Genomic DNA, 72,089 nt, shown 5'->3' on the forward strand with positions numbered 1-72,089 from the left:
GCACCACTCCCTCTCCTACCAGTCTCCAAAAAGGGAGCGTATAGAAGGGCAAGGGCCAGGGTACCATGTCATGGGTCATCAGGCTGGCCATATTATTGGGCAAAGCCAGGTTTGGAACTGGGGGTTACAAGGGTAGGGGTTAAAAGCCACAAGTCAGGAGCCGAATACCAAGCTAGCATAAGGCTCTGGAAATCAGAACCCTAGTTACCAAATCCAAAGAATATTCTACAGGGCAAAGTCCAGAAGCAAGCCACACTAGTGTCACAAGTCAGGTCAGCAGGGAGAAGCTCAGAGCTTCAGTGTGAAACTAGAGATAGGCCTGTTGAAAGTCTCTGGGTTAGGGTTAGAGGGGAGAGCAATAAGGGTGATGTCATGGTGGGGGGTTCCTATAGACCCTGAGACCAGGAGGAAGTGGTGGATGAGGCTTTCTTCAAACAGCTAACAGAAATTTCCCATTCATAAGCCTTGGTTCTCATGGGGGACATCAATCACCTTGACATCTGCTGGGAGGGAAATACAGCAGTGCATCATCAATCCAGGAAGGTTTTGGAGAGTGTTGGGGACAATTTCCTGGTGCAAGTGCTACAGCAGCCCACTTGGGGCCATGCTCTTTTTGCCCTGCCCTGCCCAGGGAAGAATCAGTTAGGAACATACTAGTGGATTCCAACTTGGGCAGCAGTGACTATGAGATGATTGAGTTCAGGGTCCTGAGAAAAGGAAAGATGGACAGCAGCAGAGTCAGGACCCTAGACTTTGGAATAGGAGACTTTGACTCGGTTAGGGAACTCATGGGCAGGATCCCCTGGGAAGCCAGTCTGAGGGGGAGAGGAGTCCAGGAGAGCTGGCTGTACTTTAAAGAAGCCTTACAGAGAGTGCAGGACCAAACCATCCTGATGCACAGGAAGTGTAGCATGTATGGTAGAACACCATCTTGGCTTAGCAGGGAACTCTTCAGTAAACTAAATCACAAAAAGGAAGCTGATAAAAAGTGTAAACTTGGACAAACAGCTAGGAAGGAGTGTAAGAGCATTGCTCAGGCATACAGGGATGAAGTCAGGAAGGCCAAAGCACAATTGGAGTTGCAGCTAGCAAAGGATGTGAAGGATAACAAGAAAGGTATCTACAAGTATATCAGTAGCAAGAGAAGGATCATGGAAAGTGTGGGTCCCTTACTGAATGAAGGAGGAGGTAACCTTGTGACAGGCGATGCAGAAAAAGCTGAAGTCCTCAATGCCTTTTTCACCTCATTCTTCACAGGCAAGGTGAGCTGCCAGACTACTGCACCTGGCAGCACAATTTGGGGAGGAGGTGAGAAGCTAATCATGGCAAAAGAACAAGTTAGGGACTATTTAGAAAAGCTGGACTTATACAAGACAATGGGGCTGGATGGGATGCACCCAAGGGTGCTGAGGGACTTGGCTAATGTGATCCAAGAGCCACTGGCCATCATCTTTGAAAACTCATGGCAAACAGCGGAGGTCCCAGATGATTGGAAAATGGCAAACATAATGCCCATATTGAAGAAAGGGAAAAAGGAGGATCCAGGAAATTACAGATCAGTCAGCCTCACCTCAGTCCCTGGAAATATCATGGAGCAGATCCTCAAGGAATCTATTTCCCATCACTTAGAGGAGAAAAAAGTAATTAGGAACAGTCAGCATGGATCACCATGCCTGACCAACCTGAGTGCCTTCCATAATAAGATGAATGGCTCTGTGGATGTGGGGAAAGCAGTGGACATGATATACCTAGACTCTACCAAGGCTTTTCATAAGGTCTCCCACAACATTCTGGCAAGCAAGCTAAGGAAGTATGGGCTGGATGAATGGATTGTAAGGTGGATAGAAAACTAGCTGGAGCATCAGGCTCAGAGGGTAGTAATCAATGGTCCAATGTCTAGTTGGCAGCTAATATCAAGTGGAGTGTCCCAGGGGTCAGTCCTAGGGCAGTCTTGTCCAATGTCTTCATCAACAACCTGGAAGATGACATAGAGTGCATACTCAGCAAGTTTGCACATGACACCAAGCTGGGGGGGAGTAGTAGATCTGTTGGAGGCTAGGATTGAGAGTGACCTAGACAAATTGGAGGATTGGGCCAAAAGAAATTTCATGAGGTTCAACAAGGACAAGTGCAAAGTCCTGCACTTAGGACAGAACAATCCTATGCATTGGTACAGGCTGAGGGCTGACGGGCTGGGCAGCAGCTCTGCAGAAAAGGACCTGGAGGTTACAGTGGACAATAAGCTGAATATGAGCCAGCAGTGTGCCCTTGTTGCCAAGAAAGCTAATGGCATACTGGACTGCATTGGTAGATGTGTTGCCATCAGGTCAAAAGAAGTGATTATTCCCTTCTATTCAGCACCGGTGAGGCCACATCTGGAGTACTGTGTGCTATAGTTTTGGGCCCTTCACTACAGAAAGGATGTGGACAAACTGCAGTGAGTCCAGTGGCTGGCAAAGAAAATGGTTCAGGAGCTGGGGCACATGACTTATGAGGAGATGCTGAGAGAACTGGGCTAATTTAGTCTAGGGAAGAGAAAACCAAGGCAGGATTTAATAGCATCATTCAACTACCTGAAGGGGGTTCAAAAGAGGATAAAGCTAGACTGTTCTAAGTGGTGGCAGATGACAGGACAAGGAACAAGGGTCTCAAGTTGCAGCAAGGGAAGTTTAGGATAGATAGTAGGAAGAATTTTTCTCACTAGGAAGGTAGTAAAACACTGGAAGAGGTTACCCAGAGAGGTGGTGGAATCTCCATCCTTGGAGGATTTTAAGACCCAGATAGCAAAAGCTTTGGCTGCCATTATCTAGTTGGGGCTGGTCCTGCTTTGAGTGATCCTGCCATGGTACATCTGGGGATGGGAAGTTCCCCCATCCACTGTTGTGTGCCTCTTTAAACTAGTGCCCAGTCAGTCCAGCTGGGGATGAAAGAGTTCTCCTTTCCCCAGCTATGAGTGCCCAGTGCATCTTTAAATGGGCATGTGCACCTGGGGATGGAAGAAACTGTTTCTTCCCCAGATGTATATACCAGAATCACAGTGTGCAGTGGGGATGAAAAAAGCTTTCCCATCCCCAGCTGTGTGTACTCATTTAAAGTGGGGTTCCCACCCTCTTTATATTTGGACACCCAGTCTGGAAAATTGGAGGGGAGCAGCAGGCAGTTACTCCTTCATTCTCCACTCATGGTCTCTGGGAGGGGAGGAATCATCTGGGTAATGCTCCCTGCTTGTTTCCCAGGTGCCCCTGATCTGGGAGAAGTGTGGGGAATATTTCTGACCTTCATGACTTCTCCCAGTCCTGGGAAGAACCTTATCCAGAATGGGATGATCCTGATCTTGGGAAGGCATGATGAGAACTTCCCTACCACTGGGCCCCTCCTGGTACATGAGGCACTCTTGTGCAGACAAGGTATTTCTCATACAACAAAGCAGATCTTTTTCCTGAAACAAACTATTTCCTGTGGGAGAAATTTGACAAATGTTTTTACACTCTTAGTTTCTACCCAGAGAGTAGTGATTCTCCCAATAAAAACCGAACGCCTGTATGTGGCCTTAATTAGGGGCAAGAGCTATTTTTCTTCCCATTGTTTACATAGGGCTGTAATTTGCAGCTAGAGGTTTTAGGCAATTATTTCTAGCTCTGAAGTGAACTATCACTCCATTTATTGAGAATACCTCAGGTGGATGAGTGGCATATGACATAGGATCTCTGGTAGTGGGATCTAATGAAAAATTATTGAAGTTCTCAGAAGTATTCAGAGACTGATTCAGAAATAAGGCACACATCTGCATGAACCTCTGGCAACTCTGAATCATCGTAGATTCCTGTTCTTCCTGCCTACCCAGAACTGTACTAATCCTCCTTCTATTTCTACTCTTGTGCAGCAGAATTAATCCCATCCATTGCACTGCTGCAGGTGGGCACTTTGTAATACACTCTGGGTTCTACAAATTCAGCAGTGTCAGCATGAGACCAGTTCATTTGTGTGTTCTCCTCTCTCTTTCTCTTTTCCTTGCATAACTCTGCAAATAAAGCAAGTGATACTTATTACAATGTGAGAATCCTGAGTCTCTTTAACATTATCTCCCAGCCTTATGGTTCTTCTTGATGTGCTCTTTGTTCAGATGAGTGTACTTAAAGAAAAATATACTTTCAATAGAGAGAAACATTTTCAAGATTTTTTTTCTCTTTAATGCTAGCAAATGCTGGCTAACAAACATGTATCCTGGACTGTGTTTATGGAAATTAAATAATCTTAAATCAAAATGTTTCTTTATACTAATTTATCATTTAAGGTCAATGTATTTAATAGCAGAATGATAATACTTCATTTTATACCACAGTCAGATTCATATGGGATTAAACTTCATGAGGATGAAAGATTTCTGCACTTTCATCTGATTCCTAAAACCTGAAGCACAGAGTGATTTTAGTTGACAGGCTTTCAAGTGAACATGAGAAAGGAAAATGAAACAGTGCCTGAAGAAAAGCCAGAATCTTTTTTTGTGAGAAAGTTAAACTACTGCTGAGCCTAATATGAGGTATAGTTCAACTAGTAGCAGGAAAAGAATGGAGATAAGCATTTGTGATCTGGTTCAGCAAGATACAGTAAGATTATATCATGCTCCTGTTGAGGTCAATAGGAAATTTTCCTTTGACTTTACTGGGAGCAGGGTCAGGCATCATTATTTTGTATGTGATTAGAAGCATTTCTTTATGTGGAATTAGATAGTAATTCTCCAATTTACTGTGAATATGGGCAGAAACATAGGCGAAAGACAGTTCATTCCTATTGAGTCTTTCTTCTTCGCTCAGTATAACATTATGAAGAAACCTCAAGGACAGAACTGAGTTCCAGTTAACTTAGTTTGCAAACTATATAAAAACAAAGAAAGTATATACAGACACAGGTTATTCATGTTTTGGTTTTGGCAAAAGAAGATTGAGAAGCAAGTAGAGAGCTCCCAGCCTATTTAGAGATAAACTAGTCAGTTTCTATAGTGTACATATAAAAGACATTAAACTTTACAAATTCATTACTATCAGAACTATTATAGTGGAATATACTACATACAACAAGTATGTTGTATAACTGCATTTTGGAAAGTGTTTTATAGGTGTCACAACAATATCTGCACCATACTTAGCTTTGCTTTGTACTAGGCACCTGTCATGAACAAATGTGGAATTAGTGTCATATAGAACATTATTAACTGCCTGGGCTTCATTTTGGCACATCTACTTGCCACTTTCAATGGCAAGCAGGATATAAGGTACTTGCATTTGCATTCTCAGTTGGTACTTGTTGATTATGCTAACATAGACCATGTTTCCATTAACTTGGTTTAAAAGCTGAAAGTAGAGGTTGATTAACTATAACTATAATAAATTATTTCCTAAATACTGAAGAACATGTTTCACTCTCCAGAGTGAATTCTTAATCTTTGCAGTTTGAGCAATAATGCTCATCAGAGGTGGAAACTCTAGGAACCAAGGCACTAGACCTTTCAGAATGACCTTCTGACATTTGAAATTCTTGCTCCTATTCCATATGTCAAAGCATAACAAGGTAAGCAAGCAAACTTCCTTTTCTCTTGCAGTGGATAGTAGAGCCTTGAGATCGTCAATAGTACTGACCTGTCCTTTGGAGAAATTAAACCATACTTCTATCTACTCCTCATGCACTTGTTTAAGAGGAGAGCCTTAGGCTAGGGAAAGACATTAAAAAAGCCTGAGCCTGAATTGATTCAAACATTGTAGGTTAATCTAATCTGCCTAGATTGAATCAGTTTGCAACTGCCCAGACATTCCCTCTGGACTGAGGAAATGCAGTCACATGCCTGCAGTAGCTCAGGCTAGAATCCCTGGGATGCTAAAGCAGCCCTCTCTTCCTTTCCACAGTTCTGAACTGAGGGGGAAGTGGGGGGAAGGAGGGGGGTAGGGCCATGCCTTGGCAGGACCTCTGATTAGGGAGGGGTGTAAACCCCCACCCTGCCTGGACAGTCTCAGGCTTTTCCCCACTCACTGCTCAAGCTGCTGTTGCCAGCCCCCAGCCCTGTGGCTAGCACTGTGATGCAAAGGCGGGGTAGGGGTGCAGTGCATACATCTGTTGATGATACTTTCAATATCCCTCTCCCAGCTTCTTCATACTATCTGCAATCCTGACAGGTGAGGGAGCTGGCAGAAGACTGATAACACATCATTTATTAGCCCTTCAACAAAACAAAAGCATGTCTCATTAGTTCAAGCTCTTCTTAAACAGCTTTTTCTAAGGAAGGAACAGAGGGACACTACCAGCTGACCTATTGACTAGCTCCAAAAAGCCCCAATGCCTAGGGCCTGTGAGACTGGGTTCTGTGGAGCTGGGGTCCATACTGTGGGAGATGGGAGGGAAGGAGGGGGGATCCCTGCTTGAGCAGTAAGCACTAGGGGGGAGGGAGAAGAGGGGCAGGGGGAAGACAGGCATACCCTGCTGTGCCTGCAGTCTGCACTGGAGCTCTGGCCAGGGAGCAGAGAGGCAGGACCAGCCCTGTTCTCCAGAGCAGAAAGTACAGCCCAGAACTGCAGAGCATCTGGGGTGCTGGGGGACTCTGTTTTAACTTAAACCAGGAAGGGGTCTGTGACAGACATTGCATAAACTGGTTTGATCCAAATCAGTTAAGTCTGATACTACATTTAACCAGGTTATCTTAAATCAGATTCAGCCATTCTGAAACTAGTTCATGTGCACTGAACTTATGTTGTATTGCAGGTTTAAACCAGTTTCTGATCACTTAAACTGTTTTATGTGTAATGTCTGTCCCTAGTCTTAGAGACATATTGCACCTATTTTTCCTCATCCATAATTCATTGTCTGTTGACCATAACAGGGTCTGTAAGAGGGGAGCCTAGCCCTGTTACGGAGAAGAGGGTGCCAGGGAAGGAAAGGCAGCAGGGTCCCTTTAAAGCCTGAAAGGAGTGGGTGAGCAGCTTGCAGAAGAGGGGGAGCAGGGACCCAGAGGGGAGAAGCCAAGCACTGAACCAGGGGTGTACACTTGCAAAACCCAGCCCAGTCAGCCACCTGCGGGACCCAGCAGGGCAAGAAGAGCAAGAGACTGATAACATATGCACCCAGGGAGCAGAAGCCTGGTCAGCTGACAAGGCGGAGATGACTGACAGATATAAACTCCTCTGAGGCCAGAGGAAGGTGACTGGCCACAGCAGTACAGGGGGACAGAGTCCCTAAAGGCAGTGGTGACATGTAGGGGGTGCACAGGGTACACATACAACCCCTGAGAGTGGTGGCGCATCCCCTGTCAGGCCACACTCCCCACTTAGGTGATGGGCAGAGAGGCAGGTGGGAGCATCAGTGCCCCTCCTGTGAGCGCCAGCTGGAATGAAGTGCTGGATGAAGCAGCTGTGGCTGCTTCCAGAAGTGGTTGTGACCACTTCCAGGAGCTCCATGGCCACTTTCAGGTGAGTGAAATTAGCCTTGGGAAGACACCCCCCCCCTCCACCCAGTCAGTGCGATTGCCTGTGAGGGGACTCCCCTCAGACGGTGACTGGTCACTGGGGGGGTACATGCCTCCCCTCACTCAGATGATACCAGTCACCCATGCCCCAAAAAAGGAATAGCTGCTGCCTGAGAGAAGGGACCTCTATTGATCCATGAATGAAGCAAGTGCCCAGGAAGTACTGAAGATCTCCTTTTTTCCCTCCCTTCTCTTCTCTTCTTTTGTGCCTTAGAAGGCCCCAGGAGGGGGTTACAATGAATGGAAGGCAATTTTATATGCACCCTGGACAAGCCCCAGAGGGCCTGGGGGAGGGAGTGCAGAGTTTGCCTAAACAGGCTAAGAATTATGTGTGGTGACACCAGAGGGGCCTGGGGAAATAGGGTACCCCAATGAACATGGACTGTCTTGAGATCCCAGTACAGGTATACTCTCTATTCTTTTTATTTTCTGGTCATGAAAATAGTAACACCCAATGTACCAGAGTAGCTGTGAGTGGAAGCAAGGAGGCTGCAGAGCAGAGTGTCCAGTGAACTGAATTTTTTCCTGTGGGATTTTTTATTTTATTTTATTAATTTTTTTTTTTTTGGACTTTGGGAGCAAGAAATCTGGAAGGAGACCAGAGGCCAGACTGGCCAGAAACTGGAAAAAAGCAAAATGTAAGAGACACTGGAGCTCAGCAGGTCTGGCCACCTACCCACCAGTAGAAAGGGGGAACAGAAGAAAGAGAGAGGGGGAAAAGCCCCACACAATCCCATCAGAGTTGGGGCTGAGGACAGAGTGGGGAAGCAAGGTGCCTATAGCTTTGGTTTATGTTCCCTAAAGACAGTCTCTCAAGAAAAGATCTCAACTAACAGCAAGACATGGCAGGATAGAGAGAGAGAAAAAAAGAGGAGCTAGACTAGGGGAGCAGACTAGGGATAGCCAGGTACTGCCCCACCACAAAGGGTGCACCTAGTTTTCTCAGAGTAGTACCCTATTATAAGTCTATCATCTGTCTAGGTTACAAGTAATAATAGAATAGATGGCAAAATCAGTTACCTGCTATTATACTTGCATCATGTGTACTCATTTAAACAAAACATTATCAGCAGCATGATATGTAAACTATATAATTACTGTTGGGCTAATGTTCATATCTAGTAGTTAGTCTTGTGTAGGTGTCTCTACCATATGAAATAATGAAGCAATGGTGGACTAGATTTTATTGCCGCTGCATGCAGGAAAAGGAATGATGCCCTGAAGCTAGAAAACTCTGCCACTGAATAATGGCCACCATCACAGCAACTAGCAATTCTGAATCATCCTGAAATAGGTCTAGCCAGAATTCAGAGAGCATGAAGAATCCTGATATCAACTCAGATTATTATGCAACAGTAAAAAAAAAAAATCATTTGTGCAACGAGACCTCCTTTGAGCCCAGTGATGAATAATTGAAGGCCTGTTCTGTGACATGAATTTATTAACCCTAACTATATCTAATTTTTTAAGACTCCTTATGATTGGTAGAGGGCAACTGATAATGGAATGATAAACAATCTGACAGGATTAATCTGATTATTTCATCCAGCAGAGTTTCCCTTTTATCTTTATGGGGCAGGGACAGGGTACCAGACCCTGCCACACTCCTGTGGAGATGGCTGTGCCTGCTGGGAACTCATACATCCAGGTCCTGCCATTTGGCATGGCTCCTGCATTCAGGGGACTGCAGCTGCCTGCAATCCTGGAAGCACAAGAATATGTGCTCCAGGGAAATTGGCCCTGATTGGCCCACATCAAGAAGCAGGCAGTTTAAAGGAAGGACGCCAAGGAGAGTTCAGCATTTGGTGTCCTGAGCATGGGAAACTCCACAAATCATCAGTTGAGGGGAGAAGCCCTGAACAATTAGCCTCCACACCCTGGACCCTCATGAGCCACTGGGACCTGGACAAGCAAGGATTGACCCTACTCTCCATTTTAGGTAAATAGACACAATCGGGGGAGGGATGGAGTGGGTCCTCCACAGAAACCCAAGCAGGGATGCAGCAGGCAGCTTGTCCATGGGGAACAGTTGGTGTAGACCAGCCAAGAAGGGGGAGAGAGAGAGTGAGAGAAAGGGAACCAGTCTACTGGGAGGAGTGGGGACCTAGAAGGAAAGAGGCAACCAGAATAAAGGAACAGGTTATTTGCATCCTGCTGATCAGGAGAGAACTGAGTAGAGACCAGAAACTGAGGCAGAACAAATCCAAGGAAAAGAAGGGAGGAATACAAGTGATTCTCCTTTAATTTTGATTTATAAAAAGGGAAAGTATGAATTGAAAGCCAAGGAGAAGAAGCCCTCTCTTCAATTTAGCTCCTCTAGACAGGTGAAGAATACCAGAGAAAGGGTGGGGGAGAAAAAGGGAAACCTCCCTGAAGATTTCATTTAGAGCTGGAAGAGAAGCTATACCCAGTTCCCAAAAAGGGGCAATTAACAAAGTTAAGGCCAGGAGGCCTGAGACCCGCCTAGAAAGAAATGTGAATGAGTTCATTGGAATGATTCTTGATTTAATGATTCTTGATATAATGAGGCCAGAACAACGTAGAAGAAATTTTGATGCTGCATGTTACAAACCAGAGAGAGGCCAGGATATTTTCTGCTCACCATCATCAGAGAATAGTGACCATCAACCTAAGAGGAAAGGGGCAGTCTGTAGGAGGAGGTGGAGCCCTGCAAAATATCAGCAATTGGGGAAGACTGACCTACATATCAAGAACATCCATCTTCCTGAACATCAATTTTCTGTCAAGGCATGACAGGCAAGTGGGAAAGAGAGACAGAGGTCAGTGGAGCCCAACACAGTTACGGGGCAGAAGGACATAGCCTGTGCACACTCTAATATTTAATCTAATACATTGTTCAAAAAAAAAGAATGCATTCAAAGCATTTCTGAAAAATGTCTACAGATATTTCTCAAGCACTAGGGGAAAAAAATAAAAGCATACTTATGTTTCTGGTGAAAAGGGTGAGAGGTGTTAATTTTCTCCAACTAAGTTCCTTCTACATCTTCTTTCCCCTCAAATAATTCCAAACTTCATTTAAGAAATTATATTACACATCTGTTTTATATTATTTTACCTCATACCTGGGGCATGAGGAACTTTGTCATCTGCTGCATAAATGGCATGGTCATGTGGGCACACCCTGACTGATGACTGTGGTCAGTGATGGTGACCTACTATGCCTGAAAGGCCTTGACCTTTATGTGGCTGTGCTGTATCTGGCCTGACAGCCCTTCATAGACACGAGTGTTCGACCACCCTGCCTGAACTCAGGTTCCATCTCTACCTCACCGCACAGTGCCACAAGGTCACCAGTCTCCTCCATGGACTAGTTGGGGCCATTGGTGATGGGGACAGTGATGACGAGGCCATCAGGACTCCTGGGCCAGCTCTTGGGGCTCCATTGCTGTCAGCCATCTAGGCTGTCCCTGTGATGCCAGACCTGGGCAGTTGCCTGCAGTGCCCAGCTCAAGGGCACAGCATAGGACTGGCATCTGCACAGTGAGGCAATGCCCCACCACACCCACAGCCCTTGGTCAGACTGCTAGGGATGGGTTGCAGGCAGTTGGAGCTGGCCCTGGTGGCCAGAAGCTGGGCCTGGGTGCTGGCCTGAACAGCATAGACCTGGCAGCCACCCAGCACTGCGGTGCCAGTCAGCAGTGCAGGGGTGCATGTAGGCTTGTGCAGCTAGCCTGTGGCCTACACAGGGGGACACAGGAGCCTGGAGTGACCTCAGGCTGCCTTCATGTGCCCCAGGGCTCAAACTGCCTGTAGCCTTTTAAGGACCTGAGGCTGAGACAGGCATACAGGTGATCCAGTCCTGGGGCAGGAGAGGTTCCCAGTCCAGAGCCCTGGGGCTAGTGTCAGGCTGGACTCCTAGTGGTGGGGGCTAACCAGGAACAAATTTGCTCCTGGGTATCATCTACATGAACAACCCTGCACAATAAGTACTCACAAGTAAATTTGCTACTTGCATTTGTAGGTAGCAAATGTACTCATGAGTAGTGTCATTTTACTGTGCAGTAGGCATGCATGCACTGTGTAGACATGCATGCTGACTGTGCAGTAAACTATGCTACTGTGCCTAGACACACCCACAAACTAGCAAAATTGAGAACTTAGAAGGTTTCAAAATTGGTTAAATGTAAAAAGACATCCTTGGAACCCAGACTAAGTAGCAACATATTAGAAAGCAAAAGCCTCAAGAACGTAGTAGTTTATCTACCTGAACAGCACTCTACTAATCCACAGAAACCTCAAGAAGGAAGTGATATCATAGGTGAGAGAGGAGACTACGGCATTTACTAAACTAAGAAAATGTGTGAAAATTAGAAATAAACAACACAAGATCAACACTGAGAATTTTCAATTCAAATACAATCTTAATACAGATAGACAGAACTATGAAAGCATTAAAAAGGAAACCAAGCACAGTTTCAGTGAGTGCATGTGAAAGATTCTGGCCATTGGGTGGACAGATTTTGTCACCAACAAAGGATTTGAAAAATGAACAATTGGCAGCTCATGTCCATCAGAATCAGAAGGAAGCACTGGACAGATTTGGGGCATGTACTGCAGATGTCAGTATATAGACCCCAACATTAAGTCATCAAATAAAAAGACAGTGTTAGGAAGAGGGAAAGAGAAACCTAAGGAAGATTCTTTAGGAAGGTAGGCGTAGTTGATCTCAGTGCTATAAAGATGAAACCAACAGCAAATGGGAAGAATAGAAGATTGAAGTATGCCACCATTTATACAGGAAGAAAACAGTGTAACACAATCAGTAATTATTTATCACACTTCATGATGGTTAAGTGTTTTGCATAACAGTATATATTTGTGAGGAAAAATATTAAAGCATTTGTGTCTCAAAATAGCAGTACAATTTGCTTTTCAGCAAATTATTTTTTCTTTTTCATATTTACATATGAAATACAATGTAATGTTAAATCAAAATATATGTTGAATCAGAGCAAGTTGCATTATGAATATTGGCATTTATTATATAGGGTTCTTAACATCGTTAGAATGTTATTGCTTTTAACAGAATAAAGACATTTAAATAAATGGCAAAGTTCAACAAGCTTCCAATTTGATGCATTTAGAAATATTTTAATGGGACTAAATGGGTTTGGTCTTAAATCCATTGAAGTCAGTTCTAAACCTAGGATTCTATGATGTGTGTGTGTGTGTTTGTGTGTATATATATATATATATATCCCCTCCTAGTTCAATCTATCTGTCACTATCTGGGATCTGTCATGCTAAACTTTTAGTGAAAAAGTGTTTGTAAATAAAATATTTGGGTTTTTTTTGCTAGCTAAACACTGATCCTTACCAAAAAATGTTATTTGCCCATGAAAACAAACAGGTTTGGTAGGAACTAATAAATAATTCAAGTCCAAATCTCACCAGGATGGCACAGCAAGTGGGCACAGAGTAGTAGCCTTAGGCTTTATGTTTCATAGCATCCATAGAGGAATCCTGAGCATCATGCAATGGATGTCCCTACATTTTATTGCTATATGAGCATCCTAATTGTTACTTTTAAACTAATTCATTAATTAAATATGCATATGTTTTCACTTCCATCTCATATACTTTGGGTGACAGTCATTTATACAAAAAATAGAATTTGAGGAACTTGGGTCATGTTTATTGTCTTTCATTAACTACATTTCTGTGACAAGCAAAAGAAAATTAGTATAAAATAGAGACATGGAGAGAAATATGTAGTTTTGCTATGTTGCTCCTATTTGTCCAATTTTAATTTACTACCATAAAATCTCTTATATGTTACAAAATCTGGAAACTAACGTAGCTGGCTAGGACTAAAATCCCTAGCCGTTATGTTACTTTGTTTGGAAACTTAAAACATTTTGCAAGAGAAGAAAAGATATAATATTAAAAAGAAAAAAAGAACTTTGTCTCTGATGTGTACTTTCAATCTTGTAAGCATTACATTTTCACAACTAACTAGCCATTCAATATCTTTTATGTGCATGAACTACAAGACAGAGCAGCATGTATACTCTGTACAGCATACATAGCAAGTTGCTGCCATTTAAATTGCTGTCAGCCATCTAGGCAGCAGCCACACATTTTTCTTTCATGTGTATAATCACATTTAATGCCTAATCAATCTTTATTCAGGCAAAACTGTCACTGACTGTAAGTGCTAGAGCCAAATGTTGTCATTGGAGGCTCTGATGCACACAAGAAGCCCTTACACATGCATATTATGGCAGAATTTGATAAATATTTTAATCTTTATTAATCTTTTTTACTTTTTCCCCCTCAACTGCAAGTCAAAGAAAGGAATGTGATTTACTATGAGAAAAGTTCCTCCTTTACAGCAATGAACAATGACCTAATGTAGATGCATTTAAAGAAAACAAAGATGAAAAATGGGTATGTTAATGACTAAATGGCTGTATGGCTACAAAGAGTATGAGCAGTGAAGCACTACCAAAGTCTTGTGAGCCTCTACTAGCCAGCAGAAAATGACAAGGATTCCTCCTTTTTCTTCTATATTTTAGAAGATAACTTAAATGATACTATCTTCTACAGTTGTGTAGTAAAATACCGTATCTGTTACAGCAGTTGTGATTTTAGGATCAATGTTTGAAATTGCATAATAGGTACAATAGGTACAAGATCACAGAGGCTATTGCTTTTGATATTTTGGACAACTAAAGGCAATAGCTTTTCCCTGTACCATTAATTGCCCATGCAATAAAGTTAGTTGTCTCATTCTGGGCATGGGGACACACAACAAGGGTTATTTTTCTAAGGTAGTATTGTCATATTGGATTGGAAGAGGGGTCCATCTGGCCTTATCTTTTGTTTCCAATGATGGCTGCAAAACAAAAACAAACAAATCAGTAGGTGGTTATGAGATAATTGACTATGGCAGGTTCCTGACTTCAAATAGTTAGAAGCTGTCTTATGCACTTGAAGTATAAGAATTTATACCCTGTCAAACACTTTAAAATTACTATAATAACTCTGTGTAGTATTGTTATTTGTATAAAAGTTCTTTTTTTAAACTTACCAAACCCTGTTCCAGTGATGTTGATTCTATATGCTAATTGTAAAAGATGTGGAAAACAATTTCTGTCATCAGGAACCTGTAATTTCTTAACCAGCTTATATACCAGCTGTCATGGAGAGAGACAGATGGTGAAGGCATGAGCTGAACACCGGCAAGAACCAGCAAAGGAAAAGAGAACCGTGCTTTCAGAACAGCTGCTCGATGAAGCTAGAGCAGACCCGGAGAGAGAAGGAGGAGAAAAGAGCTCCAGATGAAAACAGAGTGAGAGTCGTGGGGCACAGGAACAATAAAGGAGCTGATTGGGAAAGTGGGGGTGAAGAGGAGTTGGGGTTCAGCTGGCTGGACGAGATGGAGAACTGTGTGAAGCCAGGGAATGCTGACTTAAGCATCATTGCTGAGGACACAATCTAGGAGCTGGAGTGACTTCAAGAAACAGATGGTCAGCCAAGAAGAGATGGCGGAGCCCTACAGTGACAAGTAAACCTTTTTTTTTTTTATTGCAAGGTCAGGTTGGGCTAGAGCACCTTTGCAAAGAAAAAACATAAAACGCAATAAGTCCAACACTGCTTAGGATGCAAAAAAAGGGAAGACATTTTTTTTGTTGGACTTATACCCCTGAAGAAGAGAAAAAAAAGGGGACCTAGGCTCACTGAGCCCTAAGGACTGGAACTCTTCATTGTTTATAATACCTGAGTTTATTTTGGGATGCTTAGATAGGGATCCTGGATATAATACTTACCTCCACAGGAGAAATAATTGATTAGTAGCTTGGGGAACAGGCTTCTGGCATTTTTCTTCAGCCTAGAATGAGGTGATACCTGAGAAACAAACTTTCTGTAGGCCTTTGTCACCTTGCGCTGGATGCTGAATTCCAGCAGGCAATGATCACTGTCGCTCAGGTGGTCGAGCACCCGCAGCCCCCTCACCGGAGTGCCAGGAGTTTTCAAAGATCTGTGCCAGGGGCTGGGCTATGATGCTCACCAGCTCATTGAGTACCCTGGGGTGTAGATTGTCAGGGCCGGATGACTTGAAGGTGTCCATCTTCTCAAGACGTTCCTTCATGAGGTCAGCATTTATGGAGGGCAGGGGATTTCCCCCCCCAGGTTCTCTCTGTCCCATAGCGGGCATGGGCGTCCCATGGGACTGATGAAAGACCGATGCAAAGTACCCATTTAATAGGTTGGCTTCAGTAGTCAGTTGCCCCGTCTGGTTCAGCAGGGGTCTAATGTTGCCCTTGCTTTTCCTTAGGCTCCCCACATATCTGATAAAGGACTTTTTATTGTCCTTGATGCTCAAAGGTAGTTGGAGTTCAGTTGCATCTTTGGCTTTCTTGGTTTGCTCCCTGCAAGACCGGACTAGTGCAGGATAATCCTCCTTCGAGATGAATCCCGTCCTCCATCCTTTGTAGGCTCTGCTAGGTCCCTGGAGAGCTGGGGGGCTGCTCTGCCCTCTTGCTGCCTTTCCTTCAATATGGAATAGACTTACCTTGTGCGTTGAGGATTGCTCTCTTGTGGAGCAACCACCCTTCTTGAACTCCCCTCTCCCTGGGTCATGGTCCCTTAGCGCCTGACTGACAAGCCTCCTGAGCTTGTCAAAGTTGGCTCTTCTGAAGTCATGTTGCTGACTGACTTGCCAGCTTTACAGCAGATGGTGAAGGTGATCAGCTCAGGGTAGCTGTCACCCAGCTTCCCATCAATCACTAGGTTGCTGATTAGGTCATCCCCAATAGCCAGTACCAGGTCGAGCAGCGCTTTGCCTCTCTTTGGCCCATAGACTTCTTGAGTCTTGAGTGGTCCTCCTTTGGACCCTCTCAAGGTGAGCCACATCCCTCTTGAAGTGCAGCACCAAAAACTGGATACAGTATTCCAAGTGCAGCCTGACCAGTGCCACATAGAGGGGAATGATCACCTCCCTCAACCTGCCTGTGATGCATCTGTAGATCCACGACAAGGTGTGATTAGCTTTACTGACTGCTTCCTTGCATTGGTGCCTCATGTCCATCCTGGAGTCAACAATGACTCCAAGATCCTTTACAGCCACTGTATTGTTAAGAAGGGTGTTCCCCAGCTTATAGGTGTGTTGCAGGTTCCTTCTCCCTAGATACAGCACCTTTCACTTGTCTGCATTGAATTTCATCCTAATCTCATCCACCCACTTCTGTAATCTGTCTAGATCTAGTTGTATTCTGTCCCTCCCCTCTAGTATGCCCACCGCTCCCCACACCTTTGTGTCATCAGTGAAGTTGGACAGCTTGCTTTCCACACCAACCTCTAAGTTGCTGGTAAAGATGATGAATAGCACTGGCCTGAGGACCGAGCCCTGGGGATCCCCATTGCCCACGTCCCTCCAGGTTGAAAATGAGCCATCCACCACTGGATGCAACCATTGAGTCAATTTGCCACCCATCTGACTGTGTAGACATCAATGCCACAGTCACCTAGTTTTTTTATGAGCATAGGGTGAGAAACACAGAGGCCTTTCTGAGTCCAGGTAGATGACATCCACCTCAACACCACATCCAAGGACTTTGTGACCTGGTCATAAAGGAAACAAGGTTAGTCAGGCAGGATCTTCCTGCAATGAACCCGTGTTAGTTGGCCCTGAGCATTACCTCCCATGCTGGTCCCCCACAGATGTGCTCCTTGATAATTTTTGCAAAGTTCTTCCCAAGGACCAAGGTGAGACTAACTGGACTATGGTTACCCAGGTCCTCCTTTCTCCCCTTCTTTATATCGGTGCTGATCTGATATCAGACCACTGTCTTGGTGCACTTTTACCTAACGTTCAACTGTAATGACAGCTATCAATAAGATGTGCAAACTTTGTGACATACAGACCTACCAAATATGTGATACAACACAGTATCAGTTTGCAGGTACTGTTTTGAGCAACAGGACCCAGTTTTGTAGGATGTTGTACAGGTTTCACAATTATATTTTTTGGCTATCTGCAGAAAGGTTTAATTGTTTGCCAATAAATGTAGGTGTAGGAATGCATATGGCCTCATGGTACTTTAAAAATTAGTCTTAGATACTATTATGACTACCTCAATGGTTAGCTATTAGCCTTAATATTCAGAGGTGTTTGACAAATTTTATTTTAAAAGTAGAAGGTTGTTATATTGTTATCCAACAACGTAGACTTGACATATATTATTATAATTTTATAACAGTTTATAAATGCTATTTATTATTTGGACTGATAACACTATAATATTAAAATATAATTGTTTATATGCAAATTAAAGTGTACTCATTACAATATCATAGCAATATTTATACAGTAAATGCTTGTTTGTAGTAACATATAAGTGCCCTTCTGCTACACTGTTCATAAGTTGCTGTAGCTCCTACAGGGAGTATCACCTGGGTACTTGGTACGGAAAATGTTATATGAAATATTGTTAATAACAGGTCACTCTTACCAGTGTCAACTGCATTTTTATAGATACTTGTGGATTTCAGATGAACAACAATAATAACCCTTTGGGTAATGATTTATATTGCCACCAACTACTGAAGCCTTGAAGTGACATTTTTAAAAAAATATTTTTTCTGATGTGCAAATAGTCTTAGCAATATTTCTTTTATAAATTAGATTTCATAATACTCTGAAAGTGTGTTCCTGAGTCAAATATTTAGGCTTCTGATTTGAGTCGATAGATGTGAGTGTTCACTAGGGCTGTCAAATGATTTTAAACATTAATTGTAATTAATTGTGAAATTTAAAAAAAACAGTTGAGATTAATCACAATTTTAATTTCACAATTAAACAATAATAGAATTCCAATTTATTATAAATATTTTTGGATGTACACAAACCTAGGCAGTCCCCAAGACCTGGCCCTCCAATCCGTGTCCCCCCCAAACACTTACTTGTGAGTCTGCTCCCATGACCCTTCCTGTTTGGCTGGTGTGCATGTGGCTGTGGCTGTGGGTGTGCGGGGGGTTTTCTGTGTGTCTCCATGTGTGTCTGTGGGTGAGTGTAGATGTGTGTCTGCCTGTCTGGTATGCGTGTGTGAGTGGGTGTCTGTGTGTATCTGGACGGCTGGGGTGTGTGTGTGTTTGTGGCTGGGCAGCAGCAAGGGCAGAGGGGCTGCTTTTTTCCTCAGCACACAAGCAAACACACAACAGCAAGGGGAGAGCAGCATGAGCGGGGAGGCAGTTAGGAGGGCCAACTGCACCTTGTCATGCATCAACAGATGCATCTCTAGCAGGTCCAAAGAGGTGATCCTCCCCCTTTATGTGACACTGGTCAGGCCGCAGTTGGAGTACTGCGTCCAGTTCTGGGCACCACACTTCAAGAAGGGCGCCACACTTCAAGAGGGATGTCAACAGCATGGAGAGGGTCCAGAGGAGGGCCACTCGTATGATCAGGGGACAACAGGGCAGGCCCTATGAGGAGAGGCTACAGGACCTGAACCTGTTCAGCCTCCAAAAGAGAAGGCTGAGGGGGGGGATCTTGTGGCCTGTTATAAACTAGACAAGGGGGATCAGCAGGCATTGGGGGAGTCACTGTTCCCCTGAGCACCACCAGGAGTGACCAGGAATAATGGTCACAAGCTGGCAGAGGGCAGGTTTGGGTTAGATATCAGGAGGCGCTACTTCACGGTCAGGGCAGCTAGGGTCTGGAACCAACTTCCAAGAGAAGTGGTGCAGGCTCCTACCCTGGGGGTTTTTAGAGGAGGTTAGATGAACATCTTGCTGGGGTTGTTTGACCCCAGTACTCTTTCCTGCCATGGCAGGGGGTTGGACTAGATGATCTGCTCAGGTCCCTTCCGACCCTAGAAACTATGAAACTATGAAACTTTGCTCTCCACACCTCAGTCAGTTCTGGAGCAGCCTTTTGGGCCTCTCCCATGGACCTCATCTGCATGGAACTGGGTGACAATTCAACTCTGGGCCAACTCCGTCCCTAGCCCCATACCGGGCCATGATGCTCCTTATTCAGGCCAACACCCCCACCCCTATGCTGGGGCCAGGGGTCTTTCACCCCTACAGGCTCAGGCACTCTTCTCAGGCACTTTTCTCTGAACAGGTTCTCCTCTCAGAGGGGCAAACCCACACACCTGGCTCCACTCCAACTTCTCTCTATGGCCTAGGTTTTTACAACCCTGTGGGCTGAGGTGCTCCTCTATGAGCGTACCTAACCTCAACTCTGCCCTTTCACTAATAGGGTCCTGGGTCTTACACTCCATAAGCTAAGGTGAGTCTTGGTAGGCATACCTGGCCATGCTGATCCCCTAGTTTCATAGTTTCATAGTTTCTAGGGTCAGAAGAGATCTGAGCAGATCATCTAGTCTGAACCTAGGGGATCAGCATGGCCAGGTATGCCTACCAAGACTCACCTTAGCTTATGGAGTGTAAGACCCAGGACCCTATTAGATGCATCTGTGGATGCATGACAAGGTGCGGTTTGCCTTCCTAACTGCCTTCCCACACTGCTGGCCCATGTTTATCTTGGAGTCAGTGATGACCCCATGATCCTTTTCTGCCTCCGTGCTGACAAGAGGGGAGTTCCCTAAACTGTAGGTATGGTGCCGGTTGTTCCTCCCGAAGTGCATCACCTTGATCACTGATGTAAGCCATCATTTAATGGGGTCTGGGGTTATTGAGGCAGCCCCACCCGCCTTTCACTGGGGAAGTTAGCAGTCCTTGTACTTACATGGGGCTCCAATGCCATCAGCAGTCCCACCAGATCTCCCTTCCCCATCAGGGTGCAGTTTTTGGTCATGCCCAGGACCAGGGGCCTCTTCCTTCCCCATAGCCTCCTCCCTTACCTCTGAGATCTTCCTGGAGCAGTAGTTCAGCAAAGTGATGTTTCGCCTTTGCTGTCTGGCAGCAAACTAATGCCACAGCCCAGGGAGCTGGGCTCTAAAATGGCCACTGTATTCAAACACCTTCCTGATGTCTGCTCCAGCCCTTAAAGTCATGGAGCACTGAAGCTTCTCCATCACAGGGCTACTACCCCTTTACTGAGGGGGAGAGGCCCTTGAACAGACTTAAAATGGCAAAGAGGCCTTAAATAAAATAGTAACCCACCTCAGGTGCAGGCAGTGACTGACAAACCTGGGGCAGAAATAGACGGTCAGGTGACTAAGGGAGAGACTCATAAGCCCAAGGGCTGATGCAAAAGGGGGTCTGGCTAAAGTAGCTACAGGAGGCAGAGCTCCAGGGAAAGGCCAGTCTGGGCTGCTCACACAGTAAGGACTCTGTGCTACAAGGAAGCTAGAAGAAACACTGCACCACCAGCAGCAAAAGATAAATGTCTCTAGCCTTGGTAGTAATGCTACCACAAGGCAAGATTAACCCTGGGAGGGGAACCTTTAGTTTTGAGAGTGGATACTGATGCTTCTGGCTTGTATTAAAATCATATAATCGAATGTGGCCAAAAGGGGAGGACTGAAGACCAATTGGGTGCTCAAAGGGCAGTCAACACAGAACACTTGTAGGGCCTGAGGCCCAGTGGGCTATGTGAGGACAGAAGTCCAAATACTTCAGAAGGAGGACTGTTACTTGTCAGAGCAAAGACTAGTGGACACAGCCCCAGAACTCAGGAGGGTGAGACCAGTGAAAGGGCAGAGTTGAGGTTAGGTACGCTCACGACCAGGAATTCTTAAGTCAGCTCACGGAGGTAGTGAAGTCAAAGGAATGGGGTCGTCATGGGGGACCTGAACTTCCTGGGCATCTCCTGGGAAGAGCAGTCAGCCAAGTCTGACCCCTCATGTAAGTTCCTAGCCAGAATGCAGGACCTCCATCTAACCCAGGAGCTGCACAGCCCCCCCAAGGGAGACGCCTTGTTGGACCTGGTGCTGGCCACGGGCGACGGCCCGGTGAGGGGGCTGCGGGTGCTCGACCACCTGAGCGACAGTGATCATTGCCTGCTGGAATTCAGCATCCAGCGCAAGGTGACAAAGGCCTACAGAAAGGCAGCAGCCCTAGATTTCAGGAGGGCGGACTTCAATGAGCTCAGGAGAACAGTCGGGGAAGCACTGAGGTCCCAGAGGGGAGGGGAGGGGAGGGGAGCCAGGTGTCCAAGGAGAGTGGTCGCTCCTTAAGGAGACAATCCTCCAAGCCCAAAGGGAGGATATCCTAACACGGATCAAAGGGAGCGGGAGAGCACATAAGCCCCCATGGCTCACCAAAAGCATCCGGGAATGTCTCCTGGCCAAAAGGGAGGCGTACACCCAATGTACGGATGGGAGGGGCCATCACCAGGGAGGACTACACTGCAGTTGCTCGGCCATGCAGGGGGGCAGTCAGGAAGGCCAAGGCGGAGATGGAACTGGGACTAGCTTCCCGGATTAAGGACACTAAGAACTCCTTTTTTAAATACATAGCGGCTAAAAAGAAGGTTCCGGGCAATGTGGGGCACCTGCAGGACATGCTAGGCAATTTGGTCGTCACACCGGACGACAAAGCCAACGTATTTAACGATTTCTTTGCCTCCATTTTCCTAAACAGGGACCGGAACAGCCACCCGCTCTGGGCCCCCCTTGGATCCCAGGGGAGGCGCACCTAGGTCAAGGGTTAGTGAGGAACCAGTTAGGGAACTTCTGAAAGGACTGGATCTATTCAAATCAGCTGGTCAGGACGATCTCCACCCTAGAGTTCTGAGGAAATTGGCTGAGGTCATTGCAGGACCCCAGGCACGGCTTTACGAGCACTCGTGGTGCTCTGGTGTGGTGCCAGAAGACTGGAAAAGGGCCAATGTGGTCCCCATCTTCCCAGGAGGCCCTGGGAAACTATAGGCCAGTTGGTCTTACCTCGATCTTGGGCAAGCTTTTTGAGAAAATTCTTCTGGCGCGTAGCCACGAGGGGCCGGCAGGAGAGATTATGCTTAGGGGCAACCAACACGGGTTCGTTACCAGCAGGTGCTGTCAGACCAACCCGCTGGCCTTCAATGACCAGATCACCAAATCATTAGCTGCAGGGGTAGCAGTGGACGTAGTCCTCTCCCTGGCCGGGGGTCTGGCAGAGACTACAGGGACAGGAGGATCTGCATGGCTTCCCCCTACCCTACCTCCCCTACTGCTCGCTGCTCAAGCAGGGATCCCCCATTTCCCACAGCATCTGTGGGTCCGTGGGACTGGGGTCCAAGCTGTGGGAGATGGGGGATCCCTGCTTGAGCAGCGAGCAGTGAGGGGGGGTAGCGTAGGGTAGGGTAGGGGAAGGGGAAGCCATGGAGACCCTGCTGTCCCTGCAGTCTCTGCCAGACCTCCGGCCAGGGAGAAGAGGGGTATGTTGTATGCTAGCTAATGCCAAGAGGCGGAGGGGCCAGCCCTGCTGTGGAGCAGCAAGCCCTGCCCAGCCCCGAGAGCATGCCAGGATGCTGTGGGAGTCTGGCTTATTTTAAACCAGCAAGGGGTCTGGGACAGACATTGCATAAACTACTTTGAGCCAAATCCGTTAAGTCTAACAGCTGCCTGCCGGCGGGGTGTAGTCGTGACCGAGTGGTTAAGGTGATGGACTCGAAATCCATTGGGGTCTCCCCGCGCAGGTTCGAATCCTGCCGACTACGCTTCTGGCTTTTGGGGGTCCCCCCCCACCCCCCGATTACTAATCCATGCGAGTACTAAGGATGTGGCCAGGAGAAGCCCTGATTACCAGGCTCTGGGCTGTGTGCTAAAGGAGAGAGGTAAAGAGCTGGTTTTGTCTTCTGTCCTACCAGTGAGTGGCCGTGGAAGACGGCATGCAATGTGCACGGCGGAGACCAACTGGCAGCTTTGGGAATGGTGTCTAGAGGCGGGCTTTGGCTTCCTCGACAATGACTGGCACATCACAACAAGAGAGGTGCTCCACCTTTCCCCTAAAGGTAAGCGTGTGTTTTCTTCCAGGTTGGCGGATCTCCTTCGGCGGGCTTTACACTAGGCTTGTTGGGGCAAGGGGAAGACGAGGGTGGAGGAAACATCAGACTGCCAGACCAAGCAACAGCCACAAGTACAGCCCAGCCTAGACCGACGAGCGGAACATATACACGGCTAAGCGACAGGGGCCAGGACAACGCTGACATTAGGAGGCCAGTGCACACATCCACAGGAGGCCTCAAATGCCTCTACACAAACGCTCGTAGTATGGGAAACAAGCAGGAGGAACTTGCGCTCCTGCTAGCTGACACCAACCCAGACACAGTGGGCATCACTGAAACGTGGTGGGACTCAACGCATGACAGGGTGGTGAATGCCAAGGGCTATCGGCTGTACAGGAAGGACAGGATAGGAAGGAAAGGTGGGGGCGTGCCACTCTATATTAAGAAGGGATACACATCCTCGTCAATTAACAAAGACTCAGAGGAGGGGGACTCTGAAGGGCTTTGGGTTACAATGCAAGTCAGTCAAGGGGAAAGAGACTTAACGCTGGGGGTCTACTACAGACCTCCCAACCAAGGGGAAGAGCTCGACCAGGAATTCTTAAGTCAGCTCACGGAGGTAGTGAAGTCAAAGGAATGGGGTCGTCATGGGGGACCTGAACTTCCTGGGCATCTCCTGGGAAGAGCAGTCAGCCAAGTCTGACCCCTCATGTAAGTTCCTAGCCAGAATGCAGGACCTCCATCTAACCCAGGAGCTGCACAGCCCCCCCAAGGGAGACGCCTTGTTGGACCTGGTGCTGGCCACGGGCGACGGCCCGGTGAGGGGGCTGCGGGTGCTCGACCACCTGAGCGACAGTGATCATTGCCTGCTGGAATTCAGCATCCAGCGCAAGGTGACAAAGGCCTACAGAAAGGCAGCAGCCCTAGATTTCAGGAGGGCGGACTTCAATGAGCTCAGGAGAACAGTCGGGGAAGCACTGAGGTCCCAGAGGGGAGGGGAGGGGAGGGGAGCCAGGTGTCCAAGGAGAGTGGTCGCTCCTTAAGGAGACAATCCTCCAAGCCCAAAGGGAGGATATCCTAACACGGATCAAAGGGAGCGGGAGAGCACATAAGCCCCCATGGCTCACCAAAAGCATCCGGGAATGTCTCCTGGCCAAAAGGGAGGCGTACACCCAATGTACGGATGGGAGGGGCCATCACCAGGGAGGACTACACTGCAGTTGCTCGGCCATGCAGGGGGGCAGTCAGGAAGGCCAAGGCGGAGATGGAACTGGGACTAGCTTCCCGGATTAAGGACACTAAGAACTCCTTTTTTAAATACATAGCGGCTAAAAAGAAGGTTCCGGGCAATGTGGGGCACCTGCAGGACATGCTAGGCAATTTGGTCGTCACACCGGACGACAAAGCCAACGTATTTAACGATTTCTTTGCCTCCATTTTCCTAAACAGGGACCGGAACAGCCACCCGCTCTGGGCCCCCCTTGGATCCCAGGGGAGGCGCACCTAGGTCAAGGGTTAGTGAGGAACCAGTTAGGGAACTTCTGAAAGGACTGGATCTATTCAAATCAGCTGGTCAGGACGATCTCCACCCTAGAGTTCTGAGGAAATTGGCTGAGGTCATTGCAGGACCCCAGGCACGGCTTTACGAGCACTCGTGGTGCTCTGGTGTGGTGCCAGAAGACTGGAAAAGGGCCAATGTGGTCCCCATCTTCCCAGGAGGCCCTGGGAAACTATAGGCCAGTTGGTCTTACCTCGATCTTGGGCAAGCTTTTTGAGAAAATTCTTCTGGCGCGTAGCCACGAGGGGCCGGCAGGAGAGATTATGCTTAGGGGCAACCAACACGGGTTCGTTACCAGCAGGTGCTGTCAGACCAACCCGCTGGCCTTCAATGACCAGATCACCAAATCATTAGCTGCAGGGGTAGCAGTGGACGTAGTCCTCTCCCTGGCCGGGGGTCTGGCAGAGACTACAGGGACAGGAGGATCTGCATGGCTTCCCCCTACCCTACCTCCCCTACTGCTCGCTGCTCAAGCAGGGATCCCCCATTTCCCACAGCATCTGTGGGTCCGTGGGACTGGGGTCCAAGCTGTGGGAGATGGGGGATCCCTGCTTGAGCAGCGAGCAGTGAGGGGGGGTAGCGTAGGGTAGGGTAGGGGAAGGGGAAGCCATGGAGACCCTGCTGTCCCTGCAGTCTCTGCCAGACCTCCGGCCAGGGAGAAGAGGGGTATGTTGTATGCTAGCTAATGCCAAGAGGCGGAGGGGCCAGCCCTGCTGTGGAGCAGCAAGCCCTGCCCAGCCCCGAGAGCATGCCAGGATGCTGTGGGAGTCTGGCTTATTTTAAACCAGCAAGGGGTCTGGGACAGACATTGCATAAACTACTTTGAGCCAAATCCGTTAAGTCTAACAGCTGCCTGCCGGCGGGGTGTAGTCGTGACCGAGTGGTTAAGGTGATGGACTCGAAATCCATTGGGGTCTCCCCGCGCAGGTTCGAATCCTGCCGACTACGCTTCTGGCTTTTGGGGGTCCCCCCCCCCCCCCGATTACTAATCCATGCGAGTACTAAGGATGTGGCCAGGAGAAGCCCTGATTACCAGGCTCTGGGCTGTGTGCTAAAGGAGAGAGGTAAAGAGCTGGTTTTGTCTTCTGTCCTACCAGTGAGTGGCCGTGGAAGACGGCATGCAATGTGCACGGCGGAGACCAACTGGCAGCTTTGGGAATGGTGTCTAGAGGCGGGCTTTGGCTTCCTCGACAATGACTGGCACATCACAACAAGAGAGGTGCTCCACCTTTCCCCTAAAGGTAAGCGTGTGTTTTCTTCCAGGTTGGCGGATCTCCTTCGGCGGGCTTTACACTAGGCTTGTTGGGGCAAGGGGAAGACGAGGGTGGAGGAAACATCAGACTGCCAGACCAAGCAACAGCCACAAGTACAGCCCAGCCTAGACCGACGAGCGGAACATATACACGGCTAAGCGACAGGGGCCAGGACAACGCTGACATTAGGAGGCCAGTGCACACATCCACAGGAGGCCTCAAATGCCTCTACACAAACGCTCGTAGTATGGGAAACAAGCAGGAGGAACTTGCGCTCCTGCTAGCTGACACCAACCCAGACACAGTGGGCATCACTGAAACGTGGTGGGACTCAACGCATGACAGGGTGGTGAATGCCAAGGGCTATCGGCTGTACAGGAAGGACAGGATAGGAAGGAAAGGTGGGGGCGTGCCACTCTATATTAAGAAGGGATACACATCCTCGTCAATTAACAAAGACTCAGAGGAGGGGGACTCTGAAGGGCTTTGGGTTACAATGCAAGTCAGTCAAGGGGAAAGAGACTTAACGCTGGGGGTCTACTACAGACCTCCCAACCAAGGGGAAGAGCTCGACCAGGAATTCTTAAGTCAGCTCACGGAGGTAGTGAAGTCAAAGGAATGGGGTCGTCATGGGGGACCTGAACTTCCTGGGCATCTCCTGGGAAGAGCAGTCAGCCAAGTCTGACCCCTCATGTAAGTTCCTAGCCAGAATGCAGGACCTCCATCTAACCCAGGAGCTGCACAGCCCCCCCAAGGGAGACGCCTTGTTGGACCTGGTGCTGGCCACGGGCGACGGCCCGGTGAGGGGGCTGCGGGTGCTCGACCACCTGAGCGACAGTGATCATTGCCTGCTGGAATTCAGCATCCAGCGCAAGGTGACAAAGGCCTACAGAAAGGCAGCAGCCCTAGATTTCAGGAGGGCGGACTTCAATGAGCTCAGGAGAACAGTCGGGGAAGCACTGAGGTCCCAGAGGGGAGGGGAGGGGAGGGGAGCCAGGTGTCCAAGGAGAGTGGTCGCTCCTTAAGGAGACAATCCTCCAAGCCCAAAGGGAGGATATCCTAACACGGATCAAAGGGAGCGGGAGAGCACATAAGCCCCCATGGCTCACCAAAAGCATCCGGGAATGTCTCCTGGCCAAAAGGGAGGCGTACACCCAATGTACGGATGGGAGGGGCCATCACCAGGGAGGACTACACTGCAGTTGCTCGGCCATGCAGGGGGGCAGTCAGGAAGGCCAAGGCGGAGATGGAACTGGGACTAGCTTCCCGGATTAAGGACACTAAGAACTCCTTTTTTAAATACATAGCGGCTAAAAAGAAGGTTCCGGGCAATGTGGGGCACCTGCAGGACATGCTAGGCAATTTGGTCGTCACACCGGACGACAAAGCCAACGTATTTAACGATTTCTTTGCCTCCATTTTCCTAAACAGGGACCGGAACAGCCACCCGCTCTGGGCCCCCCTTGGATCCCAGGGGAGGCGCACCTAGGTCAAGGGTTAGTGAGGAACCAGTTAGGGAACTTCTGAAAGGACTGGATCTATTCAAATCAGCTGGTCAGGACGATCTCCACCCTAGAGTTCTGAGGAAATTGGCTGAGGTCATTGCAGGACCCCAGGCACGGCTTTACGAGCACTCGTGGTGCTCTGGTGTGGTGCCAGAAGACTGGAAAAGGGCCAATGTGGTCCCCATCTTCCCAGGAGGCCCTGGGAAACTATAGGCCAGTTGGTCTTACCTCGATCTTGGGCAAGCTTTTTGAGAAAATTCTTCTGGCGCGTAGCCACGAGGGGCCGGCAGGAGAGATTATGCTTAGGGGCAACCAACACGGGTTCGTTACCAGCAGGTGCTGTCAGACCAACCCGCTGGCCTTCAATGACCAGATCACCAAATCATTAGCTGCAGGGGTAGCAGTGGACGTAGTCCTCTCCCTGGCCGGGGGTCTGGCAGAGACTACAGGGACAGGAGGATCTGCATGGCTTCCCCCTACCCTACCTCCCCTACTGCTCGCTGCTCAAGCAGGGATCCCCCATTTCCCACAGCATCTGTGGGTCCGTGGGACTGGGGTCCAAGCTGTGGGAGATGGGGGATCCCTGCTTGAGCAGCGAGCAGTGAGGGGGGGTAGCGTAGGGTAGGGTAGGGGAAGGGGAAGCCATGGAGACCCTGCTGTCCCTGCAGTCTCTGCCAGACCTCCGGCCAGGGAGAAGAGGGGTATGTTGTATGCTAGCTAATGCCAAGAGGCGGAGGGGCCAGCCCTGCTGTGGAGCAGCAAGCCCTGCCCAGCCCCGAGAGCATGCCAGGATGCTGTGGGAGTCTGGCTTATTTTAAACCAGCAAGGGGTCTGGGACAGACATTGCATAAACTACTTTGAGCCAAATCCGTTAAGTCTAACAGCTGCCTGCCGGCGGGGTGTAGTCGTGACCGAGTGGTTAAGGTGATGGACTCGAAATCCATTGGGGTCTCCCCGCGCAGGTTCGAATCCTGCCGACTACGCTTCTGGCTTTTGGGGGTCCCCCCCCACCCCCCGATTACTAATCCATGCGAGTACTAAGGATGTGGCCAGGAGAAGCCCTGATTACCAGGCTCTGGGCTGTGTGCTAAAGGAGAGAGGTAAAGAGCTGGTTTTGTCTTCTGTCCTACCAGTGAGTGGCCGTGGAAGACGGCATGCAATGTGCACGGCGGAGACCAACTGGCAGCTTTGGGAATGGTGTCTAGAGGCGGGCTTTGGCTTCCTCGACAATGACTGGCACATCACAACAAGAGAGGTGCTCCACCTTTCCCCTAAAGGTAAGCGTGTGTTTTCTTCCAGGTTGGCGGATCTCCTTCGGCGGGCTTTACACTAGGCTTGTTGGGGCAAGGGGAAGACGAGGGTGGAGGAAACATCAGACTGCCAGACCAAGCAACAGCCACAAGTACAGCCCAGCCTAGACCGACGAGCGGAACATATACACGGCTAAGCGACAGGGGCCAGGACAACGCTGACATTAGGAGGCCAGTGCACACATCCACAGGAGGCCTCAAATGCCTCTACACAAACGCTCGTAGTATGGGAAACAAGCAGGAGGAACTTGCGCTCCTGCTAGCTGACACCAACCCAGACACAGTGGGCATCACTGAAACGTGGTGGGACTCAACGCATGACAGGGTGGTGAATGCCAAGGGCTATCGGCTGTACAGGAAGGACAGGATAGGAAGGAAAGGTGGGGGCGTGCCACTCTATATTAAGAAGGGATACACATCCTCGTCAATTAACAAAGACTCAGAGGAGGGGGACTCTGAAGGGCTTTGGGTTACAATGCAAGTCAGTCAAGGGGAAAGAGACTTAACGCTGGGGGTCTACTACAGACCTCCCAACCAAGGGGAAGAGCTCGACCAGGAATTCTTAAGTCAGCTCACGGAGGTAGTGAAGTCAAAGGAATGGGGTCGTCATGGGGGACCTGAACTTCCTGGGCATCTCCTGGGAAGAGCAGTCAGCCAAGTCTGACCCCTCATGTAAGTTCCTAGCCAGAATGCAGGACCTCCATCTAACCCAGGAGCTGCACAGCCCCCCCAAGGGAGACGCCTTGTTGGACCTGGTGCTGGCCACGGGCGACGGCCCGGTGAGGGGGCTGCGGGTGCTCGACCACCTGAGCGACAGTGATCATTGCCTGCTGGAATTCAGCATCCAGCGCAAGGTGACAAAGGCCTACAGAAAGGCAGCAGCCCTAGATTTCAGGAGGGCGGACTTCAATGAGCTCAGGAGAACAGTCGGGGAAGCACTGAGGTCCCAGAGGGGAGGGGAGGGGAGGGGAGCCAGGTGTCCAAGGAGAGTGGTCGCTCCTTAAGGAGACAATCCTCCAAGCCCAAAGGGAGGATATCCTAACACGGATCAAAGGGAGCGGGAGAGCACATAAGCCCCCATGGCTCACCAAAAGCATCCGGGAATGTCTCCTGGCCAAAAGGGAGGCGTACACCCAATGTACGGATGGGAGGGGCCATCACCAGGGAGGACTACACTGCAGTTGCTCGGCCATGCAGGGGGGCAGTCAGGAAGGCCAAGGCGGAGATGGAACTGGGACTAGCTTCCCGGATTAAGGACACTAAGAACTCCTTTTTTAAATACATAGCGGCTAAAAAGAAGGTTCCGGGCAATGTGGGGCACCTGCAGGACATGCTAGGCAATTTGGTCGTCACACCGGACGACAAAGCCAACGTATTTAACGATTTCTTTGCCTCCATTTTCCTAAACAGGGACCGGAACAGCCACCCGCTCTGGGCCCCCCTTGGATCCCAGGGGAGGCGCACCTAGGTCAAGGGTTAGTGAGGAACCAGTTAGGGAACTTCTGAAAGGACTGGATCTATTCAAATCAGCTGGTCAGGACGATCTCCACCCTAGAGTTCTGAGGAAATTGGCTGAGGTCATTGCAGGACCCCAGGCACGGCTTTACGAGCACTCGTGGTGCTCTGGTGTGGTGCCAGAAGACTGGAAAAGGGCCAATGTGGTCCCCATCTTCCCAGGAGGCCCTGGGAAACTATAGGCCAGTTGGTCTTACCTCGATCTTGGGCAAGCTTTTTGAGAAAATTCTTCTGGCGCGTAGCCACGAGGGGCCGGCAGGAGAGATTATGCTTAGGGGCAACCAACACGGGTTCGTTACCAGCAGGTGCTGTCAGACCAACCCGCTGGCCTTCAATGACCAGATCACCAAATCATTAGCTGCAGGGGTAGCAGTGGACGTAGTCCTCTCCCTGGCCGGGGGTCTGGCAGAGACTACAGGGACAGGAGGATCTGCATGGCTTCCCCCTACCCTACCTCCCCTACTGCTCGCTGCTCAAGCAGGGATCCCCCATTTCCCACAGCATCTGTGGGTCCGTGGGACTGGGGTCCAAGCTGTGGGAGATGGGGGATCCCTGCTTGAGCAGCGAGCAGTGAGGGGGGGTAGCGTAGGGTAGGGTAGGGGAAGGGGAAGCCATGGAGACCCTGCTGTCCCTGCAGTCTCTGCCAGACCTCCGGCCAGGGAGAAGAGGGGTATGTTGTATGCTAGCTAATGCCAAGAGGCGGAGGGGCCAGCCCTGCTGTGGAGCAGCAAGCCCTGCCCAGCCCCGAGAGCATGCCAGGATGCTGTGGGAGTCTGGCTTATTTTAAACCAGCAAGGGGTCTGGGACAGACATTGCATAAACTACTTTGAGCCAAATCCGTTAAGTCTAACAGCTGCCTGCCAGCGGGGTGTAGTCGTGACCGAGTGGTTAAGGTGATGGACTCGAAATCCATTGGGGTCTCCCCGCGCAGGTTCGAATCCTGCCGACTACGCTTCTGGCTTTTGGGGGTCCCCCCCCACCCCCCGATTACTAATCCATGCGAGTACTAAGGATGTGGCCAGGAGAAGCCCTGATTACCAGGCTCTGGGCTGTGTGCTAAAGGAGAGAGGTAAAGAGCTGGTTTTGTCTTCTGTCCTACCAGTGAGTGGCCGTGGAAGACGGCATGCAATGTGCACGGCGGAGACCAACTGGCAGCTTTGGGAATGGTGTCTAGAGGCGGGCTTTGGCTTCCTCGACAATGACTGGCACATCACAACAAGAGAGGTGCTCCACCTTTCCCCTAAAGGTAAGCGTGTGTTTTCTTCCAGGTTGGCGGATCTCCTTCGGCGGGCTTTACACTAGGCTTGTTGGGGCAAGGGGAAGACGAGGGTGGAGGAAACATCAGACTGCCAGACCAAGCAACAGCCACAAGTACAGCCCAGCCTAGACCGACGAGCGGAACATATACACGGCTAAGCGACAGGGGCCAGGACAACGCTGACATTAGGAGGCCAGTGCACACATCCACAGGAGGCCTCAAATGCCTCTACACAAACGCTCGTAGTATGGGAAACAAGCAGGAGGAACTTGCGCTCCTGCTAGCTGACACCAACCCAGACACAGTGGGCATCACTGAAACGTGGTGGGACTCAACGCATGACAGGGTGGTGAATGCCAAGGGCTATCGGCTGTACAGGAAGGACAGGATAGGAAGGAAAGGTGGGGGCGTGCCACTCTATATTAAGAAGGGATACACATCCTCGTCAATTAACAAAGACTCAGAGGAGGGGGACTCTGAAGGGCTTTGGGTTACAATGCAAGTCAGTCAAGGGGAAAGAGACTTAACGCTGGGGGTCTACTACAGACCTCCCAACCAAGGGGAAGAGCTCGACCAGGAATTCTTAAGTCAGCTCACGGAGGTAGTGAAGTCAAAGGAATGGGGTCGTCATGGGGGACCTGAACTTCCTGGGCATCTCCTGGGAAGAGCAGTCAGCCAAGTCTGACCCCTCATGTAAGTTCCTAGCCAGAATGCAGGACCTCCATCTAACCCAGGAGCTGCACAGCCCCCCCAAGGGAGACGCCTTGTTGGACCTGGTGCTGGCCACGGGCGACGGCCCGGTGAGGGGGCTGCGGGTGCTCGACCACCTGAGCGACAGTGATCATTGCCTGCTGGAATTCAGCATCCAGCGCAAGGTGACAAAGGCCTACAGAAAGGCAGCAGCCCTAGATTTCAGGAGGGCGGACTTCAATGAGCTCAGGAGAACAGTCGGGGAAGCACTGAGGTCCCAGAGGGGAGGGGAGGGGAGGGGAGCCAGGTGTCCAAGGAGAGTGGTCGCTCCTTAAGGAGACAATCCTCCAAGCCCAAAGGGAGGATATCCTAACACGGATCAAAGGGAGCGGGAGAGCACATAAGCCCCCATGGCTCACCAAAAGCATCCGGGAATGTCTCCTGGCCAAAAGGGAGGCGTACACCCAATGTACGGATGGGAGGGGCCATCACCAGGGAGGACTACACTGCAGTTGCTCGGCCATGCAGGGGGGCAGTCAGGAAGGCCAAGGCGGAGATGGAACTGGGACTAGCTTCCCGGATTAAGGACACTAAGAACTCCTTTTTTAAATACATAGCGGCTAAAAAGAAGGTTCCGGGCAATGTGGGGCACCTGCAGGACATGCTAGGCAATTTGGTCGTCACACCGGACGACAAAGCCAACGTATTTAACGATTTCTTTGCCTCCATTTTCCTAAACAGGGACCGGAACAGCCACCCGCTCTGGGCCCCCCTTGGATCCCAGGGGAGGCGCACCTAGGTCAAGGGTTAGTGAGGAACCAGTTAGGGAACTTCTGAAAGGACTGGATCTATTCAAATCAGCTGGTCAGGACGATCTCCACCCTAGAGTTCTGAGGAAATTGGCTGAGGTCATTGCAGGACCCCAGGCACGGCTTTACGAGCACTCGTGGTGCTCTGGTGTGGTGCCAGAAGACTGGAAAAGGGCCAATGTGGTCCCCATCTTCCCAGGAGGCCCTGGGAAACTATAGGCCAGTTGGTCTTACCTCGATCTTGGGCAAGCTTTTTGAGAAAATTCTTCTGGCGCGTAGCCACGAGGGGCCGGCAGGAGAGATTATGCTTAGGGGCAACCAACACGGGTTCGTTACCAGCAGGTGCTGTCAGACCAACCCGCTGGCCTTCAATGACCAGATCACCAAATCATTAGCTGCAGGGGTAGCAGTGGACGTAGTCCTCTCCCTGGCCGGGGGTCTGGCAGAGACTACAGGGACAGGAGGATCTGCATGGCTTCCCCCTACCCTACCTCCCCTACTGCTCGCTGCTCAAGCAGGGATCCCCCATTTCCCACAGCATCTGTGGGTCCGTGGGACTGGGGTCCAAGCTGTGGGAGATGGGGGATCCCTGCTTGAGCAGCGAGCAGTGAGGGGGGGTAGCGTAGGGTAGGGTAGGGGAAGGGGAAGCCATGGAGACCCTGCTGTCCCTGCAGTCTCTGCCAGACCTCCGGCCAGGGAGAAGAGGGGTATGTTGTATGCTAGCTAATGCCAAGAGGCGGAGGGGCCAGCCCTGCTGTGGAGCAGCAAGCCCTGCCCAGCCCCGAGAGCATGCCAGGATGCTGTGGGAGTCTGGCTTATTTTAAACCAGCAAGGGGTCTGGGACAGACATTGCATAAACTACTTTGAGCCAAATCCGTTAAGTCTAACAGCTGCCTGCCAGCGGGGTGTAGTCGTGACCGAGTGGTTAAGGTGATGGACTCGAAATCCATTGGGGTCTCCCCGCGCAGGTTCGAATCCTGCCGACTACGCTTCTGGCTTTTGGGGGTCCCCCCCCACCCCCCGATTACTAATCCATGCGAGTACTAAGGATGTGGCCAGGAGAAGCCCTGATTACCAGGCTCTGGGCTGTGTGCTAAAGGAGAGAGGTAAAGAGCTGGTTTTGTCTTCTGTCCTACCAGTGAGTGGCCGTGGAAGACGGCATGCAATGTGCACGGCGGAGACCAACTGGCAGCTTTGGGAATGGTGTCTAGAGGCGGGCTTTGGCTTCCTCGACAATGACTGGCACATCACAACAAGAGAGGTGCTCCACCTTTCCCCTAAAGGTAAGCGTGTGTTTTCTTCCAGGTTGGCGGATCTCCTTCGGCGGGCTTTACACTAGGCTTGTTGGGGCAAGGGGAAGACGAGGGTGGAGGAAACATCAGACTGCCAGACCAAGCAACAGCCACAAGTACAGCCCAGCCTAGACCGACGAGCGGAACATATACACGGCTAAGCGACAGGGGCCAGGACAACGCTGACATTAGGAGGCCAGTGCACACATCCACAGGAGGCCTCAAATGCCTCTACACAAACGCTCGTAGTATGGGAAACAAGCAGGAGGAACTTGCGCTCCTGCTAGCTGACACCAACCCAGACACAGTGGGCATCACTGAAACGTGGTGGGACTCAACGCATGACAGGGTGGTGAATGCCAAGGGCTATCGGCTGTACAGGAAGGACAGGATAGGAAGGAAAGGTGGGGGCGTGCCACTCTATATTAAGAAGGGATACACATCCTCGTCAATTAACAAAGACTCAGAGGAGGGGGACTCTGAAGGGCTTTGGGTTACAATGCAAGTCAGTCAAGGGGAAAGAGACTTAACGCTGGGGGTCTACTACAGACCTCCCAACCAAGGGGAAGAGCTCGACCAGGAATTCTTAAGTCAGCTCACGGAGGTAGTGAAGTCAAAGGAATGGGGTCGTCATGGGGGACCTGAACTTCCTGGGCATCTCCTGGGAAGAGCAGTCAGCCAAGTCTGACCCCTCATGTAAGTTCCTAGCCAGAATGCAGGACCTCCATCTAACCCAGGAGCTGCACAGCCCCCCCAAGGGAGACGCCTTGTTGGACCTGGTGCTGGCCACGGGCGACGGCCCGGTGAGGGGGCTGCGGGTGCTCGACCACCTGAGCGACAGTGATCATTGCCTGCTGGAATTCAGCATCCAGCGCAAGGTGACAAAGGCCTACAGAAAGGCAGCAGCCCTAGATTTCAGGAGGGCGGACTTCAATGAGCTCAGGAGAACAGTCGGGGAAGCACTGAGGTCCCAGAGGGGAGGGGAGGGGAGGGGAGCCAGGTGTCCAAGGAGAGTGGTCGCTCCTTAAGGAGACAATCCTCCAAGCCCAAAGGGAGGATATCCTAACACGGATCAAAGGGAGCGGGAGAGCACATAAGCCCCCATGGCTCACCAAAAGCATCCGGGAATGTCTCCTGGCCAAAAGGGAGGCGTACACCCAATGTACGGATGGGAGGGGCCATCACCAGGGAGGACTACACTGCAGTTGCTCGGCCATGCAGGGGGGCAGTCAGGAAGGCCAAGGCGGAGATGGAACTGGGACTAGCTTCCCGGATTAAGGACACTAAGAACTCCTTTTTTAAATACATAGCGGCTAAAAAGAAGGTTCCGGGCAATGTGGGGCACCTGCAGGACATGCTAGGCAATTTGGTCGTCACACCGGACGACAAAGCCAACGTATTTAACGATTTCTTTGCCTCCATTTTCCTAAACAGGGACCGGAACAGCCACCCGCTCTGGGCCCCCCTTGGATCCCAGGGGAGGCGCACCTAGGTCAAGGGTTAGTGAGGAACCAGTTAGGGAACTTCTGAAAGGACTGGATCTATTCAAATCAGCTGGTCAGGACGATCTCCACCCTAGAGTTCTGAGGAAATTGGCTGAGGTCATTGCAGGACCCCAGGCACGGCTTTACGAGCACTCGTGGTGCTCTGGTGTGGTGCCAGAAGACTGGAAAAGGGCCAATGTGGTCCCCATCTTCCCAGGAGGCCCTGGGAAACTATAGGCCAGTTGGTCTTACCTCGATCTTGGGCAAGCTTTTTGAGAAAATTCTTCTGGCGCGTAGCCACGAGGGGCCGGCAGGAGAGATTATGCTTAGGGGCAACCAACACGGGTTCGTTACCAGCAGGTGCTGTCAGACCAACCCGCTGGCCTTCAATGACCAGATCACCAAATCATTAGCTGCAGGGGTAGCAGTGGACGTAGTCCTCTCCCTGGCCGGGGGTCTGGCAGAGACTACAGGGACAGGAGGATCTGCATGGCTTCCCCCTACCCTACCTCCCCTACTGCTCGCTGCTCAAGCAGGGATCCCCCATTTCCCACAGCGTGGACCGCAGCCCCACAGACCCTAGGCATGTTGTATTCTAGCTAATGCCAAGAGGTGTCTGTGTGTGTAACTCTCCAATTTTACTGGGGAAGCAGACAGAACAATGACTGCTTAGGGCTTTTTTGGAACTGCTAACAGGTCAGCTGGTAAGGTGTTTAAGAAGAATTTGAAGTAATGGAGGGAGGCTATCTTTTTGCTGATGGGGTGATAAACACTGTTCTCAGCTGGTTGCTTCCTGTTAGTTTTTTGCAGACAGTATAAAGAATCCCCCACTTGCCTCACAGTACGACCAAGGGGGCTAGTGGCTGGCAACACTCCCGTTCCTTGAGCAGCCAGGATGTAAAAGCCTTGGATAGTGCAGGTAGACCTTCCTAATCAAAGCACGCTAATGGGGCCTGTCCCCACCCCCTAGGGGATGGCTGGAGTTTGCTTATTGGAATGCAAGGAACCTCCACATCATATGTATTCAGCATCCTCACATTTCAAAATGGTGGCGGGAGTGTGTTAACCATTACCCAGAGACTTTCAATAGGCCCATCTCCAGTTTCTGCAGCTCTGAGCAATCGTATAGGTCTTTTATACAAAAAGCAACTACTCCTCCTCCTCTTCGCTGCCTGACTTTCGTGAACAGTTTGTACCCATCCATGACAGTGTTCCAGTCATATGAGGTATCCCACCAAGTCTTTGTTATTCCAATAACATCATAATTATGGGACTGTGCAAGGACTTCCAATTCTTCCTGCTTGTTTCGCAGGCCCTGTGCATTTATGTACAGACATCTGAGGTAACTAACTAATTTCCCTATTTTTCTCAGGACGAATGAGAAGGTCTCCCCTGTTCCTTCCTCCTGGTTGTGCTTCCTTCAGGTCATCTGCTTTCCCACTTACCTCAGGGCTTTTGTCTCCATACCCCGGTAAACCTAGTTTGAAGCCCTCCTCACTCGGTTAATGAGCCTGTCTTTGAAGATGCTCTTCCCTCACTTCATCAGGTGGATCCCATCTCTTCATAGCAAACCTTGTTTTTGAATAGCACCCCATAGTTGAAGATACCAAAGCCTTGCTGGCAACACCATCTACACAGCCATGCATTGATCTGCAGGATGCATCTGCTCCTGCCTGGAGCCTTCCATTTGATCAGAAGAAGAACACCACCTGAGCCCCTGTCCCCTTCACCCTTGCACCCAAAGCCCTGTAGTCACTTTTGATTTCACTGGTTTCCCTGATCCCCAGGGTAATATCCAAGATCAGAGTAGACAAGGCTGCAGTGATGCTCATGTCTTATTACGCCCCAAGAAGTTTTTGTTGTTAAAACTCCTGCAGATACCCATTTAGCATCCAAGCCTGTCTGGACATAATATGCTAGAATAGTGGCTGGATAGTATATTTAGATTCACTGTCATTTCATCTGATGAAATGGATTGTGGCTTGTTCCTAACACTGACAAAAACTTCTCTCTGTAGATTCTGAAGATCAACACTGAAGATCTATTGAAAACAAAAAAAAGCTTTGCATAAGTAATCCAAAAGAATCTAAAACAAATAGATTTTCTGAAATGACCTGAAACTACACATCATTTTTCAAATGTTTTAGCTTGGCATCCACATCACAAAGACAACTTTGCAATGCTAGTTGACTGTCCAATTCTTCTACAGTTATATTTAATTTTGAGATACCCAACAATATGGGTTCCTCAGGGATCCTCTGTTGTGACCATATTTGCCTTTAGAAAAGCTAGGTTATAAATCAGAGAATATCCAGATGGATCACAATATGTTTTTGCCTCTTCTCAGCCAGCTGGTGAGTTTTTCTTCCCAAGTGTCAAGGTGTAGTCTATCAAGACTACTCCTCAGGATGGTTTTTTTCAATAGATTCATCAACGACCTGGAAGGTGGCATAGAGTGCACCCTCAGCAAGTTCGCAGATGTAACCAAGTTGGGTAAAGTAGTAGATAGGAGGGTAGTAAAACACTGGAACAGATTACCCAAAGAAATTGTGGATAGATCTATGCAAAGCTTCAGTCACTGATTTGATTTGGTGGAGATTCGGCCCAATACAGTGGCTGAATCTCCAATTCAAATTCAAATCAGAGGACCATTCCACTTCCAGGTCCTCATGCTCCTGTGGGAGGTTCCATCTGCCCCAACATCACAGCATTCATAAGCTGTGCCTGGTACCTCAAGGCATGTAGAAAAAACATTTAAAGCTGTGTTTATGTCCAAATTGCTGATTCTCTGAATCAGCATCGAATGTTTAGATTCAGATTCAGCCAAATCAAATTGAGGACAGTGATCCGAATCAACAAATTGTTCCTGATTCAGGCTGAATCTGAATTGAATAGGGCCCATTTTGCACATCCCTAGCTGTGGAATCTCCATCTCTGGAGATTTTTAAGACTTGGCTAGACAAAGCCTTGGCTGGGATCATCTAGTTGGGGATGGTCCTGCTTTGAGCAGGGGATCGGACTAGATGACCTCCTGAGGTCCTTCCCAACCCTAATTTTTTATGATTTTATGATTCTAAGACATAGGCATCATCTTCAGCTTACTTAAAAATATGTCATTCTGCGAGAAAGCAATTTGGAATGAGCCACTGATTTTTGTTAATCATTACTTCTTTGACTTTGCATATAAGTCAGATGCTAAGTTTGGGAGACTAGTGCTTCAGTCATAATATTTGTGGCTGAAACGTCCCACAACCATCCAGAGAGGATATTACTTGCCAGGCTTTTACAACAGGATCCACACCAACAATTAAAAAAAAAAATGGCTAAAGACTGCCTAAAGGTGGCTCTTCAGAATCTTGTTATCAGTGTGGATCTCACAACATGACCTCTGTCCCCACTGTCCAACTTTCCAGAAATCACAGATTTTGCATTCTGAGGGAACTGGGAGAGGGTTACAGGGGGCGCATCTATACGAGGTGCTTTATTGTGCAGTAGAGCAAATTACTTTGCAGTAAGCATCAGTGTCTACACATACAAATGCTTACTGCACAGCAAGTTGTTCTGCTAAGGAGTTACTTTGCTTTCTGTAAATACAAGTCACAAATTAACTCCTCAGTAGTTACTGTATGGTAACACAAGGATAGATGCTGATCAGGAGCAAATTTGCTGATGGTCAGCCCCACCAGGAATCCATCCTCGGCCTAGCCCCTGGGCCATGGTGGCTCTTTGCCTGCCCCAGCCCCTGGCCCTTAAAAGCCTGTGAAGATGCCAGAACTCTGAGTCACCTGCAGCGTTTAACAGCAGAGGCCCTAAGCTAGCCGCAGCAGCCTATCCAGATTTGAGTGCTGCTCCCTGGCACTGCCTCACTGTGCAGTTGCCAAGGCCATGCCACTGCACTGCATTGGATGCTGCAGCCAGCTGCCAGGCCTGGCAGCACCCTAGGGTAACTGCAGACAGCCTCTGGCCACCAGGTCCGTCTCCAGTGGTCCCAGGCAAGCCACAGCAACCAGCTTAGACCCTGCCACTGATCCCAGGCACAGCAGCACCGCATGTTTGCCTGTCTTTGTGCTGGACACTGTACATACCTTCCCAGGCACACCAGCATTGGGCCTGCCTCACATAGACCCAGTAAGCTGTCGAGGGAGCCATCCTGGTGTCCTTCCTGATGGCATGCGCCACCTTCCAGGGCAAGAATAGGCCCCAGGAAAAGATTATGAACCCTGTGGCACTGTACCCAGTTCAGGGCTTACCAGGTAGGTGCAGGCATGTCCAGCAGCCTGAATCAGTGCCCACTGACAGTGAGGACATGCAGCACCTGGCAGTGTCCTGGGGTGCTTGGGTGCAGTGTCCAGCTGCCTAGGCAGAGGCCCGCTCTGAGGCAGAGCTGGAGCTGATCAGGGCTGGTGGTGCCATGCCTGGGGTTACCTCCTGATGGGGATGTGCACCCAGAGCCTTCTGGGGCAGGTGCTGGCCTGGGCTCCCAGAACTGTTGGATGAGGAAAGGAGTGGGGAATATGATGGGACAGGATCCTGGTGCTTTGAGGGGCCCTTCACCATAAAGTTATGCTCATTAGGAAGCTTCCCCTGCTCCTGTCTCCACTCCCTGCCTCTCCCATTCATGCTTCTCCTGGTCCCCAGAGACTCCCACAGCACATGGAGAGGCAGGAGACAGTGTAAAAGTTTACTGAGTAGCCTGTGCTGTCTGAGCTAGGCAGGCATGGGCCTCTCACATGCTGAGGAGCATGTTGATGCTGGTGGCAATGTCATCCTTAACTGTGTGAGGAAGGGACATGTAGGACAACCACAGATAGCCTCCCAGGTAGTGGCAAAAGTTGTAGGAAAGTGTGGGCTTTCTCTCCACACAGTCAAAGCTCTGAGTTCCATGCCAGGTTTGCAGGTGCACCCAAGGCAACATGGTGATCAGCAGCAGCAGGGCATAGTGGGTTGGGCACCCCTCAGTCCATGCAAACAGGACACTGGCATGCCCAGGACACTTTCAGTAGGGGAAAGCTCCAGGCACAGTGTCAGCATGGGTGGGGCTGACTGTGGAGTGTCTATTTGGACAGACATCCTGCGGGAGCAATGGTTCCACCAGCTCCACATCCCAATGATCTGAGAACCTCTCCCCTGAGCCTGGATGCCCTGGCAGCACAAGAGACAGGCTGGCCTGCAGGAGAAGAAGCAGTGGGGAGTGGTTCTCGAGCCATGGCAGCAGGTGCTGTGTTGTTGGAGAGGATAGGGGAAGGGTGTCTGTGTTTATGGAGGGGACTAAAGGGCTTTCCTGAGAACTGTCCAAAGTGAGTGTGGTTCTGGGGGTGCATGGTGCAGGGAGTCTGGGGCTGGCCATCCGGGTGGCCTCAGTACAGCCATCAATCCTGGCTGGCCAAGCAGACCTATAGGTGATGAGGCTGGAGGTCCAACAGCAGTTGGACAACAGCAGTTGTGATGCCCAGGAGTGCATCATCGGCACCCTGCTGGCATCCAGGTAGCAGCACGGGGTCCAGGTGGCAGCAGTGTGGTGGCAGGGGGCCTGAGACAGCGCAATGAGCCTGGTCAAGTGGCTGCACCAAAATATAAATGGACTTGGTTCAGACAGCAGTTGCCACAGTGGTGCGCCATGGTGAGCAGGGTGGCCAGCAGGAGCCTAGGGTGGTAGATGTTGCTGTTGGGGCCTGGGGCTGGAGCAGCCATGGCACAATGGCCAGAGGCTCCAGTGACAGAGCTGCACCATGCTGGCACCACACTCTGCAGCCTGCTCCAGCCAGGAAGGCAGGTAGCCATGGAGCAGGGCTAGCCTCAGGCAGGTGTGACCAAGGCCTCCAGCTCCTTCTGGTTGCTGCAGGGGGCCAGTGCAGGGCTGGAGGGGGTGCCAAAAGCAGCAAATATTCTCCTAAATCTCCACATGTGTAGACACCTGCCCAAGGTAGGTTTATTCCAAAGTGAATGACTCCATATTCTCTAGGAGCATTTGCACATGTATAAATGCCCAATAAGCAGTGTATGAAAAAACACAAGGAAGCTTTGATTGATAGAAGAGATATTAAAAGATACCAAAAAGAGTTAGAACATGGATGAATGAAGTCAATAGACATCTAGAATGAGATCCATAATGTAATCATCTCAAAGAAGCACAGTGACTATAACAGATGTAACCATTTTGAATTTTAAAATAAGGCATAACTATGAATATAAAATTAATAACATAAAATGCCTTTACCCAAATTAAGACATTACTAAACTAAGAGATTACTAATCCTAGAGCTGGAAGGAATGCTCCCCATATGAAAGCTATAAACTGAGCTATCAACCTATCTTTTAATCAGTGGCCATAATTTACAAAGTCTAAATGGCTATTCAGTTGGTCAGCAAATAAATATTTCAAATACAACAATCCTTAGTATCATATTCACTGTAAAACCTTCAATAAATAGCAGTCACTTTATTTTTATACAGATCAGCCACATCTAAATACAGTTATAAATCAATTCAGAATACAAATGGTAAGAAAGTACCAAGAGAAACATTCTCAATTCTTCTATTGTAGAACCAGTGTAGTAGGAAAAATTGTATATAAAAAGCATAATATGATGCATGCATTCATGTTATCTTCCCTGTAATAGTAAGTTCCTCACTGACATTTAAAGGGTAAATGTAGAAAAGTTGTGACAATAACTATTATTATATTTATTTATTTCTAAAGCATAAACATATTTGTTTAGGTGCTTTTCCAATAAATTAAAGCACACAACTCCTATCAACAAAAGCCCAGAGTGTAAATCTTCCCCACTTGTGACATCAGTAAATAATAGATGGTGAGATGGGCCAACATAAGTTATCCATCGGGGTGCAAGTTCTGTTTGTAGAATTTAACTAGTGTTGGCAGTAAAACATATATTCCTCTTCTAGAAATCTTTGGTTCTTTGGGCTAGGGACAGAAGTTACACATATTGGTTTAAGTGATCAGAAACTGGTTTAAACCTGTAACAGAATAGAAGTTCAGTGGGTTTAAATCAATTTCAAAATGGCTGAAACTTCCCTCCCCTGAGTATGGAGCTGTTCTGCCCTGCTGGCTTACTTAGCTGAAAATGTGGACTACAAATCCCAGTGGCACCTGGAAGCAGGAAGAGGAAGTGATGAGCAACCCTGAGTGCTGCTCCTGTGAGTCTGGACTGCAAATCCTAGAGACCTCCAAGGCACCAGGAAGAGGAAACAGACACACAGCCCATGCTGGCTATGTGCCAAACAGTTGCGCTCTAGTGTCCCCTGGCTTTTGGCCTGAGTCATTGCAGGTATATGACTGCATTTCCTGAATCAAAAGTGAATGTCTGTTCATTTACTTATTGGTTCGTTCTTTACAGCTTAGACTAGCCTGAAAAGACTGAATCAATTCAGCCTCAGGCTTTCTGACTGACTGTACTTAGCCCTTGTGAGAAGCAAAGCTGATTGTAATTCTCCTGCTTTACCTGTGGTAGATTACAATGTTATGTCTTATGGTTCTGTTGGGGTTGATTGTGAAGTTATAATGTAATTTTACCAACCATATAATCACTACAGATTTGTTTATGTTTTTATATATGCAGTATCAGCCTAATTTTGGAAGACGGAGGTGGGAAGGAGTGCAGGAAGGGATTTTCAAGGAAACTCTGGCCCATAGAATGTATCCATTTTCAAACTTGTCCATCATGAGTATATCTACCCCGTGTTTGAGTATAGGTATAGCCTGGGGATTCTTCTAGTGTAATGACCACCCTACTGCACACTTGATTTCCTGACCAAGCAAGCTGAATTGGTCTCTGGGGTGGTATTGAAGACACCCAGACTTATTGTCTTGGGGGGACTTTCCAAAGGAAATTGTGCCAGATGAAGCCAGCTCTTCAGGGCTTGAGCTGGACTTCTTGGCCTCCATGCCAACTATAGGACTGTTCCAGACAGTAACTGGGGTAACTTGCAAAGTGGGGTACACGCTGGACCTAATGTTTTACCTAGCGATACAGGAGCACCAATTATTGGGGATGTGGTAAAAAAATCTCTGTACTCCAACACTCTAGTTGTGATGATGGACCAGCTAAGCTGGTCCACCTCCAGACACTCATGAAGCCACTGGGATTCCAGAATCTCTGGAGAATGTTTTCACAGACCTTGGTGAATACTTGGTTGATGGCCTGGTTGATCTGTGGAATGATCACTGTGTCTATGACCTTGGCCATAAATACAAGGGCACCAGGCATCCACTCCCACCACCTTGGTGGCACAGGCTCTTCTGGTATATGGGGGAGCTGAGGCAGCTTAAGTAGGAGGGTAGGCTGTTAGAGTGCAGGTGGCTTTCCACCTATGCTGAAGCTGGCTGACTGTTGAATAGATCTTTCTTAAAGGACAATGACATGACAGTGACAGCAAAGAAGCTCTTCTATTCTGATGCCATTGTACCCACAAAGTGTTGCCTGGTGGAACTGTTCTGGGTAGTGAACGGTTGGACTAATCCGAAAACATAAGATTAGATGATAGATAACTGTCTATCTTAGACAACATCAATAGCTCAGAGCACTTCTACCTCTTTTCCTCAGTCTTTATCACCTTCATCGGAAAGAAAAAAGGGAGACCCTCCAAAAGGGATAAAAATTCCCAACCAGTAGTAGAGACAAGAGGAGGACCTCTAGCCCAAAATATTTGTGTTGTCCAAAGTGGCGATTTATGCAAATTTCTCTGTTACAACTTCACAAGACATGATTGCTTCCACATCACATAGGTAAAAATCAGGGAAGAGTTAAAGATAAAGGACACTGCTGGCATAAAAACAAATGCATATAAAATAGCAACAAAATAACTCAGATTAAAATTAGAAAAAATTATTTGTCAGAGAAGCAAAATTACGGAGCAGCTCTCCAATAGAAAGAGAAGGGACAAGAGCCCTAACTGGTTTCAAGAAAGAAAAGCTTATATAGTATGTGAGATTATAGGATGTGATTATCACAGACAGCTCTAGACTAAATCAAGGGGTCTCTTTCAGTCGTATTCCCTATATGCTGGTGACATAATCTTGTAGGCAAAAACAGTATGCTGCAATTGCACTCATTTTATATATACCTATGCCTATAATGCCTCCAGTGTTATAAATTTTTTTATCTATAGAATGCCTGTATATATAATAAATACAAGGTCTATTATAATATATATATATATGAGTTGTATAATATATGAGTTATATTTTTATATATATATATATATATATATATATAATACAAGATCTATTAATGTTGCTTGTTTGTAACCCTGACCCTCTCCTTGTGCATTGCTTATACATTGGAAAATTAAGCATTCTAGATCATATTGTACATGTTTGAATTCTGACACTATTTTTTCAACTGGTTTAAAATGGTACTGAGAATAAGACAAAGGAAATATAGGAAATATTGTCTGTGTTCAAATTTATTTGTCCTTAACTGTCTCTCAATTATTCTAATCCCAGGATGGCTGGGAAGAGGGGGAACCAAAGCAAGCAGCAACCAAATGATTCTGTGGTGCTGGGTTAAACATGTTATTTTTTACAGTAATGCCTCATGCTTCAGTTTCGCTGACTTTCTTGTACACTAAAATACCCTGGAAAGAATGGATTAATATTGCCTTGAATTAGATCTGGGTAGGCTGTGCTCTAAGTGTCTCAGATACAATATAAAGGAACATCAAGAATACAGTTAACTAATTTGCATATGAAGACACATCAGAGTGCCTGGAGTCTCTGCAGTTTCTTGTGCCCAGGAAAGACATCAGAGAAGTCCCAGCATGAGAAACTGGCTTGAAAAAAGAGACTCCCAGAGACACAAGGGAAAAGAATGAGGCAAGACAAGGAAAACTTAAGTCTCAGGAAAATATTGCATAGTTTTTTTTTTACTGAGCTGTCTGAGATTCCCCATAGGCATTGTGGCAGAAAAACTCTGCCTGCTGAATTGCAGTTAACTAATAAATGTTGTTTTGTTTCCGAAGAGCTGCCTACTTTGCTGTATATGCCTTCGTGTACAATCTATCCCTCTAAAGTAAAATCTCTCTTCAAGAGCCAAGCCAGAAGGTTGGTCTCTGAGGACTGCACATAACAGTCTGCTATCTGTTCAGTTCTACAAGTACAGAGGATAAAATCTGCAAGTGCTGCCATCTAGTGGCATTACCATTAGCCCAAACAGTACAGATCAATTGACTCTGACAATCCAAGCTTCAAACTGAACTAGTGACCCATGAGACTGCTGCAGAAAAACACTACTTTAAAAAAAAGTCCATGTAAAAAAATAAATAAATTAATACATTGCAAAGTCAAGCACTCAAGTGAGGAAGTGCTATAGTTAAGAATGCCAGTCTAATTCATTTCCTCCTCTAATCATTTATATTAGGAGTATAGTTTTTAATTCCATAATGACAGTATTTTCCCCACAGAGCTCCAGTCTATTTCAGTTCACAGGATGGTCAGTGTTTGCTTAATGAAATGTGGTTACGTAGTGTATGGAGTCTGTTGCTTATTTACCACTGTTTTATTCAGTGTAGAACTCGAAGGTGTGTACTTGTCTGATTTTAAAAATGTATATATAACAATGTGATTTTGAAGTGTGAATCTATTATCACTCTTGTTTTCTCTCAAAGGTCATTGTTAATAGGAGTAGTTAATTTCTTACCATTCCTTCTCTTTATGAAAAATGTTAATTCACTGCAGTCTCCTCTTTTTCTGGTTGATATAATTAGCAAAACTAATTATTTTTATTTGGGGGTTAGCAAAATACGGCCTGTGGGCCAGATCTTATCCACCAAAGGATTTTATCTGGCTCATGGCAGGTCCCTTGACCCTGCCTAGCCCAGACACAGGGGGCAGCTAGGGTGTGTGTGGCTGGTCCTGCCACCCGCGGGTGCACAATGGGGCTGGGACAGCACAGCTGCCACTCGCTTCCTGGAAACCCCAGCAACAGCAGCTCCATCTGGCTCCTGCTGCTAATGTTGCCACCACTGCCAGACCCAGCTCTGCCACCCAAGCACTTTGGCCCGTATGCTTCACTCCCTACGCTGGGAGTGTTGGGCTGAGCAGGAGGGCAGGTGGGGTCTCTCTCGAGACTGACCCAGGAGCAGACAGGGCACACTTAGCCAGGCAGATAGGATGGAGCCAGGGGTAAGGGTGGAGTGGAATCTGGGAGAGGGATGGGTGGGTGCAGCTGGGGCCAGTGCTGGGATCATGGGGTGGTGGCAGCATGGGGCCAGGGCAGGGAGAATGAGGCCCCTACCCCATGCTGTCACCACCCGGTGATTCTGGCTCTGGCCCCAGTCCCAGCCCCAGCTCCTACCAACCCATCCCACACCCAGATGCTGCTCCCTGCCTGCCCACAGCCCCATCCCATCTGCCTAGCTGAGCATGTCCTGCCAACTGGGGTCCTGGGCTGTTCTCCATGGAGACCCTGCCCACCCACTTCATCCGGTGTCCCTGGTGGTGGGTACAGGGTGGATGGGCCCAAGCCAGATAGGATCATTTGCCCTTCCCACCCCCTGCCACACCAGGTCTGCACCCATCTACCCCGGCTCCCTTATCTCCACACCAAATAACTGTTGACCCCTGCCTTGAAGGGTGTATCACTGGACCACATATAGTTGTTGTATGATTTTATTTAATGTATCCACATTTTTTACTTCAAGTTTAGGAGAATTCCTGAATGTATTTAAATGAAAAAAAAATCTAGATTGTTAATTTCTGTCTACAGGTAAGCATAAGAGATCTAAATAGAGGCCTCCATAAAACCCTCAAATCAAAAGCATCATTTTATTAAAGTAATAGTATATTTTAAGTTTGTTTTGACAAAATTGAAACTATAGAGATCTGAAAATTTCTTGGTTTTTTACTGATATCTGATTCTATATCAATTTAAAATAATCATTTGCAGATCTCTAACATCATACCATATGTCATAGTTTCATAGTTTCTAGGGTCAGAAACTAGGGACCTGAGTAGATCATCTAGTCTGACCCCCTGCCACGGCAGGAAAGAGTACTGGGGTCAAACGACCCCAGCAAGGTGTTCATCTAACCTCCTCCTAAAAACCCTCAGGGTAGGGGCCTGCACCACTTCTCCTGGAAGTTGGTTCCAGATCCTAGCCGCCCTGACCGTGAAGTAGCGCCTCCTGATAAATAGCCTAAATCCACCCTCTGCCAGCTTGTGATTGTTATTCCTGGTCACTCCTGGCGGTGCTCGGGGGAGCAGGGACTCCTCCAACGCCTGCTGATCCCCCCTGACTAGTTTATAACAGGCCACTACATCCCTCCTCAGTCTTCTCTTTTGGAGGCTGAACAGCTTCAGGTCCCGTAGCCTCTCCTCATAGGGCCTGCCCTGCTGTCCCCTGATCATGCGGGTGGCCCTCCTCTGGACCCTCTCCATGCTGTCCACATCCCTCTTGAAGTGCGGCACCCAGAACTGGATGCAGTACTCCAACTGCGGCTTGACCAGTGCTGCATAGAGGGGGAGGATCACCTCTTTGGACCTGCTGGAGATGCATCTGTGGATGCATGACAAGGTGCGGTTGGCCTTCCTGACTGCCTCCCAACACTGCCGGCCCATGCTCATCTTGGAGTCAATGATGACCCCAAGATCCTTTTCCACCTCTGTGCTGAAAAGAGGGGAGTTCCCCAACCTGTAGGTATGGTGCCAATTGTTCCTCCCCAGGCGCACCACTTAGCACTTGTCTGTGTTGAATCCCATCCTATTCTCATCCGCCCGCCTTTGTAACCTATCTAGGTCTGATTGTAGCCTGATGCTTCCTTCTAGCGTGCCCACATCCTCCCACATCTTAGTATCATCAGCTAATTTGAACAGGGTGCTTTTTACCCCCTCATCCAAATCACTGATGAAGAGGTTGAACAGTGCGGGCCCGAGGACCGAGCCTTGCGGAACCCCACTGCCCACGTCCTTCCAGGTTGAGAAGGACCCATCCACTACCACCCTCTGGGTGCGGCCCTCCAACCAGTTGGCGACCCATTTGACTGTGTGAGTGTCGACACCACAGTCCCCCAGTTTCTTAATAAGAACAGGGTGAGAGACAGTGTTGAAGGCCTTCTGGAAGTCCAGGAAGACTATGTCCACTGCTACCCGTGCATGTAATGATTTGATGATCTGATCATAAAAGGCCACCAGGTTGGTTTGACAGGACCTGCCACTGATGAACCCGCGTTGGTTGTCCCTCAGCACGCAGTCCCCAGCTGGCCCCTCGTGGATGTGTGCCAGAATAATTTTCTCAAACAGCTTGCTTAGGATCAAGGTAAGATTAATTGGCCTATAGTTTCCCGGGTCCTCCTTCTTCCCCTTTTTGAAGATGGGAACCACGTTAGCCCTCTTCCAGTCCTCCGGCACCACACCAGAGCACCATGAGTGCTCATAAAGCCAGGCCAGGGGTCCTGCAATGACCTCGGCCAATTCCTTTAGAACTCGAGGGTGGAGATCGTCCAGACCGGCTGACTTGAATACATCCAGTCCCTCCAGAAGTTCCCTAACTAGTTCCTTACCAACCCTTGGCCGGGTTGTGCCTCCCCTGGGGCCTGAGGGGGGCCCAGCAGGGAGGTGACTGTTCAGGTCCCTACTTAGGAAGACGGAGGCAAAGAAATCTTTAAACATGTTAGCTTTGTCGTCTGGTGTGATGACCAAATTTGTCAATGCATCCTGCAGGGGCCCCACATTACCAGGAACCTTCTTTTTACCCCCTATGTATTTAAAGAAGGACTTCTTATTGTCCTTAATCTGGGAAGCTAATCCTAATTCCATCTCTGCCTTGGCCTTCCTTACTGCCCCCCTACATCCCCGAGCGACTGCAGTATAGTCATCCTTGGTGATGGCCCCTCCCATCCGTACATTGCGTGTACACCTCCCTTTTTGCCAGGAGACATTCCCGGATGCTTTTGGTGAGCCACGGAGGCTTGCGTGCTCTCCTACTCCCTTTGATCCTCATTGGGATTACCTTCCTTTGGGCTTGGAGGATCGTCTCCTTAAGGAGCGACCACTCTCCTTGGACACCTGGCTCCCCTCCCCTCCCCTCCCCTCTGGGACCTCAGTGCTTCCCCAACTATCCTCCTTAGCTTGTTGAGGTTTTCCTCCTGAAATCTGGGGCTGCTGCCTTACTGCAGGCCTTTGCCACCTTGCACTGGATGGTGAATTCCAGCAGGCAATGATCACTGGCACCCAGGTGGTCGAGTACCTGCAGCCCGCTCACCAGGTCATCACCCGTGGCCAGCACTAAGTCCAAAAAGGCATCTCCCCTGGTGGGGCTGTGTACCTCCTGGGTTAGATGGAGGTCCTGCATTCTGGCTAGGAACTTACATGAGGGGTCAGACTTGGCTGACTGCTCTTCCCAGGAGATGCCCAGGAAGTTCAGGTCCCCCATGACGACCCCATTCCTTTGACTTCACTACCTCTGTGAGCTGACCTAAGAATTCCTGGTCAAGCTCTTCCCCCTGGTTGGAAGGTCTGTAGTAGACCCCCACCGTTAAGTCTCTTTCTCCTCGACTGACTTGCATTCTAACCCAAAGCACTTCAGAGTGCCCTTCCTCTGACTCCTTGCTAATTGATGAGGATGTGCATTCCTCCTTAATATAGAGCACCACGTCCCCACCTCTCCTTCCTATCCTGTCTATCCTGTACAGCCTATAGCCCTTGACATTCACCGCCCAGTCTTGCATTGAGTCCCACCACGTTTCAGTGATCCCCACTATGTCAGGGCTGGTGTCAGCTAGCAGGAGGGTGAGTTCCTCCTGCTTGTTTTGCATAGTATGAGTGTTTGTGTAGAGGCATTTGAGGTCTCCTGTGGATGTATGTACTGACCCCCTAGCCCCAGCATTGCCCTGGCCCCTGTCGCTTACGTGTTTTTTCATTTTGCTTGTTGTTCTGGGCTGGGCTGTAGTTGTGGGTGTTGCTTGGTCTGGCAGTCCGATGTTTCCTCCTCCCTCAATTTCCCCGTACCCCAACGAGCCTAGTTTAAAGCCTGCCAGAAGAGGTCTGCCAACCTAGAAGAGAATACACGCTTACCTTTAGGGGAAAGGTGGACCCCATGCCATCCAAGCATGTCTCTCATCGTCATGTGCCAGTCATGGCTGAGGAAGCCAAAGCCTGCCTCGAAGCACCATTCCTGTAGCTGCCAGTTGGTCTCTGCGATTCAACCATGTGCACTTACTGGCAGGATAGAAGAGAGAACCACGTGTCCTTTCACAGCAACTGAGGAAGCAAGCTTATACATCTCTGAATTAGTCTATAAGGTGCAACTCTGTCTGCCTTCTGCCTAAATTCAGAATACCATGGCTAACTACTTCTTTATCATCCTATGTGTTATTCACAGTGAACCTCAAATAATTATAATATGTAGAAACAATTCAACTTCAATTTATCCTCAAGCACACACAGACTGAAAAATATGAACACATATCTTTCTAAACCCTTAGGAACATTATAAATAATTTAAACAGCTGTTTGGAACCTACCATTTTAAAATAAATATTTTCTCCCACAGTATATTTTGCTTGCTGAATCTCTTTTCATTCTGGTGTAATCGCCTGCACCAGCAAAAATGATTTCTGAATGCGGATGTGCTTATTTTTATTTTGAAGGTGAGTCGCTCTGTGCAAACAAAGTTTTCCATGAAGTGCAATGAAAACTACAAACCAAAATCCCTCCTTATGCATTTTCAAGAAGAGCTTAAAGATTGATGTTTTCTTAATTAAAATCATATTGTATTCCATTTTACACCAAGTATGTTTCTTGGTGCATGCAAATGCCTTATTGGCTTACTGTCCTTTGATATTAATATTGATAGTAAGTAACTAGTTGTAGCACAGTACTTTTTAAAATTAAAATCTATTTTGTAGTCAGCAGTACAAATAAAAACATAGAGAAGGGAAGAATTTATCACTGTTTGACATATTTACAAGTTAAGTTCCACCAAACATTCCTATTTAAACGAAAAATACAGCTTGTGGTGTCTTGATAACTTTATTGTGGTGTTGTATAAAGTTGGTTTGTAGCACGGATTTGATGGCATTTAAAAGATGAAGCCAATAAGATAAACCTAGGAGCTTCTTTTCTTCACATTTATAACTTTAACTTCTGCTTTACCTGAAAGTATTAAGAGCAGACTATTCATTACTACCTGAAAAGGGGGAATACATTGTGTGTGAGGAGGTAATCTGAAACTGATGGCTTTTAAAATTTATATACAACATTAATTTTGCTCTACTGAGAATCTCTCTGTGAAGCATGGTGAAAACCTTATTTTAACAGCATCAGTAAATGTTACATATACAAAAATGGGAGACTTCAACTACCTTTACTGATACTTTCACTCTTCCATGAACTTACACCTGATACAATCACAGGAGTACCAGATGACTGTATTGTAAACATTGTCTTTGTCTAAACCATTGTCCGTGTGCATCTGTAAATTAGAAAATGGATGATTTGTCAAGTTTTGCATTCTGTTATTTTATTTATACTACTCTTTTTACACACCCTATATTATATAAGTTGTGTATAAGATATGAAGACATTTATTCTAGACCAGTTGCCCAGTGCCAAGCTGGACTGGCATGTCTATAAAAGTCTGCACAGGAAGTCTGAGATCTGGAACCCTTTCCCAGTTTTGGGCTCCCTGCATTGTGGAACTTTTAAAAGTCATGTGTCCAGCCCCGTTGCATACATGCCCTTTGAACGTGCCGATACAGGGAGCCTCAAATCAACTGCACTGTTCCCTGATATCAGACTCCCACAGGCCTACGTGACACATGTTCAAATGAAGGTGTGATAAAAACTAGCTACAAAAATGTCCCACATTAAAATTCTACTTTAAAATGAAATGTGGAACATCTTTGTGGATGGATTACCATTTTATCATGTCATAAATTCCTCGTACGTGTGGCATGTTGTAGTGTATCACATGACTAACACATTAATCCTGCAATAAAAGTAATGGCTGCCAGGGGTCTTAGATTTTGACAGTTGTACCAAAAGTAACTTGTAATGATACTAATTTCCTAAGATAGCCTCGTGTTGTGATATTTTCAATTACATTTCTCAATAGATTGTTTGAATACACTTTAGATATGAGTCTAAAGTTGCATTTGAGAATTACATTTGCATATCCACATTCAAGGAAAGTATACTCTGGCAGCATGGAGGACAAAGGAAAGTCAAGTTGGGAATTTATCTTTGCTACTGAACCCTCTGCAACAAGGGGTCATTCCTGTCCCATGTCCCTGGATCCCTTACTCCCAGTGTGAGCGAGGACCAGATCCTAACTGAGGGACCTTCCCCGGTATTTCCTTCTGATAGTGTGGATTGCGGACGCCTGACTTCGCTGGATCAACTTGATGTGTACCTGACACTGAGGGACTATCAATAAGTTGCTAAGCAAGTGGGAACTCTTTCTCAAATTGTCTGTTTGTTTTTATTATCACTGCCAATTTTTAACTTTTATTGTTATGTTGTCTGTTTATTAGCTTAACCTTTTTACTAACTGTTATACGTACAAACTATATTTTTTGCTGTTATAAGTAAAATTTATTTTTACTGTTCTAAGTGAAACTTGTCTTTACTTCACTCCCAACTCCACCCCCTCAATCATGAACCAAACAGCTCACTGGCTGATACAGTTGCAGCACTCATTAAGCCTGCAACTAAATTGATATACTCACAGTGCCCAGCTGGCCTGTGACACTGGACAAACCTTGTCTTTCTACAGCATTGAATATTTCCAGTTCAAAATCCCTCCAATGGTAGTTCTGCATTTTGTACAGAAACAAGCAATAAATCTAATGGCTTGGCCCATTTGGATGTTTTATAAAATTAACCACACAATTCTCCATTTGTGACTTTATATCCTGAGAACATCACTTGCAATGATAACGTATGCTAGCCCAGGTGGATAGCAATTGTTGAAGGTTTTTAATATAGGGCGGGCCATGGGCAACATTTGGTGGAACTGAAGGTTGTTAGTCCATGTTAATGTCAAAGTTCATGAAATCTAATAGACCACAGGAAACTGGGGAGATGATGTTCCTTCTCATAACCATATTACTTGTACTCAGACTTTACTCCTAGTTGATCACTAGGCTGACAAAAGTATATCTACTCAACAACATACAGAGAAGTTTCATAGGGACACTGACCTATTTTAAGTACATAAACAAAACATGTTAAATTTAACAAATTAGTAACTATAGATGTTACAAACACATTGGAATTAGGTGTCCTGAAGTCATATCAAGTGTGTCATACATGATGTCATTAATATAATAAAAGTTTCCTACAAGCATTCTCATCCATATATAAATAGGAAAATTGCTCATACTTTTTAGCTGAAATCAAAACCAGAGGAGTTTGAGGGATAAATGTGGATGGAGGCCAGAAAGCTCTGAGGAAAACTTTGCCTAAGTCCAGAATGGAACTAAAAGGGTTGAGGCGGAGAGAGAGTCCAGAGGGCTGGCTGTAACATTGAACCATATGTATGTTTAAGTTAAATATTAAATGATGTTTGGATAATTTTTGGGGTACTGATTTAACTTAATTTTTAATGTTAATCTAAAGGTTTTATATTCCAGAATATGTTATTACAGCTGCTTGCAGACTTGAAGGGGGGAAAAAATGGTGCTTTATTTTAAAATCAGTGCACTCCCATGCTGAGCCCAGCACATGCCCAGAAGAAGCTTTGTGTTAGTTGGATCCAGTTTTCCCAATGTCTGTATAGATCAGGTGCTATAGTGTGGCTTTTTTGGTGCTTTTATCTAATATCTTATTTGTCAAGGAATTTTTTTTTATTTGTGCTGCCAATACAGGGAGTAGAAGCTACCATGCGCAAGAGAGCCCTGAAGGGAAAGTTCCATAGTATGACCAGTACGTGCCCCCTGGGCAACCTCAGGAGCTGTCAGTCAGCCCTGAAGTACTTTCCAGTCTTGCGCAGGCTCTGTTGCTTTACAGGGCTTGTCCTGACGCATGCCTAGTGAGTGACAGAATGAGGTAATCACTCTGGAACATTCTTATAATTAAGTGCCCTGACTGGCCAAAGGGTGGCTATAAAGAACCCAGGAGCCCCCACCTTGGTGTGGGTGGTGTGAGAGGAGCGTGTGGGTTGTTTAGGAGTACAGGTGTTAGTTGGATTTGTTAGCGGTGTGTCGTTGGTGGGGGAGTCTGAGGAGACCGTGCTTTTTCTGTGAGCAGAGGCTGGGACTGCAAGGCAGACTGAGAACTGGGATTTGATCCCCTGGTTTTTCTCATACCCCATATAGCAACTCACTTTGTCGTTCCGATTCTTTTTGTCGATTCCTCTGGCTACTGGACTGGTCATGAGTTTTCAACTTGATTACAATTTCGGATCATCCTCGCTACATCAACTTCACTTACCTGGTTCCTGACCTCGACTTCCTGTTTCGACCATCCCGTTGTCCATCGGACTGGCGTCACGACTCTGACATCGTTTTCACCGAGTTACAGTTCCTGTTTGTCATTTGTGGTTCCTTACATGAGCTGTTGACCAGCCCTGGGACTTAAGGAGTGGGTAGCCGCCCCTATCCCTCGCAGGGTAGATAGCAAGGGCTCTCTCCGGAACCCTGTGGGCCCACAGAGCCCTCTGCGGTTCATTATTTTACTGTAACTGAAGAGCATCGTCACCTACACATCCAAAGCGTAAGTTAATAAATCATCTTTGTTTAAGAAACCATACGCTTCTGCACCATTCAGACTCCATCACAGCAAATCCCACCTGTCCGTGTCCAATTGCCACCACCCGGCTGCCCACCATGACACTGGGGCTTGGTTCATCCCCCCGGGACATTATTGAATAAGCTTTTAGATCAATGTGCCAAAAAGCCCCGCTGAAGTGCCCAATCTATACGGATGTGAAGGGCTGGATTGAGCTAACACACTGCTGTTTCCAATAAAGCCCATTTTTGTTTTTGTTTTTTTTTTCCATGTCCACCAGAACACAAAGTTCCCAGTTCAAACTGAAACCAAGGGCTATGAGGAAAGGGAAAGGAAATAAAACTTCACAAGCCAGCAGTTTACAAGTGGAAGTCTATTTGGGTATTTCGACACTCGTGGATCACTGGAGCTCAGAATGTTTCCTGGGCTCTAGACAACAGTATGACTGACTGTGTCCCCATAGTGCACAGACCACACAAAGATGTTATGACTCTGCTACTAGAAAAGTTGCTCAACCTTTCAGGGCTCATATCTTTAGTCCTAGAGACCCTTGAATCAATCCATTACGACATACTGTACAAGTACTAGTTACATGCTTTTACTGATTCTGTGAGAACATGGAATAAACTACAGACCACAAAAAAAATCTTGAATTCTTAACACAGAATTGGCCTAGAAACTACTAGACAGACTTCATATATCTAAAGGAAATTTACAGGACAAATGATTGAAGTGCTTAAAAGTAATTGCCAGTCCACATTTCTTCCTATTACTTCTCTGACATAAGTGATCATGGAGATATTTACATGTTCATAAATGAGCTTTTGCCAATGCATCTTCGATGTGAAGTACTAGAAAAAGATGCAGACCCTATTTTAATGCACATTAACGAAAGCAGGGGTTTTTTAGGTGCCCATACATGTGCATTGAGGCTGCTCCAACATGCTGTAATTACCGCGTGTCAGGGCAGACTCGATTAATCAAGTCTGCTAGAGCGTGGTAACTACCGTGTTCCAGCAGACTCCAGTGTCATGTATGTCAGCGTCCCCACACTGAAAAATGATGACGGGAGTACTTTAACTAAAGCTAGTTCAATAAACTTGAGTTAAGGCACCCCTGCTGTCATTTTAAGTGTGGGGACACTGATGCACATGATGCTCCAGAAGCTTTAATTAGAGCAGCTCTTGGAGCTGCTCTAATTACCGCACCCACACCACAATCCCCTGGAAACACCCTTTGTGACTAAATTGGCTAATGTACATTAAAGTTCATGTATAGACATGCCTCATTTCAATGAACAGAGGTATGTCACAAAATAAAGTCTGCCCTACATCTAAACATACAGCAAGGCATTTATCATAAATGTTGATAGAAAATCAAAATATATATTTTCAAAAGCAAAAGACAATTTTAGTACTTGCTAAACCTTTCTTTCTACTCACACTATCTAATTTCTTAGATACATCAATGATTCAAAATTGCATAAAATTATAGTACAATAAAAATAATTTATATCAGACTTACTCTTGGAAAATTGCATTCTGATTGGGTAAGGGAACTAATTGTAATCATTTTTTCCATACGATTGCATTAAGCTACTTTTTTCACTAAATGAAGATTTAAAACACCTAAGTACTTCATAATAAAGTTATACAATGAATTTACACAGTCTTTGAAATACAGGTCTACTTTGATACATTTAAAGTTAATTATTCATTAAAACAGAAATTTATATTAGTATAGTTTCATAATTACCCCTTTAATCTCACATAGAATGCATGAATTTAGTATGGTTTTTAGGTGAAAGGTCTTTTGTATCTTTTGTATGTCTAGACAAATGGCACCATTAAGCTGACAGAAAAAAAAAAGATCCAAGGAAAAAGCATTGGCATAACATAAATATTTATTATCTTTTCAGAACACATACTGCACTTAACTATAGAATCATAAAATGTAGGCAGAGTATGACCTCAACAGCATTATGCCTGTGATTCTCAAAATTCGGGGGGTGATATACCTCTTTTAAAGTTTGTTATACTTTTCTCTGTTCATATAATTCCATGTTATGGTTTAATAAAAAAATAACACTTTATGTCACTGCACCCATACAGTAAACTTCCAATAACCTAAAATATATTGGATTGTTGTTACTTCTTTCTTTTCCCCCCTTTTCTCAGTTTATATTTTCCTTATCCCTCTTTTTGTCTTCCCCGTTTTCTGTTTATAGTTTCCTTATCCCTCTTTCTGTCTCTCCATTCTTATATATTAGACTGTGTTGGTCTAATAAAAGGTATCATCTCTGAACCAAGAGTTCTGGATTTTTTGCATTTTTTTTGTCTCAGACCAACACAGCTGTCTCAGAGCAAAAATCAACTATATGTCTGAAACACGGAAGATGCCAAATTTTAGCTAATTTTGGATTATAAACTGCATTGCTGAACAACAAGGAAGATTCCCATCTCTCCCTGTCTTTCTGCTATCTGACACCAACAAGGAAAGAATCCTGCTTGATCTGCACAGCAAAGGGCACCTCACAAAGACACTCTCATGGACCCAGAGGAACTGAAGCTTCAGCTTCCTCTGTGTAAAAACAAAGTTTATTTCCTATATGCGGGCACTTTTTATCATCTTTAACTTTACCTGAGCCTGACAAAGGGTATGCAAGTCCAAAAGCTTGCAGAATTTTGGGTTTTTTTGCAGTTTCTCAGTTGGTCTAATAAAAGGTATCATCTGTGAACCAAGAGTTCTAGATTTTTGCATTTCTAATAGGCTGCTCTAAATTTATCTGAGCCTAGTTTGCACAATGAACCATTCCAGCCTGGAGATCTTACATCTTCAGCTTTCCCGTAAAATATGAATTTTCATTTTCACCTAGGAGAAATTTTACAATCTTTACATTTTCCTATGGTTGAAGAGGATTGAGTGTGCCAGAAAGCTTGCAAATAAAGATTTTTTTTCTGTAAACATCTAGTTCATCTAATAAAAGATATCATCTCCACCCAGAGTTCTGATTCCTGTTTGTAATATGACACCTTAGGTATTTTGTGGCTGCTGCACAGGGTAGCAGCGCCTCACTTAGTGATGTGAGACACCTAAAAGATGCATAAGGACATCTTAGATATCCTAGACATGGAAAAAGACCAAACATATCACAAAATTCTACCTAGCTAAAACCCAAATTAGTGGATATTAGATCTACAAAGAGACTACCTTTCCTACATTTTAGCTCATTAGCTGAGTGGTTAAGGCACATGACCTAGAAGCAGGGCACCCAAGCTCCAGACACTCCTCTGGTAAGAAAGGGTTGACCCTATATCCCTCTGACATCACAGCACAGTGATTTAACCTCCAGGCTACAGGTTGGACATTATTTATTGTTTTCTCTATTATTCCTTTTGCAGCGGAAACCCTAGTCACAAAAAGTGGGCCCAGGAATATAAATATAAATTAGATGTGTGGATCAATAGAATAGATCCTGCAGTGGACAGAAGGGTCTGCGGTTTCTAGCCTGAACCTTTGCTCTCAAAGGGGCAGGAACTCTTATACTACTATCCACTGATTTTTATCCAGTGCCTATTCAAGTCAGCCGGCCCTAACAATCTACACCCCAGGGTACTCAAGGAGCTGGTGAGCGTCATAGCCCAGCCCCTGGCACGGATCTTTGAAAACTCCTGGTGCTCTGGTGTAGTGCCCGAAGACTGGAAGAAGGCCAGTGTGGTGCCTATCTTCAAGAAAGGGAGGAAAGTGGATCTGGCTAACTATAGACCCATCAGCCCGACTTCTACCCTGGGGAAGGTCTTAGAAATGTTTATTGAAGAGGCCTTCCTTAATGGACTGACAAATGCCAACATCCTGTGTCCCATGATCACCTCTTGGCGAAACTGGCCAATTGTGGCCTTGGGTCCACCATGATCTGCCGGCTGGAAAACTGGTTCCATGGTCAGACCCAGAGGGTGGTAATTGATGGAAGGCAATCGTCATGGTGCTCTGTGACCAGTGGGGTTCCCCCAGGTTCTGTCCTTGGACCCATATCGTTCAACATCTTCATTAATGATGTGGACATTGGAGTTGGAAGAGGACTGGCCAAGTTCGCCGATGACACCAAACTTTGGGGCAAAGCATCCACACCTGAAGACAGGAGCGCTATCCAGGCTGACAGGTTCAGCAAATGGGCTGACAAGAACCTGACGGTGTTTAGCACTGAAAAATGCAAGGTTCTCCACCTTGGGAGGAAAAACCTGCAGCATCCTTATAAGCTCAGCAGTGCTATACTGGCTAGCACTACAGAAGAAAGAGACTTAGGGGTCATCATTGACCACAAAATGAACATGAGCCTGGAATGTGATGCTGCAGCTAGTAAAGCAACGAAAATGCTGGCTTGCATCCATAGATGCTTGTCAAGCAAGTCCCGGGATGTCATTCTCCCCTTGTACTCAGCCTTGGTGAGGCCACAGCTGGAGTACTGCGTCCAGTTTTGGGCTCCACAATTCAAAAAGGATGTGGAGAAGGTTGAGAGAGTCCAGAGAAGAGCCATGCGCGTGATCAGAGGTCAGGAAAACAGACCTTATGATGACAGGCTGAGAGCTATGGGGCTCTTTAGCCTGGAAAAGCGCAGGCTCAGGGGTGAGCTGATGGCCACCTATAAGTTTATCAGGGGTGTCCACCAGTACCTGGGAGAACATTTGTTCACCAGAGTGCTCCATGGGATGATGAGGTCAAACAGTTGTAAACTACTGCAAGACCACTTCAGGCTGGACATAAGGAAGAATTTCTTTACTGTCTGAGCCCCCAAGGTCTGGAATAGCCTGTCATCAGAGGTGGTTCAAGCACCTACATTGAACACCTTCAAGAACAAACTGGATGCTTATCTTGCTGGGATCCTATGACCCCAGCTAACTTCCTGCCCTTTGAGTAGGGGGCTGGACTTGATGATCTTCCGTGGGCCCTTCCAGCCCTAATGTCTATGAAATCTATGAAATGTAAGGTTCAGTGGCTGAACATCAAGCGCTACTGAGCAAGAGTATAACAAGTGTTATTGCAAAAGGTTCTTAAAAACAGGTGGAGGTAAAAACAGACCAGTGAAGGAGTGATCCCCTAATACTGACTGAATTAGGAGTTCAGTCAAGCATTAGTAGAGCATTTAGTTATACTCATCTCAAGCAACAACATCCACTGATCAGACTAAAGTTTCAGTATTTGTAAACAGAGGCATCACATTAAGTTACACTTTTCAACTGGGTACACTGTCCGCACAAATTTAGCTGTCCCTGGGCACATCTACGCATTCATTAATGCATCGTAATTACTGTGAATTGAGTTTAGTATTTGGTTAAATGAGTACTAACTCAATGTGCATTAACTTGCGCTACTGTGCAGTAGCACCAGGGCATGGGTTTTTAATGACACATACTGCACAGTAACCTAATACTACTGTGCAGTAGCATATTAGTACAGTTTTTTCCTGGCACACTACCGTGCAGTGTTATTAGGCTAGTGCACAGTTAGTGTCTCCTATAGACAAGTCTCCTATAAAGTAATAACACTAATATTATTGATGATCATGTGCAAGGGCACCTATTGCTATAATATCTAAACTCAAATACTGAAAACTAGCTGAGCAATATTCAAAGGCATTATAACATAAATCATGGAAACAGAGAATAGGAAGAGACCTTAAGGGTCCCTTACTCCAGCTGTCTGAATGAATGCAAGATACAGTATTTATATATTATTGTGAAGAAATGCTTAGTCAGTCTCTCCTTGAAAACCTCCAAAAATAGTGATTCCATGACTTCCCTGGACAACTTCCAGTGTTCTGAATATAAAAAGGTTTGAATATGAGATTGATTTTGTGACAAAGAGGTATAGAGCCTCACTAATATATTGCTTAAATCATGTCTTCAGATAGGCATATCTACTTGCATCATTCTCACCCCTCTTTCCTTCTGCAATTATAAGAGGAGAAAAGTGGGCAAGAGGCCTTGGTCTTTTGCACTCACTATGAAGTACCATGCCTGGCAATTAATCGTCAGTGTACCTAAGAATAGACTCCATATGCTTTTGCATTCCCTGGTGAAATACTTTGCATGAACTTACAAAATCAAGACCACTGATGTCTTTTGTACAATGAACCCTAGAACTGAGCTTTTTATATTTGTATTACTTTGATAGGCTTTGTGACTGTGTAAACATGACCACATATATTTGGTTCACTAGTATATTACAGTGCACTGTAAAATGAGATGCAGCTATGATATAAATCCATTTCTTCACACTCTAGTACAAATATAACTTTTTTCCCCATTGCTGCTTAACACATATCTTAATCACTTAATCCACCTGAGAATAACTTTGAACATAGATCACTAGAGAATTTTAGCAGAAAAGATATGCTATTTTCCTCTTGGTTGTAGTTTGGTCTGAACTGTTGTTATCCACAGCTGAACTGAAAATGTTCTAGCTTTCCAAGTCTGATAATGTCAGGAAGAATCCCAAATGGAATGTGTCCATGCTTTTTTTTTCTTTCAAACCAGACATCTGGTTATAGGGGATGGCATCCAAGGAAGAAAGACTATCCTTGTTGGAGATTTTATACTAAAAATAACAGGCAGAATAATTATAGAATGAAGAGACAGACAGAATGGTGGTGTATTGTTTTCCTAGAGAAATTGGAGATATGATCCTAGGAACCTTTAACCATCTCTTTGATAAAATGAAATGTTTGATCTCCTTTGGACTACTACTATGAGGCAGATGGCTGTTGTCACAAGATTTCAGAAATGAATCACTGGGTGGGTAACTTGTTTAAGGTACACTGTTTTATTTTATAGAACACCAGGGATCAGGAGCTTTATGGTTTGGAAAGCATCCATCTCTGTAGAAGAGGAACTAATCTTCTAGGGAACAGGCTCGCCAGAATAGTCAGGAGGGCGTTAAATTAATAAAAGTGGTGGGGGAGTGAAAAGTAAGAATAAATGAGCACTCATTTAGCACAAAATCAAAATGCTGACAACAAATTTAATCAAGGCACCGGGGATCTGAAGAGAAGAAATTCTTTAATTGCCTATATGCCAATGTTAGGAGCCTGGGGAATAAACAGGAGGAATTGGAATCACTCATTTATGAACATAAACTTGCTTTGGTTGGTATTACTGAAAGCTAATGAGGAGATATGACTGATTAGAATGTTAAAAGCAATGGACATTACCTATTTTAAATAGACTGGTGGGTGAGACACGAAAGAATGTCAAAAATGGGATTACCTGTCCTGCAGAGTTAAAGAGAGACAGAGGTCTCTTAATCAAGTTCTAAAGAATGGTACTGGCTATTGCTATGCAAAAGACAATAATAGTGTCAATAATAATGTTGAAGGGGCAGAAATATTTAATAAATATTTCCACTCTGAAGTTGGAAACAATGTAGATGAGTTGCACTAGATGATGAACTACTTTCCTACATTTTTACAATAATAAGGAAGATGTTAAACAGCAGTGTGACAGGGATGGGACCTAGGGGTGGCCGTGAATTTCCCTAGCGCCCCCTACCTACCGTGCCAAATCAGTTTCAATGCACCCTCACTATCTTGCCCGCCATGTCATTGATGGTAATATTGTTAAAGGGAGGCTGCCTTTTTACCCTCTTTGGTACAGTGCCTTGAGATGTTCCCATCTGTGCCCTGCCTTCAGTGACATGGTGCACTAAGCCTCAGGGGCTATGCAAGGGTCCTACAGTCACCCGTGCCCTCACAGGTCCCCAGGCTCATCTCCATTGCCAGTGCCCTCACGGGCGCTCCCTGGCTTCTCCTGTGGCTGCCGCCCGTACTGGGGCCTTTCCCCACGCTCACGCCTGCACTGGGGCTCCTCTCACCCTTGTGGCCCGCACTGGGGCCTGTCTCCGCGCCCTTGCCCGCACTGGGGCCTGTCTCCGCACCCATAATCAGGGCTCAGGTGGCCGTAGCCGTGCCTGGCCCCCAGACCTCCTTCTCGGGTCTTGCACCCCACTGGGGCTTTCTCGCCTGTGCCCGTACTGGGGCTTTTCCCTCACGACACTGCCCACACTGGGACCGGGGTTGATCCAGCCCAAAACGCCATGCCCTCTCCGGCGCTGGGTCTCCATGCTACCGTGGAGCCCCTATGAGGCCTCCTCCAACCCCTATTAGTCTCACCCAGTCCTCTAGTGTTATACAACTACAAAAGAGAAAACTCATACTCCTGTGTTACAACATAAATTCCAAGCCAACTGGCTAACCATCATTCATATCCCTACCAGGTTTCCTCCACCCAGTATCGTCACGCAGAAACTGCTCAGGCTTCTCTGCTCTGCCTACTCCAGCACAGCTCCCTCTTCCTCCGCTGCTAGCAGGGAATTGAACTCCCTGGCTTCAGCCTGGGTTACCTTTATATAGGCCAGGCACTGCCCCCTTCCGGTCAGATGACCAAACTGCAGTTGCCCCAGCAACCGGCACCTGTACCTCTTTATAGGAGCAGGGCGCTTCAGTGCCCTGCGACACACCTCCGCCTTATGTTCAAGGCTCCCTAGGAGCAGGGCATGGAAGTGTACTGTGACAAGCAGCTAATAAAAAAAAATAAAATCTACAGATACTAATAATTTGCATCCAGGAGTTTTTAAGAACTGTCTGAAGAGATGTCTTGATTAAAATATTGATTTTCAGTAAATGTCAGAACTTTGGGGAAGGTCCAAGGAAGCGAAAGAAAACTGAAGTTGTACCATATTTCATAAAGGTAGACCAGATAGCCCAGAAGATATAAGCCTGCCAGCCTAAGTTTGGTCACAAAACGAACGAAATGGTTAATATAGGACTTAATTCATCACAAATTATGATGAAATGTATTAATCACAAATTAAAAGACAGTAAAATGATTAATCATTGGATCATAGGAAAGTAGGCCTGGAAGGCACCTCACAAGGTCATCTAATCAAGCCTCTTGCTCAAATAAGGATCACCCCTGACTAATCCATCCCAGCCTAGTGTCTGTCCACAGTCTGATCTTCAATAGGATGGAAATTCCACAATTTTGCAAGGTAATCTGCTCCAATGCTTGATCACCCTCATAGTCAGAAGTTTTCTCTTAATCTCCAACCTAAATTTCCTGTACTGCTGCTTGAATCCATTGTTCTTACCCATGTTCCCTACAGGCACTAAGAAAAGCCCATCTCCATCCTCTCTATAATCACCCTTTAGATATTTGAGACTCATGAAATCCCCTTTAGCTTTCTCTTCTCTAAGCTATATAAGATTAGTTCTTTCAGCCTTTGCTTAAAAGTCTTGCTTGTTCTGCCCTGGACTCTTTCCAATTTGTCCATCTTCTTACTGACACGTGAGGCCCAAAACTGGCCCCACAGTACTCTAGATGAAGCCTTATCCATTATGAGTAGAGTAGAAGAATCACTTCCAAGTGACACTCCTGTTGCTGTTAGTTATTTTACAACAAGTGCATATTGTTGGTTCACATGCAATTTATGATCCACTATAATCCCCGGGTCCTTCTTTGCAGTACTAAAGCCTTGCCAGTAATTCTCTGGTCTGTATTTGTGCATGCAATTATTCTGTCCCAAGTGTGGGCCTCTTAACTTGTCCATGCTGAACCTCATCTGGTTGACCGTGGACTATTCTCTAGTTTAACAAGGACCATTCTCCAGTCACTTTGGATCCTAGCTGTGGCCTCAAGAGTATCTGCAACTCCACCCAGCTTGGTGTCATCTGCAAATTTGCTAAGAGAGGATTTGATCCCAGCATCCAAATAATGAAGCTATTAAACAATACTCAACCCAAGACAGACACCTGGGGAACACCATTTAATACCTCCCCTCAGCTAGATGTTGAGACTAGATTGATGAATACTCAGTGGGTATGATGATGCAACCTGTTATGTATCCACCTTACACTATTTTGTCTAGTCTGTTTCTCCTTACCTTATAAATGAGAATGTCATGAAAAACAATGTCAAAACCTTGCTAAAGCCTAAGTATATCACATCCACTACTCTTCCCTCTTCTACAAAGCCTGTCACCTTATCGTAGAAGGAAAATGTATTGGTTAGGCATGGCTCACTTTTGGTAAATCCATTCTGGCTGTGCCTGATCACCTTGTTCTCCTCTAGGTGCTTCACAATGGATTACTTGATGACCTGCTCCAGGATGTTTCTAGGTATCAAGGTCAGGTCGACTGGTCTTTAGTTTCCTGGATTCTCCTTCATCCCTTTCTTAAAGATGGACATTACACTTGACCTTCTCTAGTAATCCAGGACCTCATCTGACATCCACAACTTCTCAAAGGCTAGCCAACAGCTATGAAATTATCTCAGCCAACTCCTTCAGTATCCTCAGGTGCATCCCATCCAGCTCTGCCAACTTGAAAGCATCTAACTTGTCTAAGTAATCTCCAGGGATTTTGCTTTTCTGTTTAAAAAGAGCAAATTCTCTAATAAAAAACCCACGAATTCACCAATAAATCCCCCTCAAATCCACAATTAAAATAGGATGCCACTATATATATAGGTATCAATTGATTTATTGCTATATTTACAGTTTTAAAGCAAATTGGAAGCCTATCAGTGCCTCAATCACTACAATAAAATAAATTATAAATATGTATAAATGTTGGTATTTGATTTTGAGTTCTTTATCATGGAAAATCAGAGCTCCCCCTTCACTCACCAGGACATGGGTCCAGACACCTCACTCCGCACCCAAAACCCCCTGGACCTGCTGGTGCCCCTCACTCCCCACCCACATCCCCCCAGCCCTGCACATGTCATGGGGCAGGACGTCAGCCCCAGCAGCCCCAGGCCAGCCCTTACTGCCCTCTCTGTCTTGTCCTGCCTGGGGAGGCCCCAGAGCCCTCACAGTCCCTGCTCCTTGGGTGAGTAGAGGCTTTTTCCCCCACCCCTTTTTTTTGAAGTGCCAAAGGCTGTGGTGTGGGAGGGCAGCCATCAGAGCATGGGGGTGCAAGTAGGGAATGAGGCTGTAACCCCTGTGGGGGAGGGCTGTGGCCCCTGAGGGGGAGCTGGAGCCCCTATGGGGGAGCCATAGCCCCTGAGGTGGGGCTGTAGCCCCTGTTGGTAGGCTGTAGCCCCTGTGGGGGGCTGTAATCCCTGTGGAGCGCAGCAAAACATATATTTGTGTATTCATGAATTTATGAAACATGCATTTAGAATTCACTTTATTATTATGATAGAGACACTGGTAGTCTTCCAAATTGCTTTAACACTATATTTATATCAATAAAACATTGCCCAACTGATCGTTGCCTCTGTCTCTCACTCTGTCTTTCTCTATATATAGTGGTCTTTTTGTTTTAATTGTGAGGGGACATGGATTTTGGGGTATTTTACAGACTGACTTTGGGATTTTGTTTATCAGGGATTTTTCAGTTTTCCAATAGGGAACACCAGAATTCCTGCTAGGGAGGCCAGTGGCAGGGCCCTGCCTGCTCGGAGCTGGCACCTTGGAGCGAGATGGAGGTGGATGACCTCCTGGACAGTTGGTGCCAGGAGGACATGCTTTGACAGTTCAAAACACACTGCCAACATCTTCTGGGCGATAGCTGTTCAGATGGCTGGGCAGGGGGCACACATGGCAGTAGTGCTGCACAAAGGCCAATCCTGCAGCCCACTGGCAGCTGGCCCGGAGAGGCAGATGCCTCTACTGGATGTGCAGTCCCCATCCATGTCTGGTAGGTATGCGGCAGGTCACAGCCAGGCAGCAGCCCCCACTGCCAGACTGCTGTATGAAAAGGGGATTTTATTTCTAAATAACAGTATCCTTTTTAACTTCTTTTGTAAAGGTTAGGAGTTGAATATGTGGATATTTCTGCACCTTGAAATTTGTCATGCAGGGCCACAAACCCAAAGCAAATTGATCTAAGTGTCTTAAACATTTCACCCATTTCACTTATATAATATTTTATGTATTATTTCAGTGTGTACAGCATTAAATGACCTCCTAATAACATGAAAGAGAACTACACGGCTTAATGGTCATTGATGTTTGGATGATGGACTGAAAAAAACAGAAGTATTGATTTTTAAATGTGCTTGCCTTATAACCAGCAAATATTTTTTCATAAGCATTGTCACTTAGCATCTTTACTTAGCATAACAAGTTCTTCCACTTAGTGCAAAATTGCAAATTTTAAATATTTAACACTGGAGCTATATAAAAAACATTCCCCCTCTCCATGCTTCCCCCACCACTCCCACAAATAAATTAAGTAGGTTTGTTTCGGAGGTATACAGAAATCATAACAGGACAATAACATTCAACCTTAGTGTATAATTAGCCTGACTAAAATTTTGTAGAGGAATAATACATTGTTTTAAGTTATTTTTATGGGAATGTGTCCCAAAGCCTTCTACTCAGACACAAAAATCAGAATTTTAAATTAGTCAGTCTCATAGGTCCCAGTTTTATTTCTTGCCTTGTCACCACAAGGCTTCCTCTTGCTCTATTTCTCTCCCTCATGGGTAAGAAGGATTTTGAATGACTCTTCCACTCCTTTGAAAGACTGGTTCTTGATGTTTTGGATCATTCTTGCACTGCATGTGTCAATGCCTTCCTGGGAGCATTTACTCGTGAGTAGTTAATGCACAAGTAAACTTTTCTTGGATCAAATGCATGTGTAGACATGGCCACAGAGCACAAAGTAAGGGAGCTTTCCATGTTATCAGTTTTGCATAATAAAAACACCATATTTAGTTGCTGTTTTGGAGTCCTTAAAAAAGTTGTCTTTAAGACTAGGTCATCTCCTTCCTGTCCCTTTTTTTACTCTGAAATACATACTGTCTCCTTTCAAGTAGCCTTCAAACTGCAAAAATCATCTGGTCTTTTAAGAAGAACTGAAGGCAGGAGGTTTAGTATAGGGATGCAGATTATTTTGCTGACGCATAAATTATTATACTAACTTACATTTTACTGTTTTGTTAGTGATAGTATAATCATTAGCAAGATGCCAAGAACCTATGCACACACTTACACTGTCCTGAAAAAGACACCCACAGTCAAATATGGTGAAATATTCCAGCAAGCCAAGAATGCAAGCAGTGACCTACTTTTTAATTGCATCATGGTGCCAATTATAACAAGAGCAGGAGAGAGGGCTCTCTGCCCTCAGCGTGCTGAAATCAAGATACACACATGCACGCACACTCTATTCCCTATGCTCACACACACAAGCAGGATCTCCCTATACACTTGCCTATAGTGTAGCACTCCTTATTTTCTTTTCTCTTCTCATATCCTCTTCCTTCCATTGAGTTTTATGGGACCAGAGCTGTTACTCAGTCCAGTCAGACTAAGGGAAAATATAGTTCTGTACTTCTGCCAAATATGAGGTCCTGAACATTCAGAAACATATTTTGAGAACACTGAAAAAAATATTCAAAAGCTAAGGAGAAAAAGACAATAGACAAAAATTACATTATAGAAAAATAAATCACACACAATGCTACCTACCTTTTTGACCCAGAAAGTAGAGAATAACACCTTTGAGATGGTCTTTTCATTCATTCATCAATTCATTTTTTACTTAATAGTGGCTATTGTAATTTTTTAGAATATAGAACTGAAAAAATGATTCTGGTGGCAATAGCAAATTATACAGCAAGGAGCAGCTCTTTGCCTATAGAGCAGTGGGTGCACCCACACAAGATGCTTAACTGCGTTGTAGTGTAGTTTACTACATGGTAAGCATGTGCAACTACACATTCAGATGCCTACTACATGGTGAACTTTGCTAATCATGAGTAAATTTGTTACCTGCATATGCAAGTAGCAAATTTATTTTCAATTAGTAACAGTGCGGTAGTGCTCATGTAGACGCCTGATCAGAAGCAAATCTACTTCCGGTCACCCATCCATTGGCACTGGGGGATAAGATTCATAGATTCATAGATTCATAGATGCTAGGGTCGGAAGGGACCTCAATAGATCATCGAGTCCAACCCCCTGCATAAGCAGGAAAGAGTGCTGGGCCTACATTACCCCAGCTAGATACACATCTAGCCTTCGCTTGAAGACCCCCAGGGTAGGGGAGAGCACCACCTCCCTTGGGAGCCCGTTCCAGACCTTGGCCACTTGAACTGTGAAGAAGTTCCTCCTAATATCCAATCTAAATCTGCTCTCTTCTAGCTTGTGGCCATTATTTCTTGTAACCCCCGGGGGGGCCTTGGTGAATAAATACTCACCAATTCCCTTCTGTGCCCCCCTGATGAACTTATAGGCAGCCACCAGGTCGCCTCTCAACCTTCTCTTGCGGAGGCTGAAAAGGTCCAGTTTCTCTAGTCTCTCCTCGTAGGGCTTGGCCTGCAGGCCCTTAACCATACGAGTGGCCCTTCTCTGGACCCTCTCCAGATTATCCGCATCCTTCGTGAAGTGCGGCGCCCAGAATTGCACGCAGTACTCCAGCTGTGGTCTGACCAGCGCCCGATAGAGGGGAAGTATCACCTCCTTGGACCTATTTGTCATGCATCTGCTGATGCACGATAAAGTGCCATTGGCTTTTCTGATGGTTTCGTCACACTGCCGACTCATGTTCATCTTGGAGTCCACTAGGACTCCAAGATCCCTTTCCACTTCCGTGCCACCCAGCAGGTCATTTCCTAGGCTGTAGGTGTGCTGGACATTTTTCCTCCCTAGATGCAGCACTTGGCATTTCTCCTTGTTGAACTGCATTCTGTTGTTTTCTGCCCACTTGTCTAACCTGTCCAGGTCTGCTTGCAGCTGCTCCCTGCCCTCCGGCGTGTCCACTTCGCCCCATAGCTTAGTGTCATCTGCAAACTTGGACAGAGTACATTTCACTCCCTCATCCAAGTTGCTGATGAAGACATTAAAGAGTATCGGTCCAAGGACCGAGCCCTGCGGGACCCCACTGCCCACACCCCTCCAGGTCGAAACCGACCCATCCACCACGACTCTCTGGGTGTGACCCTCTAGCCAATTCTCCACCCACTGGACTGTGCAGTCATCCAAGTCACAGCCCCTTAACTTGTTCACCAGTATGGGGTGGGATACCGTATCAAAGGCCTTCCTGAAGTCCAAGTATACGACATCCACCCCTCCTCCTGTGTCGAGGCGTTTTGTAACCTGGTCATAAAAAGAGACTAGATTGGTCAGGCACGATCTGCCTGCCACGAACCCATGCTGGTTTCCCCTCAGTATAACTTGCCCTGCCGGGCTCTCACAAATGTGAGCCTTGATAATTTTTTCAAAGACTTTGCCAAGGATGGAGGTGAGACTAACTGGCCTATAGTTGCCCGGGTCCTCCTTCCTCCCCTTCTTGAAAATGGGAACCACATTGGCCCTTTTCCAGTCCTCCGGGACTTGACCCGTGTGCCACGAGCGTTCAAATATTCCCGCCAGTGGCTCTGCAATGATGTCGGCCAGTGCCTTCAGTACCCTTGGATGGAGCTCATCCGGGCCTGCCGACTTAAAGGCATCCAGTTCTTCCAAGTGACCCCGCACCACCTCAGGGTCCACGCATGGAAGTCTGGTGCCTTGCTGCTGCCTCCCTACACTCCCAGTGAGAGACTTGTCATGCCTCTCGCTTAGGAACACTGAGGCGAAGAACTCGTTGAGGAGTTCAGCCTTGTCCCCTCTGTCCGTCACCAATTGTTTCTGCCCATTTAGCAGAGGTCCTATTCCTCCCTGGGCCTTCCTTTTACTCCCTATATATCTAAAAAACAATTTCTTATTGTCTTTTACTTGGGTTGCCATCCTCAGCTCCATGGTAGCTTTGGCCTGTCTAACTGCCTCCCTACAAGCACGAGCAGAAGAGGTATATTCCTCTTTGGTGATCTCTCCCTGTTTCCACTTTTTATGTGCTCCCCTTTTGGCCCTTAGTCTGCCCTGGATTTCTCTGGTCAGCCAGGGAAGCCTCCTGGCCCCTTTCCCTCTTTTACCTCTCAAGGGGATTGTCTCGCTTTGTGCTCGAAGGATAGTTTCCTTAAGGCACAGCCACCCTTCTTGGGCTCCCATCATTTCAAAACTACTACTCTGTAGTGCGTCCTTCACTAATCGCCTGAGTTCACTGAAATCAGCTTTCCTAAAGTCCAGCACGTTCACCCTACTAGTTACCTTACCCACTCGACGCCTTATGTTGAATTGTATTTTTAGGTGATCACTGTCCCCCAGATGGCTACCGATCTGTAGGTCCCCTACTATGTCATCCCCCGTTGCCAATACCAGATCCAGTAAGGCATTCCCCCTAGTGGGACCATGTACCTCCTGCATCAGGTGGAGGTCCTGTACACAGGTTAGAAACCTGCGTGAGCGGTGGGACTTTGCTGTCTGTGTCTCCCAACAGATGTCCGGGTAGTTTAGGTCCCCCATGACCACCGC

General features: G+C 47.0%; 5 non-coding genes across 5 annotated transcripts; all 5 read left to right on the plus strand.

The window, feature by feature from the left end:
- Window positions 1–23,002: 23,002 nt before the first annotated feature.
- Window positions 23,003–23,084, plus strand: TRNAS-CGA (transfer RNA serine (anticodon CGA)). The gene has a single exon. It is a non-coding gene; the product is annotated as a tRNA-Ser (tRNA).
- A 2,712-nt stretch (window positions 23,085–25,796) lies between these two features.
- On the plus strand, window positions 25,797–25,878 carry TRNAS-CGA (transfer RNA serine (anticodon CGA)). Its single transcript has one exon. It is a non-coding gene; the product is annotated as a tRNA-Ser (tRNA).
- Window positions 25,879–28,589: 2,711 nt separating this feature from the next.
- Window positions 28,590–28,671, plus strand: TRNAS-CGA (transfer RNA serine (anticodon CGA)). The gene has a single exon. It is a non-coding gene; the product is annotated as a tRNA-Ser (tRNA).
- Window positions 28,672–31,383: 2,712 nt separating this feature from the next.
- Window positions 31,384–31,465, plus strand: TRNAS-CGA (transfer RNA serine (anticodon CGA)). Its single transcript has one exon. It is a non-coding gene; the product is annotated as a tRNA-Ser (tRNA).
- Window positions 31,466–34,177: 2,712 nt separating this feature from the next.
- TRNAS-CGA (transfer RNA serine (anticodon CGA)) lies at window positions 34,178–34,259 on the plus strand. Its single transcript has one exon. It is a non-coding gene; the product is annotated as a tRNA-Ser (tRNA).
- The last annotated feature ends 37,830 nt before the right edge of the window (window positions 34,260–72,089 follow it).

This window comes from Crocodylus siamensis, chromosome 1 (assembly GCF_052110815.1).
Source record: "Crocodylus siamensis isolate JL-2025a chromosome 1, ASM5211081v1, whole genome shotgun sequence".
In the NCBI taxonomy this organism is placed as follows: Eukaryota; Metazoa; Chordata; order Crocodylia; family Crocodylidae; genus Crocodylus; species Crocodylus siamensis.